Source organism: Sciurus vulgaris, assembly GCF_902686455.1.
Source record: "Sciurus vulgaris genome assembly, chromosome: 6".
NCBI lineage: Eukaryota > Metazoa > Chordata > Mammalia > Rodentia > Sciuridae > Sciurus > Sciurus vulgaris.
Window position 1 is genome coordinate 4,691,000 of NC_136466.1, and position 58,178 is coordinate 4,749,177.

The following is a 58,178-nucleotide window of genomic DNA, read 5'->3' on the forward strand; positions in this document are numbered from 1 at the left end:
GGAGTCAGCATGAAGCCATCCACTGATCCCAGGAACCAACACCCAGATGCCAGGAGGAGACACACATTGTGGTTAATGAGGACAGGGTAACGGAGTGGATGGCAGATGGCCACGTAGCGGTCATAGGCCATTGCTGCCAGAAGGAAATATTCTGAACCACCTAATGTCAGATAGAGGAACATCTGCAGCCCACATTCAGGGACGGAGATGGTACTCACACCCAGCACCTGGTCCAGGAGCACCTTGGGCACAGTTATGGAGATGTACATCATGTCCATGAGGGACAGCTGGCTGATGAAGAAGTACATGGGGGTGTGGAGCTGGGTGTTGGAGTGTATCAGGAGGATCAGGAGAGCATTTCCAGACAGGGCCATCAGGAAAATCAGGAAGATGACCACACACAGCAGAGCTGGGTGCTGGGATTGACCGAAGAGTCCCACCAGGATGAAGTTTGCCCACCCTGTGTTGTTGGTCATCCAGGTGGTGATGTCCATGGGCTTCCACCTGGGACTTGGAGAAATCATTGTGTCATTGTTGTATAGCTGGCTGAAGTGCATGTGATCCAGCCAGATTGTTCCACTGGAGGTCTGTCTAGTGGTTGCTGGTCCTAGAATTTTAGATGACCTGTAGTAAACAGCATTATTTAAAAGAATCTAAAAGCTCCCAATGTAAGTATAATGAGGAGGTAACCTGCAGTGAGGTTACCACATTTCAAGTTCATTAGCTCCTTGAAGACTGTCATTTGTCAATGGGACGTGGATATGTGCAGACTCACTGCCCAGTGCTTGAACAAGTAGGAGCAGCTTGCCAACAAGGAAAATCACACCCCTTATTTCCTGAGTATTAGTCATTAAAATGTGAAAAATGTTTTAATCTCTCTATTTAACTAACTGGTAATAGCTGGCCTCCTCAGAACTCTTAGACATATATTGTATTAGAAATAATTAGAAAGTCACTCAAGTATAATTTGGGGAAAATCCACAACAAGCATTTGAACCCACTAAGCCCATAAGACCAGGTCATGCTGGGAGGGTCTGTGAGTCTGTGAGAGATTCTCTTGTTTTTTCTAGTAGACTGAGTTCTTCACACAGGACCAAACCTTTAGAGACCTGTGGTGCACCATCTAATGATCTTAGGTTATGACTGGCTTCCAACCTTGGTTCCTGCTGCCTGGACCCTTAACTTCCCTGTCCACACTGCCAGGGACATGATAAGAATGAAATCTGAACCCAGGTGTGGTAATGAAGAGAGGCAAATTAATGAGAGTTCCCCGAATTCAGACTCTAACAAATGAACAGGCAGACATGTTGCTGACTGACATCTGCACTAATCACTTGGCAGATCCTGTCTTAGACCTGGCTGTCACTGCTATTGTATTATGAGACACCATACCTCAGTTCTCCAGTTTAGTACCTATTTTTATCTTCAATATTTTGGTTTTCCAGATAACATGAACAAGATATGCAAATAAAGCTTACAATCAGCTCCACAGAAAAATATTTGGGTTTGTTAATTTCTGCGTTTTATGTTATTTTATATAAAGTGAATAAGTTTTAAATGCACATTTAAATACACATAAATATGAACCGCTGAGACAGTTACTGGTGTGATCTGGCTAAGCACAGCTTCCTGAAAAGCTCATCTGCCTCCAGCCTTGCCCAGGCTCCCCAATTCATGTTAATGCTCTGACATTTGCAGGAACTCCCAGGGGAAGGACTAGCATTTAGTGTCCACGGCTATTCACCAGAAAGGCTTTGGCTGATTTTGCCAACATCAGGTGCTCTATCTACTGCCCAAATCAATTTCCATGGAAACTGAGAGGCAGAGAGTTAACAGAACCACACGGAGAGGTCTCGGGGCAGCTGGCTGTTTCTTGCTCTGTCCTGATGCTCAGCCATCTCTGTGTAGATGCTGCACACAGACCAAGGGCTTGTTAACCCGGCCAACACTCCAGAAAGTAACTCTTGCTCTACGCAAAGAAAACACCACCTAATGAGATTTGTTTTTTTCCTAAATGAGATTGGTGAGATTTTTGAATAGTTACAAAAAGAAGTAGAAAGGGTGAGTGATGTAAAATATGCCAGACCTTTCTTAAAGAAATCAATAATGATTTCTTCCACATTTTCTATAGAGAATTTAAACCTTTCCAACCTTCTCCTTCTGACAACTTAACAGTTAAATTTAATGCCCTCTCAAAGGAAGGAACTAATGTCTCTTCTCCCTGGAAAGACCAGCAGTAGCTCCAATGCAGAGGTATTTTTTAAAGAAATTATGCATCTCAAGTACATGTGTTCCCCATGAAGTTCCTAAAACAAGTTTTGACATTCACTCTTGACCCTGTGCTGGGCAGGGGACACATTACCTGGCTTCGGATGCTGTAGGCTAGTGTTCAGCATGCTTGAGACCCGCTACAGAAGACAGAGACAGGAGAGGTGCAAGGGCAGGGTCAGAGATGGTAGTTGGGCAGGGGTAGTAGGTGGAGGATGAAGGAGAGTGAGATGGGAGGTGGATGAGTAGATTTCCTCTCTGTCAGATCCTACCTGTGGCAGCTAGAGGCTGCTCTTTGTGGAGAACACCAAACCTTTCCAATGACGTGGACACAAATCTCTGTGGACTAGGTGGACCAAGGACCAGAGTGGAGATGAGCTGCTCTGCAGAACTGGACAGCAATTAGTGAGGGGACAAGGGAGAGGGAGGTACTGAGGGACGGAGGAGCCCTGGAGAATCTCTGCCACTATCGTGGATCCTCATGTGGTGACCCACAAGAACACCAGGGGACAAGGGAACATAGACTGCTCCACACAAAGGGTCTCTCTCTCCTGCCTGCTCACTTTTAATCTCTGCAGGAATCTGCTTGAGATTCATGGGAACAGTCTGGTGCATGATTCACGTGGGCAATTGTTAACAGTGCTGGTAGAGAAACACCCATCCTCAGAAGCCAGCAGCATCCAGGGATGGCTGCCCAAGCTTCACCTTCCCACAGCCTCTGATAACCTGCTCACCTTATTACCTCAGAGTGCAGACTGACAGTCCAGCACCTCAGGACATCTGCCTAACATCACACAGGTGATGTGAGAGGGGACATATCCCACCCATGGTGCAGCAGTGTAAATCGCTACCTGTGTGACCCTGGAAAACAGGGTCCTCCCTTTGCCATATACACCTGGGGTCTGGACCACCCACCTCTGTGGCACCAGGAAAACACAAACATGCTCAGGAGAATTGCTTCCAGCTTTGCTGAGACCCCAGGACTCACCAACACGGGAAGCAAGGTCAGCCCTTCTCCCTCTGCAAGGTTTCAGTCTCAGGACAACTAACACAGCATACTAACACCATCCAAACAGAAGAAGGGACATACGCTCTTAGGTCCATAAATCATTGGAGGTAAAAACACACTCCTTAAGATGTTGCAGTAAATAAATGCTAAGAGAACTTTAAAAATGAAAACACATTTCTTTTCTCCAAAGAAACAGATGGTAGAGAAAAATGAGGAAATGCCACCAGGACCTAACAGAACACCTGGACAGCAGGTCAGCAAGCCCCACACAGCAAGGACCTGAGCTCCCAGAGCCACCTGCCTGGCTGGACTCACCTCAGAAGATGCTGTGCTCACCCACAAGGCCAGGGAGTGTGGCCTGGCTAAGTCACCAGGAAGAGGAGAGTGACGTCACCTGGCTCAGGATGCTCCCAGGGGATTGGATGAGGGCTGCCTGTTCACAGATCCCTCTGGGACCAGGAGGACACTGCACTGGAGCTCAGGAAGCTCCAGAGCTCTCTGTGCACACTTCTGTCTGGCTCAGCCTCATGCCTGTGCTGTCTCCCTCTGGGTTAAACTCCAGACCTTCACCAATATCAACACTGATCTCAAACCTCACATTGTCTACAACGTCTGACCAATGAATATATGAGTCATTGTGTGTGTGTGTGTTTCTGGTGTGACCTTGAAGTGGATTTTGAGAGGTACTCTCAAACATGGGGATGGGGCCCTAAACTCAGAGATCAACTGATATGGGAGCTTGAGGGGGTCCTTCTGGCAGCCCTGCCCCTCTCTCCTCCATCACTGCTTGAGCTCCTTGTTTCCTGCCATTAACTGTCCATCTAAGTCACTTTAAATTGAAATTTAATTGTCATTTATTTGTTTTATTATATTTTATGTACTGTCATGCGAATTATTGGAAAGCCTCAAACTGCTTCAGTGAAAATTTGAGAGTTTACCATAATATATTCACCCAGATAAAAATCATTATTTAAATGATGAATCCCTAGAGTGTAGCTGTAGCTCAGTGGTGTAGCTCAGTGGTGTGGTTCATGTAGAACACAAGAACCTTGATTTCAATAACTAGCCATGCAATAAATGAAATAAAGTCATATCCTGCCTGCCAACTACTAGTGTCTCAAACCTCTCTTCAGTGTAAATCTGTCCAAGCAGCTGGGATGAAATAGGAAGACAGAAGCAAGCCCACCCTCTTGCATTTAGCAGCCAAAGTCCTCTCAGCTTTATTCCTGTGTGTGTTCTGGAACAATGCTGGTCATTTCCCCTGTCATGGAGGTCTTGTGAGGCCTTGGTCCACTCAGTGTCTCTTGGCCTGGCTGCCTTCTGAGCTCTAGTCACCTGTGACCTGCAGGGCTTCCTCCGTGGCCACCTGGTTCCTTGTAGGGATGTGAGATGCAGCCCTGGGGTCCACTGGAGTTTGGGAAGAAGAATGAACCTGGGTCTTTTCTCTCATTTCTCTCTCATTTCTGGAGGTGGTCCTGGCAGCTGCAGCCCTGAAGGTCACAGCGACCCTATTGGCTCCAGGCTCAGCACCCCAAAGGCAGATTGCAGTTCCAGCAGCACTGCAGGACTTGGACGCCTGGGTGACTGTGGCTTGCTGCCTGTGGCTGGGAGTGCAGAGTCTCCAGAGCTCAGGAGAGAGCACGCAGCAGATGCAGAGGGAGGGCTAAGGGTCCTAGACTGGCCAGCTCCCCTCTACTGCACCTCCTCACTGAGGTCATGGCCATGTTGTAGCCATGTGCCTGCATGAAGTCTCTTGGTCTTGAAATTGGTGGGGTTGTCTTTTACTGAGCTGATTTAATGTGGTTACTTTGTATCCAGGGATTTCAACAGCAATGCCTTCCTTTGTAATTGTCAACAGTAATTCTGGGCTAAAATCCCAGAATAAACTGAGCTGAAATAAAAATGCTTATACTGATGTCACACTCTGAGTTGGTTTTCTCCCCCTGATGTGATATACCACAGTAATAGTCACCCAAATGTTTTGATACACATACATAATTTGCTCTCCCCAACCTTCAACTGGGTTAGGAATCCAGCACTGCCTGCACCCACATGCAAGGTGGTGTCTCTGCCTCAGTCAATTTCATAGACATATCATATTGGGTTGCCTTTCTTGTGAACTAATATATATATATATATATATATATGATTTCAAGTTTACCCATGTAATTATTACTTCATGGAATAACTATGTCCTTTGCACATTTTTTTCTATGAAATCTTTTCCTCATAAATTTACAACTGTTCATATACTCAAAGCAGTTACTATTTGAGAGTTGTGTGGGCTAAAACATTTAATTTCAGTGGTACTTTTGATGTTCGTTTCATCACATTTTCTTAAAATATTATGTTTATTTTGACAAATTTAAAGCTTCCTTTCAGTGCCTTTGTGCTTGGAGAATCTTTGCACATTTTGAGATATTCTAAAATATCCCCTTTTATATTTCTCATCAATTAGACTGAGGGTTCTCTTTGGTATATTTTAACTGCTGAGACAGGAATAATTTATTTGGGGTGTGCTATGCTGGGAATTGTCAGCATGGTTTCTTTCAAATAGCCATCAGCTCCTAAAGTTAAATAAACTTTACTATGTTCATTCATTCCAAAAATATTTGTTCAATAATGTATAGACATTTATTCCACTACTGCATATTCAAGCCATTAGCTTAGGATTATGAAGAGAGAAGAGTCTATCCTCTAATCCAATAACAAACGTAGACAAGAAGGTGAGGGCTATGCAGTGTAATGTCATGGATTCCTACCTTCAGTGAATGGCATTATTCGCAAAAATAGAAATAGTGTCCTAAATTATACTGATGCACTGAAGTCTCCAGAAAAGTGTCTGCAGAAAATACAATCCACAAAATGTAAAAATTTCAAAGCAGAGATATATGATGCTGCAGAGTTTCTACACAGAAAATGAACCAATCAAGCAATTGCACAGGCAGGCAGCCTCCCCAACAGAAGACAATGCTGGCTGTCCTTACACGAGGTGAGGGGATAGAGTCTAACATATCAAAGGAACCCATACAGCATGATGGCAAAAACCAAGAATTCAATTAAAAAATGGGTCAACTTGAGGAGACACTTTTCTGAACAAGGCAGACAAGTACCAAAGGTCTGTGGAAAGATGCTGAGCATCAAGAGTCATCAGGGGGAGGGAAATGAAACCAGAGTGAGATGTCAGTTCACACCAGTTCATGTGGTCATTGACACCAACAGGAAGGCCAGCACTGTAGAAAATGTGGAGGACACAGAAGACTGTACAATGTGAGGAGCTGTAAATTCTGACAGTTGTCATTGCAAGCTACACAATCCTTCAACGTCTACTAAAATGTCACCGCCCTGGGGGACTCAGCAATCCTGTGTCTGGTTCGGTATCCAAAGGAGGTGAGATCAGCAGCCCAGAAACATGTTCCCCTTGCTCAGTGCTGCTGCCCAGAATAGCCAAGACGTGGACGCGACCTAGGTGTGTGGCCAAGGTGAGCGGAAAGGAAGACGTGCGTGTGCATGTGCGCATCTGCAGGCAAGCACAGGAATGAAGGCTACTCAGTCCTCAGGAGGAGGGACTGCCACTGGGATCATGTGGCTGGAGAGCACTGTGCCAGATGAAGGGAGCCAGACCCAGCATGACCAGCTCTGCATGGCTGCAGAGACGTGTGGAAAATAAACAGGTCCACTCAGATGCAGAGAGCAGGTGTTGGTGGCCAGGGGCTCTAGGGTGGGAGAGACATGTCACCAGGGTGGACAAACGTTCAGGTACAAGGTGAATACATCTGGAAATACAAAGCATAGCACTATAATGGTGGCAAACGACACTGTGTGGTATGTGTGACAGTTTGCAAAAGAGTAGATTTAACTGTGGTCAGTGTAAAGATAGAGAGTCAACAGGAAGGTGCAGATGTGAGGCAGTGTGCTCATTGACTGACTCAGTACCACACTCAGCATGTTCAGTGCTAAAACCGTACACTGTCGGTCTTAAATATATTCAGGTTTTTTTTTCAGGCATACTTCTCCATATTCGGAAAGAATGAAGGGACTGTCGGTAAACAAGCACACAGTGAATCCTTGGTGACTGAACTCTTAGCCTGTTATTTAACTGTTTGTTTTTACACCATTGAAAATTTGCAGAAAGTTGGCAGGGTAAAGATTCGTGCAACTAATTCCCATGCACCCTTAACTTAGAGGAACCTGTGGTGAGCCCTGTGACTTCTTCTGCTTCATATGCTTTCTGTCTGTCCAGCTCATCAGTTGAAAACCTCACGGTCTCTTCATCTAAATATCGACTCTGTTTCTTAATATTAATATTGTCCTGCAGAAGGAGAATCTTTGACAACACAGAAATATAACATGGGTCCAGTGCAGCTGCTTAAGGACATTGAATGCACAAGGAGTGGACAGAGGAAGCCCACCCTGAAAGGAGCTTAGAACTGAGACACCAGGGACTGGGAGTTTAGGAAGTGAGGGCACCAGGAGACCTTGATCATCTGACATGGAGAGAAGAAGAGACCATGGTGCCAAAATTCCCTACTTCACCATTTCCTGAAAGACAGGTCAACATTTTCCTCAGAGCAGCAGTGACATCCTTGTTCCGGAAACTGTAGATGAATGGGTTCAGCACTGGAGTGAGTATGGTGTAAAAGACGGACACCACCATGTCCTTCTGTGGGGTGTGGTAGGAGCTGGGGAGCATGTAGGTGTAGACAGCAGCCCCATAGAAGAGCGTGACCACCATCATGTGTGAGGAGCAGGTGGCCAGGGCCTTCTTCCTGCCCTCTGCTGAGTTCATCCTGTGGATGGTGAGCAGGATGCAGGAATAGGAGCCTGAGATGACTGTCACGGGGATGAGGAGCATGAGGACACAGCACAGGTACATGAGCATCTCGTAGAGTGAGGTGTCTGAGCAGGAGAGCTTCATCACGGCAGGGACTTCACAGAAGAAGTGCTGGATCTCCCGGGATCTACAGAATGGGAAAGTCATGGTGACGGGGGTCAGCATGAAGCCATCCACTGATCCCAGGAACCAGCACCCAGATGCCAGGAGGAGACACACCTTGCGGTTAATGAGGACAGGGTAACGGAGTGGATGGCAGATGGCCACGTAGCGGTCATAGGCCATGGCTGCCAGAAGGAAAAATTCTGAACCTACTAGTGTTAGATAGAGGAACATCTGCAGCCCACATTCAGTGACCGAGATCGTACTCACACCCAGCACCTGGTCCAGGAGCACCTTGGGCACAGTGATGGAGATGTACATCATGTCCATGAGGGACAGCTGGCTGATGAAGAAGTACATGGGGTTATGGAGCTGCGTGTTTGAGTGTATCAGGAAGACCAGGAGAGCATTTCCAGACAGGGCCATCAGGAAAACCAGGAAGATGACCACACACAGCAGAGCTGGGTACTGGGATTGACCAAAGAGTCCCACCAGGATGAAGTCTGCCCACCTCGTGTGATTGGTCTTCCAGGTGACTATGTCCATGGGCTTCCACCTGGGACACAGTGAAAGCTTTGGGTAATGTCATATAGCAGACTGAAATCAATTCTTAGTGAGTGGGCCAGGCACATGCACCACCCGGATTATGCCTAATCTGAGGACATTCTGAATACTAAAGATTCTAAGATTTTAGAATACCTGTAGTGAAATAGTATTTTTTAAAGACATGTAAATTTCACGGCTGTGGGCGAAATGAACATTTAACTTGTAGTGATGTTACCATATTTGAAGGTCATGAGGTTCCTGAAGAGTGGAGTTTGTCAATTAGAACTGGGTATTTGCAGAACCTTTGTGAAAAAGAGAAATTACCATTTCCTGCGTTAAAGGTATCAACGTGTGAAATAAGTGTTAATCTTTCTGGTTTAACTACCTGGTTTTAACTGGCATGCTAAAAACTCTCAGATATATATTCTGTATAAGAATTATTTAGAAAGCTACTCAGACATAATTTTGGGAAATTCCACACCTAATACTTGCGCCCACTAAACCCAAAGGGCCTGGTCCTGCTGGGTGTGTCTTTATGTCTGTGGATTGACTCTCTTGTTCTCTTCGGCAGTCTGGGGAGTTAACAGAGGACATCTAAGGATCAAGTCATGTCTGGCTTCCAACCTTGGCTCCTTCTGCCTGGACCCTCTTCTTCCCTGTCTACTTTGTCTGAGAGACGATAAGATGGTATCTGACCCCAGGTGTTTTAATGAAGAGAGGCAAATTAATGAGAGTTCCCTGAATCCAGCCTCTAAGAAATGAACAGACATGGTGGTGATTGACGTTGGCCCTAATCACTTTGTAGAACCTGTCTTATACCTGGCTGTCACTACTATTGTGTTGTGAGATATCATACTTCAGTTCTCCACTTTGAGTACCTATTTATATCTTCAATACTTTGGTTTTCAGTATAACATGAGAAAAGATATGCAAATAAAGCTGACAGTCAACTTTAATAAAAAGTAGATGGATTTGATAATTTCTGTGTTTCATATCAAATGAATAAGCTTTAAATAAAAATTTAAATAAACATAAATATAAACATCTGTCTGATGTAGTTATGGGTGTGACCGTGGCCAAGCATAGCTTCCTAGAAAACTCACCTGTCTTCAGCCTCGCCCAGGATCCTCCAAGTTAATTTTAAAATTCTGCCATTTGCACTAAATTTCAAGGGGAAGAACTAGCATTTAGAGTTTGCTGCTATTCATCAGGAAAGGCTTTACCTGTTTTTCTAACATCATCCACTTTATCCACTGCCACGATCAATTTCCATGGAAATTGAGAGGCAGAGAGTTAACAGAACAACACGGAGAGGTTTCAGGGGCAGCTGGTTGTTCCCTGCTCTGTCCTGATGCTGAGCCATCTCTGTGTAGATGCTGCACACAGACCAACAGCTTGTTAACCCGGCCTGCACTTCAGAAGGACACTCTGTCTAAATGAGGAAGAACACCAATGAAATGGATTTGATTTGGGATTTTTAAATAGTAACAAAAATAAGTAAAAAGGGTGAGTGACGTAAAATACACCTGACCTTTCTTAAGAAAATCAACAATGGCTTCTTCCACATTTTCTATAAAGAGATTAAACCTTTCCAACCCTCTCCTTCTGACAGCATAACTATTAAATTTGATGTCCTCTCAACAGGAAGGAACCAATGTCCCCTCTCCCTGCAAAGACCAGCAATAGGTTCGATACAGACATGAAAGTTCAAGGACATTTTGTATCCTTGTAATAATTCCTAAAATCAGTTGTGACATTCCACTCTTGACAGCCCGTGCTGGGAAGCGCTGAAGCAGTGGACATACTACCTGGCTTCTGATGACGAAGCACCAGAGTGCAGCACAACTAAGACCCACTGCAGAAGATGGAAGGCAGGACAGGTGCAGAGAAAGGGACAGAGCTGGTAGGTGGGCTGGTGGTAGGTGGATGACAGGTAGAGGAGGGAGACATGATAGAGAGAGAGATTTCCTCTCTGTCAGCTCCTCCTCTGCTGGCAGATAAAGGTTGGGCTCTGGGAAGAACCCCAAACCTTTCCAATGACCTGGACAACCTCTACGGACTAGGTGGAGCAAGTACCAGAGTGGAGACCAGCTGCTGTACAGAACTGGACAGCAATTACTGAAGGGACAGAGGGAGCAAGAGGCACTGAGGGAGGGAGGAGACCTGGACAATCCCTGCCACTGTTGTGGATCCTCATGTGGTGACCCACAAGAACACCAGGGGACAAGGGAACATAGTCTGCTCCAAACACAGGGTCTCTCTCTCCTGCCTGCTCACTTTTAATCTCTGCAGGTATCTGCTTGAGATTCAAGGGAACAGTCTGGTGCATGATTCACGTGGGCAATTGTTAACAGTGCTGGTAGAGAAACACCCATCCTCAGAAGCCAGCAGCATCCAGGGATGGCTGCCCAAGCTTCACCTTCCCACAGCCTCTGATAACCTGCTCACCTTATTACTTCAGAGTGCAGACTGACAGTCCAGCACCTCAGGACATCTGCCTAACATCACACAGGTGATGTGAGAGGGGACATATCCCACCCATGGTGCAGCAGTGTAAATCGCTACCTGTGTGACCCTGGAAAACAGGGTCCTCCCTCTGCCCTCCACACCTGGAATCTGGACCACCCACCTCTGTGGCACCAGGAAAACACAAACATGCTCAGGAGAATTGCTTCCAGCTTTGCTGTGACCCCAGCACTCACCCCCACGGGAAGCAAGTTCAGCCCTTCTCCCTCTGCAAGGTTTCAGTCTCAGGACAACTAACGCAGCATACTAACACCATCCAAACAGAAGAAGGGACATACGCTCTTAGGTCCATAAATCATTGGAGGTAAAAACACACTCCTTAAGATGTTGCAGTAAATAAATGCTAAGAGAACTTTAAAAATGAAAACATTTCTTTTCTCCAGAAAAACAGATGGTAGAGAAAAATGAGGAAATGCCACCAGGACCTAACAGAACACCTGGACAGCAGGTCAGCAAGCCCCACACAGCAAGGACCTGAGCTCCCAGAGCCACCTGCCTGGCTGGACTCACCTCAGAAGATGCTGTGCTCACCCACAAGGCCAGGGAGTGTGGCCTGGCTAAGTCACCAGGAAGAGGAGAGTGACGTCACCTGGCTCAGGATGCTCCCAGGGGATTGGATGAGGGCTGCCTGTTCACAGATCCCTCTGGGACCAGGAGGACACTGCACTGGAGCTCAGGAAGCTCCAGAGCTCTCTGTGCACACTTCTGTCTGGCTCAGCCTCATGCCTGTGCTGTTTCCCTCTGGGTGAAACTCCAGACCTTCACCAATATCAACACTGATTTCAAACCTCACATTGTCTGCAACGTCTGACCAATGAATATATGAGTCATTGTGTGTGTGTGTTTCTGGTGTGACCCTGCATTGGATTTTGAGAGGTACTCTCAAACATGAGGATGGAGCCCTAAACTCAGAGATCAACTGATATGGGAGCCTGGAGGGGGTCCTCCTGGCAGCCCTGCCCCTCTCTCCTCCATCACTGCTTGAGCTCCTTGTTTTCTGCCATTCACTGGCCATTTAGATCACTGTAGTATAGAATTTAATTTTAATCTATTAGTTTTTATTTTATTTTATGTACTGTCATGCAAGTTATTGAAAAGTCTAAAAGCACAAAGTGGTTTAGTAAAAAGTGAAAAGTTTACCATAATATATTCACCCAGATAAAAATCATGCTTTATATGTTAAATCCCTAGAGAGGAGCTGTATCTCACTGGTAGAGCTCCTGCCTAGCATGCTTGAAGCCTGAATTCAATAACTACCCATGTAGTAAAATGAAATAAAGTCACATCCTGCCTACCAACCACAAGTGTTTCAAACATCTCTTGTGTGTGCACCTGTCATGGCAGCTGGGAAGAAACAGGAAGACAGAAGCAAGCCCTCTAGTATTTTGCAGTCAAATCCTTCTCAATGTTGTTCCCATGATTGTTCTGGAACAATGCTGATCACTTTCCCTGATGTGGGGATCTTGTGATGGCCCTGGTCCACACACTGTCTGCTGCCTCCTGAGCTCCAGCCACCTGACCTCCAAGGCTTCAATCTGCAGATGGCTGGCCCTGCCTTCTTGGCCACCTGGCTTCCTGTGAGGCTGTGAGATGCAGCACTGGGGTCCACTGGGGGTGGGAGGAAGAAAGAACTTGAGTGTTTCTCCCATGTCTGGAGATGGTCTCTGGCAGTTGCAGCAGCTGGAGGGGACAGGGACCCTGTGGGCTCTGGGATCCAGCACCCAGAAGGCAGTTTGCAGTTCCAGCATCCCTGCAGGACATGGGCTTCCTGTGGCTGCAGCAAGACAGACATCCAGCAAAGGTTCCCCATGAAAGCAGAGACCCAAACCAGCCAGCAATGAGCAGTTCCTGAGTTCAGGTGTCCAAGGCCTCATCATCCTTAACACAGGACAGAGGAGGTTTGAAGTGAAGACTGGAGGAAAGATATTCCAAAGTCTAGCCTGAGGCGAGTGGATTCATCAGACAAAATCAGCCAAAGTACATTCATGAAGACAGAGAATATCACTCAAAATGTAAACTATACAATTTTAATTTAAATTTGCATGCACATACTGTAAGAACTCCCAAACACATAGAAAAAATGAATATGAAGCTAAACAGAAAACAATAGAGGTTATAAATTTTTCGTAATTGATCAAAAAAACTGAGGTTACAATGGTTAAACAGAATAATTTCTAATGTTCTTGAAAAACAGTACATTCAAATATAGTTCTGCATGTAGAACTGTTACAAGAATTGATCATATAAGAGTCAAAAGTAATGTGCAACATGTTTCAGAGGTCTGAAACTCCAATCCTTTTGATTTTGGAATTCAAATAGGTAATCAGAGTGTCTCATGTGGCTGTAAATTATAAATTATTCTTCTGAATACCTTATGGGTCAAAATTGAAGAGTCTGCATACCAATCCTGTGCCATACGACCAAGGCACCACTGGACAGGAAAGTTAGAGGCCTCAGTGCACACAGGGAGGCATTTTAAACTTAAAATAGATGAATTACCTGTTGTTTTAGAAACAAAAGCAGCAGAGGGAAATACTGGACAATAACATGAGTCAATTATATTTTCTCTCATGTGCATCTATGCATATGTAACAATGAGTTCTGACATTTTGTATAATTATAACACATCAATAAAAATATGGGAAAAAGCAGCAAAATCAAAGAAAATAGACAAAATCAAATACAGTGTGGAGGATTAACAATGCCTGATAACGGTTCTTTGAAGCAATGATCCTTATGAATATCTGGTAAAATTGACCAAGAAATGAGAGAAAAAAAGATGCAAACAACCAACCATTTTCAGCAGTAAGAAAGGAACCTTGCTGGTGATGTCAAGCAATTAGATAGATCATTGCATAGACAATACGAGGATACTTGGTGATTCTAGGGTATGGGTATTGATTCTGGGATATATACATAAGCATATCTCTATACATATACATATATATAATGTATCAAATTATAATAACATTATTGTACATAATATTTATTATTATTTATTAATAATAATATTTATAATTCAATATTATTGAATAATATATATTATTCAATCTTTATTATTCAATATTATTCAATAATATTATTAATAATAATATTTATTATTCAATTAAAATTAAAAAGTAATAAAATTCTTTGATAAACCACAGTGTTGTATTGAATTTATCTAATGCATTAAATAACAAAAAATTTTTAAGTCATACAGTATTTGCTATGCAATAATACACACAACAGCATTATTTACTATTGCTAAAAACTGAAGACAGCATATATATTCATCAACAATGGAACGTCTTAATGAATAATGACGTAGTTAGGCAATTTAATCCTACACATAAAAATCAATAAATCTGTGTACAACAGGGATCAACTGCAGGTGCCATGGTAGAGCCAGGGAAAGCACATCTCAAGAGACCACACAGTGGCTGTGGACACACACACACTTGATTGGCATGGGGTGGGCTCCTAAGGTCGGGAATTCCAGGGCAGCAGATGCTCAGGCCACCTGTGCAGCTGCCCAGCGTCCTCCTCGGGGAACTTGATTAGGAAGTTTCTCTTCCTCATCTTGAGAGTGATGTGAAGTCACAAGCTCCCAGAGGTCACACAGCTCTCCATTAGCCAAGTGGCAGTGCCTGGAACTCAGAGGGTGATGGAAATTCTCCCCTTTCCCTTCTCCACCTAAACACCAGAGTCCTGTCCATCAGCAGCCTCAACAAAGTCTTCAGTGGTCCTTTTCATGTTGTTTTCCAGAGCGGAAATGGATAAATGAAATACTCTCTAAACCAAAGAAAACATTGCTTATGTATAGAAATTCATTTGATTTATGGGTGTTGATTTTATATCCTCATATTTTGCTGAATTCATTTATTAGTTCTAAAAGTTTCCTGGGGGAATTTTTTGGATCTTCTAAATATAGAATCATATAGGGGGCAAATAGTCTAAGTTCTTCTTTTCCTATTTATATCACTTTAATTTCTTTGGTCTGTCTAATTGCTCTGGCCAGAGTTTCAAGGACAATATTGAATAGAATTGGTGAGAAATTAGGAAAACTATCCTATTCACAATTGCCTCAAAAAAAAAAAAAAAGCTTGGAAATCAACCTAACAAGAGAGGTGAAAGACCTCTGCAATGAAAACCTCAGAACACTAAAGAGAGAAATTGAAGAAGATCTAAGAAAATGGAAAGATCTCCCATGCTCTTGGATAAGCAGAATTAATATTGTCAAAATGGCCATACTACCAAAAGTGCTATACAGATTTAATGCATTTCCAATTAAAATCTCAATGACATTCTTCATAGAACTTGAAAAAGTAATCATGTAATTCATTTGGAAAAATAAGAGATCCAGAATAGCAAAAGGAATCCTTAGCAAGAAGAGTGAATCAGGAGGCATCACAATAGCAAACATTAAACTACACTACGGAGCAATAGTAAGAAAAGTGACATGGTATTGGCACCAGTGGAACAGAATAGAAGACACAGAGACAAACCTACATAAACACAGTTGTTGCATATTAGACAAAGGTGTCAAAAACATACAAAGGAGAAAAAAGATAGACTATTCAACAAATGGTGTTGGGAAAACTGGAAATCCATAGTTAACAAAATGAAATTAAACCTCTATCTCTCACCCAACTCAACTCAACTCAAGTGGATCAAGGACTTAGGCACTAAAACCGAGACCCTGCATCAAACAGAAGAAAAAGTAGGCCCAAATCTCCACCATGTCAGCTTAGGAACTGACTTCCTTAACAAGACTCCTGAAGTGCAAGAAGTAAAATCAAGAATCAATAAATGGAATGGATTCAAACTAAAAAGCTTTTCCTCAGCAAAGGAAACAATCCATGAGATGAAGAGAGAACCTACAGAGTGGGAGAAAATCATTACCACATGCCCCTCAGACATAGTACTAATTTCTAGGATATCTAAAGAACTCAAAAAACTTAACACCAAAAACACAAATAACCCAATCAATACATGGACTAAGAAACTGAACAGATACTTCACAGAAGATATATAATTGATCAACAAATATATGAAAAAATGTTTGTCATCTCTAGTAAAAGAAATGCAAATCAGAACTACTCTCAGATTTCATTTCACTCTAGTCAGAATGGCAATTTTCAAGAACACAAGCAACAATAAGTGCTGGCGAGGATGTGGAGAAAGGCACACTCGTACATTGCTGGTGGAACTACAAATTGATGCAGCCACTCTGGAAAGCAGTGTGGAGATTCCTCAGAAAACTTGGAATGGACCCACGATTTGACCCAGCTATCCCACTCCTTGGTTTACACCCATAGGACTTAAAATCAGCATACAAAAGTGATACAGCCACATCAATGTTTATAACAGCTCAGTTCACAATAGCTAGATCGTGGAACCAACCTAGATGCCCTTTTATGACGAATGGATAAAGAAACTGTGGTATATATACACAATGTAATATTACTCTGCCTTAAAGAAGAGTGAAGTTACGGCGTTTGTGACGGTGTTTGCAGTAAATGGATTGAACTAGAGAATATCATGCTAATTGAAATTAGCCTATTCCCCCCCAAAAGGCTGAATATTTCCTCTGATAAGCAGATACTGATCCATAGTGGGGGATGGGTAGGGAAGGATGAAGGAACTTTGGATTATGCAGAGGGGATTGGGGGAGGGGTGGGGCGTTGGGGATGGGAAGGATGGTAGAAGGAGACAGGTATTATTCCATATACACATATGATTACACTACTGGTGTGACTCAGCACCATGTATAGCCAGAGGAATGAGAAGTTATGCTCCATTTGTGTACAATGTGTCAAAATGTGTTCTGCTGTCATGTATAATTAATTAGAACAAATTTTAAAAACTGAAAAAAAAAAAAAAGAAAAAGAAAAAGAAAAAGAGAAAACAGCCAGGGTGGTGGCTAATGACATAATCCCAGCAGCTTGGGAGGCTGAGGAAGGAGCATTGCAAGTTCAAACCTAGGGAGCCCATGTCTCGAAATGAAATATAAAAAAGGCTGGGGATGTGGCCCAGTGGGCACGTGGCTCAGTTGTTTTTGCCAGTTATGTTGTAGAGTTCCACACAAAATAAGATGGAAATTGAAGTTGTTTGTCATTTAGGGGGTGCACTTGCCAAAAGAAAATTCACCTTTTGCAGGAGGACATTTTTAGAAACGATTTTTTCTCAAAAGGCAATCATGTTTCATATTTCATATGTGATATTTACTTTTATTAAGAGTCTCACTTTCTTTATTAAAACAAATCTGAATTTCAGAGAGGAAGGATAATGCAGAACATAAGTAGCAAAATCAAAATTTGAACTCAGAGAAGATTTAATATCCTATTCTTTTCCTTTGTAACCTTAGGGTGTAATTAGACCCCATATGTGCTGATGCCAAGTGCCATCAATCATTTGTGCATGAATTTCCAGTGCAGCCATGTATGAGTACTTGGGCATAGGCATTGCATAGTCAGTTCACTACATTCTCCAGTGCACCTGCAGGTTTAAAGCCCATTCTAGGGGCACACGAAAATTTTATTTGCTGTATAATTGTTTCATAGTTGTGTATCTATGCATACACAATAGCTGCAAAGTTCAATAACATATGTGTCTGAAATACCAGCATCCAATCAGCTTTCTGATTCTAAGACTATTTCATTTCCTCTGGAGTGCTCAGCCTCCAGAGATGGGGCTGAGTAGAGGCCAGGAGGCAGGAATAGAATGAAGCAGAGAAGAGCATTTGGCTTAAAGTCACTCAGCTCCTGTCCAAGTATTCTCTTTGCTTCCAACTTGGTCAAGACACTGAGGTGTCTGAGGGTCCTTGCTCTGAATTCAGTATGCAGCAGCTTCAGTGCCAACACACATTGCCCATTGAGTCAGAACAGGGCTCAGCAGCCAGTCCTCTCGTTTGCAGTCAATGATGGTTCACAAAAATGCCAGGAACACATTGCTTAAAAAGCACCAACTTCTCAATCAACTGTGCTGGGAAAACTGGATGTTCACCTGTCAGCCTGAAATGAGGTCCTCAAGTAGAAATTCTTCTCGGAATGAAGACTTAAACGTGAGACATCCAGCTACAAAATTAGAAGAAAACATAAGAGAACTACTCCATGGTATTGTTTTTGGCAATGATTGTTTTTGGGGTGGGGCATTTAACTCAAAAGTAAAGGCGAGGCTCGAAACAAGAGACCAAAGAAATTATATTGAACTAAAAACTTGTGCATAAGAAAAGAAACAACATGGTGAAAAGAGAATGTTGAGAAAACACATGTTCAGGTTGGAGACCCATCTGTGAAGGCTTGGTCCCAGGGTGGCGGGGGTGGAGGAGCTGTGGGCTCACATGGGGTCCCCCAGGGCACAGGGAGCAGGTCCTTGGGCACTGTTGGCCTCCTCTCTGTCTCTGCTCTGGTTCAAGCCATGGCCATCTGCACTCCAACTGGGTGGTCCTCCTTGACTGCTCTCACCAGGAGCCAAATAAGTGCAGTCAATTGACCTTGGCCTTGGTCCCGGAACTGTCAGCTAGATGAGCCTGCCTCCTTGTAACCTCCTGCCTGGGCACTTCACTGTAGTAATCCCAGGTTGGCCAACTCCTTTCACATCCAAAACGCACAGAGAACGAGTGCTGCGCTCCACCTTTCTGCATTAGGTATGTATCGGGTGTGCTTCAGCATGGGGTCCATGGCCCTGCCCATCTTTCTGCGTTTGAAGGGCAAGTCCACAGCTCAAAGTCCCCTCGCTCCTTGGTTTCGTTTTCCACCATGGGTGGAGTCGCCTCTAGCTCTCGCTGACAGGCCTGTCATCAGTACCTCTGGAGAGGCGTGGTATGAGCCAGACGTCAGAGCTGCCGGGTGGCCCTGAGAGGACGGGGTTCACTGTCAGACAGAGGCATCACCTGGGATGCAGCTCTTGCATGCAGGCCTCAGGACCCTCCTGCTCTCCCTCCTGCTTACCTGGCCAGGTGCAGGTGAGTGGCAAGGGGGCCGTCTGTGCTGTGTCCTGGACGGTAGCCTGGAGAGTACTTCATTCAGCAGAGCGTGGCCGGGGCTTTGGCACACACGTCCTCTGCTTGGACACCGGGACTGTCCTCATTTCAGTCTGTCTTCTGTTTTCCTATGCCTTCTACCTTTTCTGCTTTGCCTTAATTTTGATTTCCAACTGATGCACTGTGACTCTACTTCTTTAGGAGGTACAGAGCCATGTTTTAATATGGGTGTACGTGTGCGAGGCAATGGTGATGCAGAGATAGTCTTTATCTCAGGCACCGTGTCTTCGTGAGGATGTTCAGAATGTCTTCCCAGTGGTCTTAAACAGGCCCTGCAACACTGCCCAGCGTGCTCTGCCCACTGTGCAGCAGAACAGGAAACTCATTCTCCCTAATTCGTGCTTGCCTGGCAGTGTCTCCCAGCCTCTCAGTCCCCGTGGTCCCTGTAGTCCCCAGGTGCAGCCAAAGCCCACTCTGCCCCACATTGCCCTGAGGCCATCTCCTCACACCCCTCAGAGTGCCATGCTGTGGGGTCCGTGGTCCTGTGCCTGGCTCCCTCACTGCAGGCTGTCTCTTGCTTCATTGTGGAGCAGTGTCACACTGGTGCAGCTGCTTTGGGTGTCTACGTAATGACACTGTGGAAAAGGTGTCCCCTTCCCCCTCCCCTCCCACTCCCCCTCCTCCCTCCCTCCCCCTCCTTCTGGAAAAAGCAAGGATTTTGAGGGACACTGAGGCTGGTCCCACACGGAGGCCACTGCAGCCGCAAACGCAAGGTGGGGCTGCCCTCCCCAGGCTGGTCATCCCCTTTGGTTGAATACTTGGTGTCAGGATTCCTGGATAGTAGGGAAAGGATCTCACTCAATTGCCCAGGCTGGCCTGGAACTGCCATCCTCTGGCTTCAGCCTCTAAGTAGCTGGCTGAATCCACCTCTAAAACTTAATTCATGCCAGGCGTGGTGGCGCCCACCTGTAATCCCAGCAACTTGGGAGGCTGAGGCCAGAGGATCACGAGTTCAACCAGTCTCAGCAACTTATTGAGACCCTATGCAACTTAGTGAGACCCCGTCTTAAAATAAAACATAAAAAGGACTGGGGATAAGCATGCTTGGGTTTAATCCCTGGTAAAAAACAAATGAACAAATAAAAAGTATTACTTTCAATATGAAAACTGTATATTCACAAAGATTCTATGGGAGTTGAATCACCTGAGGTCACATGCAATTGGCAATGTCAAAATAAGTTTAAAAGTATTCAACTTAAATGGAAAGTTATATAAGAAGGTGAAATATCAATACATCTTTCCAGAGAAAATCCATGTTAATTTTAATGAAATACATGGTATCAAATGCCAAGATAAATTTCATTCATTGTCAGCAAATAAAAGAGATAATTTTAAAGTATAAAATTAACTTTTGAATAAATTCATTTCTGGTTGACATCTAAAATTGTATATTTTATTGTGTTCAATATTTTAAAATATATACATCCCTGCATAGGTTACGTATATAGGCTGAAGTGGCTAAATCAAGCTAATTTAGATAAGAATTAAGCCACATGCTCATTGCATTTTGAGATGAAGATAAGTACACAGTACATTGCTGTTAACTGGGGCCACCAGGTTGTATAGCAGATCTCCTGAGCTGATTTCTCCTGTGCAACCAAAGCTGCCTCCTTTGACCAATGCCTCTGAAGCCTCTGAACTCAGCCCCTGGAGACCAATATTCTACTCTGGGTTTTCATGGGCTCCACTTCTTTGTGGTCCACATATAAGTCAGAGTCTGTGGCCAATTTCTTTCATGTTCTGGATTATTTCACTTGTGATAACATCTTCCAAGTTCATTCACGTTGTTGGGAATGAAAGACTTTCCTTTCTTAAAGAAAAGACTCAGTTTTCCCTCGTGTGTTGACACCATTCACGAATGGGCACTGAGTTGGAGTGCATTGCGGACCCTGTGGGACATCGGTTATGGAGGGACTTCAGGTATCTGTCGGACCATGGCTTTAGCTTCCCCGACTGTTGTGCAACTGGAGTCAAGAGTGCAGAATGGCGTGGCAGGAGTCACGTGACAGCTCCAGTTTTGGTTTTCTGGGCACTTCCGTCTTGTTCTTCGGCGTCTGGTTGTCCTCATTTATTGAAAAGACTGTTTTTTCCTCATGGTGTGTTGTAGGGAGCTTTGTGAAGACTCAAGGGCCTGCAGCTGTGTTCTTTTGTTTTGTGAACTTTTGTTCTGTCCTACTGGTCAGCCCGTGTGATGTGACGCCAGTCCTGTGCTGCGGTGTCGACGTTAGCTCTGTAATATAGCTTGATATTTGGCTCTGTGATTCTGCTAGCTTTCTTCTCTTCTGCTCATGAGTGCTTTGGCTCTTTGGGGTCTTTTGTGGTTTTATATGAATCTTAGTATCTTTTTTCCATTTTTGTGGAAAGTGACATTGAAATCTTAATATCGACTGTCCTGAATCTGTGGATTACTCAGGGAACTATGGATGTTTTGAGAGCGCTCCAATGGATGGACTAGAGGCCATCATGTGAAGCAAAATAAAGTCAAACGCAGAAGGTGAAGGGTCAAGCTTCCTCTCATAGTGGAAGCTAGAGAGGAAGGGGAAAGAAAGGTGGGGCTGGATCTCCCCAAAATCAAAGGAAGAGCCACAGAGCAAAGGAACCCAGGGGGAAGGCGGGAGGGAGAGGAAAGTGCTGGGGAGGGATGTGGCCACATGGTGTTGTCATATTGTGCACCTGTGCGAGCACATAACAACACATCCCCGGTATGGACCCCTACAGTGCACCAACAAAAACTGTGGGAAGAAAAAGAACCCATAGGACAAGTAAGAGTGGTTTCTAACCCACCGACACAGGATTTTATTTAAGAGCTTTATGGTTCTACATGGTAGCTAGGTTCATGCCCACAGGCTCACACATGCCTGGAAGTGGGTTGAGGTTCGTGACCCCATCCTTTCTCTCCCACCCTCCCCTCTCCCATTCTCCTTCCTCTACTCTGCTAGACTTCCTTTAGCTCACCTGTTAACTTATATTTGATTTGCTTTTTGTTATTCCACCCTCCTCTCCCCTTTTTGTATCGTCCAGCTTGCACCCATGAGAAAAAACGTTCCACCTTGAATCTCTGAGTCCAGCTTATTTCACTCAGCATGCTGTCCTCCATTTCCATCCACTTACTGGCAAATGCCTTAATTTCATTCTTTTTAACGGTTAAGTAGAACTCCATTGTGTGTATATACCGCCATGTCTCAATTCAGTCATCTATTGATGGGCATCTGGGTTGATTCCATAATTTACTATAAACATTTATTGGTTGCTATAAACATTTATGTCTTTTCTTTTGTGTGTGTGTTTCAATTTCTTCCATCATTTTTTGTGGTTTTTGATATGCTCATATTTCACTTCCTTAGTAAATTTGCCCTTAAGAATTTTATTTTAATTTTTATACTACTAAAAATAAGATTACTTTCTTTATGTATTTTCGACAGTTTGCTGTTTGAGAGTCTGTTTGGAATACACTCAGTTGCATAAACTTTTGCAAGATCTTGCTAATTTATGGGAAATTCCAGCCCAAAATGTGACATTTGCCAAGAGTTTCAAATATTGCTGGAAGTCTCCCACAAGCTCTTGCTGATCCAGAAACAGTTTGGCAGTTCCGTGGCCCCTGAACTGTGAGTCTCCTAGGCCATGCGATGACCACACCCCGGCCCAGTCAATGCTGCTCTTCCTGGGGGGCGTGGCTGGTCCTCTTCTGGGGGTGCTGCAATGACCACAGTGCAGCCCAAGTTCCATGCAATCTCAAAGGTTAATTGTGCCACAGGACTGTCCCCTACATAATAGGCAAGACGTGTCCCACACCCATCCCCATGCACCCTGCCCAGGTCAGAGGCCTCTGCCTTTTATAGATTAACTATCATAGCATCCAGGTGAGCGTCACGTAGGAAGCCAAGCAGCCTGGGGGACTCAGAATTGTGGAAACATGGCTTTGGGCCCAGGGATGTGCTTTGGGGGAATGGGAAGGGGGTTTCCTGGCTCAGTATGCCGAGGGGCCTCAGTCCTAAGGCAGGATGCTCGGCCCGTGTCGGTTTCAGGTGCTTGAGGAGGGTGCTGTTCTTGTGGGGCTTCTCAGCCCTCTGAGCTCTGTGTGCAGCTTTGGAGTGCGTGGCACTGCTCTCCTTCCTTCACCCAGCTGTTTTCTTCCTAGGCTGCATCACAGCCTCGGACCAGAACCCCACTCCTGGGGCAAACGGCTCACTCCAGGTCTGTAAGGCTGGCTCTGCAGGCGAGGAATCCAGGCCGCCCGTCCTTCACTCTCATCAGATGCTTCCCAAAGTAGTGGGTACCTTAACTCCACCCAGAGGGCCTCACCTTGCTCACTAAGAAGAAAAGGCATCAACTATATAGAAAGGGGAAATTTCACATTAATACCAGAAGCTTCCCACCATGTTTACAAGAAAAGTTTAAAAAGTGAAGCCTGGAAATTGTGAGTTGGCACTCAGTAGACAAGGGTTTGCCTGCACACTGGAAGCCATAGAGAAAAATATGATGATCACATCTGATCATGTAACAGGGAAATAAATAAAAACGCAATCTCCAGCAATCTCAAAGCTTCTCTCTAAAAACACAGAAAAGTATTCAGTCAGACTGCAACGAGTCTCTCAGGCAACAGACTGGGGAGACTGACTGTAACACCATAAATTCTCTGACATAACACCAACGCAGAAGGAAATCCGTCCCCTTGTTCAGTCAGGCTGACATGGCGCAGGAATCTCATGTTCTCCAACAAGAAGGCCACTCTCCTCAGGGGGCATGTGACAGCACCTGGTCCTACACCTTATTCATCTCAGGTTCCCTGGCAAGCTGGCTGCCGCCTGTGCTCCCCGCCTGCAGAGTTGCTCCTTACTCCCGACAGTCACTGACCAGGAGCAGGGCCCAGGCCTCCCGCCCTGCTCACCCCCAGGCCTGGTCTCAGGACCCATGCTGTCAAAGTGCCAGGAGGCCCAGGCAGTTTTAAACACAGTCACACTCCCGCCAAAGAGAAAGGGAAGGGGTTCACATTGCCAGAATTCTTAAGGTAATGCTCTTAGGAAAGGGAGGGAGGAAAGGTCACTTTCGATTTTGCCACCAGGCAGATCAAACATTATCTGGACCTTTGTAAACGTATTTACCCTTTCACTCCTCATAATGCCTAAGCTAAGAGATAAGCTGTGGTGATGTCTGAGGATGTGACGATGTCTCAAAATGTTTATGTACAAATGCTTTTACAACTATTCTCTAAAATACAATAATATTGTACGTCATGTTCCCTTTTTTAAAATGTAATCTATATATTTGAAGAAGGCATTTTGAATCCTCCTTTAAAATCCATTTTCCTGTATTTTAATTTTCACAAAATTTTTGGCTTTTTTTATTTATTATTGTAAACAAATGGGATACATGTTGTTTCTCTGGTTGTACATGAAGTAAAGGAATACCATTCGTGTAATCATACATTTACACAGGGTAATGGTGTTTGATTTATTCTGTTATTTTTTCCTTCCTCCCACCCTTCCCACCCCTCTTTTCCCGCTATACAGTCCCTCCTTCCTCCATTCTTGCCCTCCTCCCAATGAATACAAATATATGAAACATTTCTAAATTTGTCCTAGATTTTTTTTAATGCACCGTTAAAAACAAAAATAAAAAAAGAGAAACTGGAGGAATTATACCCCTCTCTTAGTAGTAGATAAATGAGCTTCAACATTGAGGAAAATTGAGATTATGGAACCAGAAGAACATAATCTAAAACAACAAATTTGGTGGAGTTAAGAACCTAGAGGAACTAATTACAAAGTCTTCCTTGGGATAGGAATCCAATTAGACATGTGCATGAGGGTATATTGTGACTGAGATAAAGATTCGCAAACTTGTTTTGCAAACTTGATTTGCAAACTTGGAATTTGGACTCGGTGCGTTCCCTTTTTTCTTAACACCAAACCATTGTGTTTTGGGGTTCACAGTACACGTCATTGTATATACTGCATGTCCTATATTGAGCAATACGAGGTTGAAACAGAAACTCTTGCATTGTGGTAACTAGAACATTCTCTGAGGCTTGCTCATTACACAGCTGGGGGCAAGTCCCTGAAGCACTCACTGACTCAGTTTGCTGCCATGTAAAATGAGGACAATGCCCTGTAACATTTGCAGGTTCTGTGAGGCAGCAAGTGATGCACAGGAATTTGGATTCAGTTCCTAGCCAAGGGGAAGCACGCTTGCCATAGGGACCATGGCTGTGCAGCCTGTCCTCCCATCTGGGTTACCTCCTTTACCCACCTTGATCATTAGCCGTGTGTATCTGAGCTGGCCCGCTGCTCCCATCAGACCCCACAGCCACGCCTGCCAGCCCTCGGCCACGATGCTGTATCTTCCTTCTCTCCAGGGCAATTCCAGGTCATGGGACCTCGCTCACCAGTCATCGCCATGGTGGGAGCAGAGGCCGTGTTCCCCTGCCACCTCAGCCCCTCCACGGATGCCCAGCACATGGAGGTCAGGTGGTTCCACAGCAACGACTCGGGCCTGGTGCACTACTACAGGGACTCCCAGGACTACCTGGAGCAGCAGCGGCCTGAGTACCGCGGGAGGACGGAACTCCTGAGGGAGAACATCACCAGCGGGCAGGTGGCCCTGAGGCTCCGCCCCATCCGCCCTGCAGATGGAGGGGACTACAGGTGTTTATTTGTAAGCTCCACCTACCACAATGAAGCACAGTTCCATGTGGAGGTCACAGGTGAGCCTCTGGAGTGGAAGCGGATTCAGCTTGTATTATTGTGCTGTTTTATCCAGGGTCAGATAGATGCCATCGTGTATGTACAGAGTTTGGTGAACCTGCGCCAATACTATACACATAATGCCAAGAGTGTGAGAGAAGTGAGGCTCTGTCTTCATCTTCTTTAGGTTTTAACAGGAGTGTATTCACATCTCTTCATGGTCAACAGAATTCAAGGGGGGGAAAAGAGGGATTCCATCAAGCCTCATTTCTGACACGCCCCAGAAGCCCATAGCCTGGCTTTCAAACCAAGAGGAGCTGGAGAAAGGAGCAGGGAGACTCTGCAGCCCTCCCCAAGACCTGGGCTCCGTGCCCCTTGCTCCCATCCGCACTGGGCGCCATCCTGGCAGGTCTGAAGCGGAGTTTACTTGGGTCCGCACAGGTGCATGCCCTTCTGTATCACTTCTGCCCAGGTATGAGCCCCAGGAAAGTGTCCATAACGAATTACCCGAACAAACTTGCTTGAAGTGACCAAAATTGTTTATTCATTATGCTTTATTTACATTTCTGGAGGCCTTCAGTTCACATCGAGGGGTTGGGGTCATGCCCCCCTCTTGTCCAGCTCTTGGCCCCCACTGTCCCTTGGCTTCTAGCTTCACCACCCAATCTCAAGCCCCAATCTGCATGACTGACGTCTCTGTGTCACTGGGTCCAGTTTTTTCCTCCTGTTAAAAGTCTCCAGTTACAACACCCCATTTGTGTACAATGAATCAAAATGCAGTCTATAAAAAATTAAAAAATAAAAAATAAAATAAATAAATAAAATCTCCAGTCATATGGGATCAAGATCCACCATAACCCAGTTTAACCTAGCTTTTGCCAATTATATCTGCAAAGTTCATATTTCCAAATAATGTCACATTCACATCCCAAAGTCAGGTTGAGGACTTGAGCATGTTGTCTTCATAAGAGGTAGAATTCTATTCACAACAGGGTGCGTTGACCTCAGTAAATTCATTTGTATTTTGTCATCTGTGTGAGCTGAGATTCAGATCATTCGCTGACCTACAAACCGAGTGTCCCTTCGCAGTTTCCTACCTCAATGCAGGGGTGACAGAGCACAGGTCTGCGGCAGTGGCTGACCCTCAGCGGGTCCATGGGCTTCATCTTGACTTGCGTCCACCCATGGCAGGGACTCCATCTTTCCCACCACGGATGATTCCAAGTCTCCCTGTGCTGTAGCCCTAGGGGAGAGGAAGCGGGAGGAGTGTGCTCCTCCTTAGAAACAGTCCAGAGCACACACGGTTGGCACTCAGCCCCTGTGGGAAGCTTCAGGCCACTCCGAGCTCCAAGGGGGCTGGGGCACATGGCCTCCTGAGTGGCTCCTGCCACAGCTGAGACTTGCATTGCCCCAGGTGTGTGCCTTCCAGAGCAGTGGCTGCTGGGGGCAAACTGCTTTTCACATTTAAACTTAATTGACACTATGCGAAATGCAAGTCAGTTCCTCAGGTGAGACAAGCCCATTCAGGTGCTTTGCAGCCACGTGCCCCAAGGGTGTTGGGACAGGCTGATTGATGGATGGCCCTGACAATGTCTCGGGAAGCATAGCAGTGAGCTCCCCTGAGAAGGAGCGAGGATGGAGGCTTGGAGGCCAGATGTGGGACTCCCTCTTGGTCCTCAGCACCACCGAGGACGACTTCACAGGCTGCTCCTGGGTTGATAACATGTTTAGTATCCAATTTTCAAAATAAATGGATAAAATGTTTAGTATGGTTTCAAAGGGTGGAGAGGAAAAATAACACAGCTGCTTTTTCCCGTGCCCACACGTGAAACGTGGACACGGTTGATTTACTTTAATCCCCCCTGAAGTCCTTTGTGGTCGGTATTTATTCATTGATTCATTGATAGATTTGAGCCCCATCCCCAGTGTGCAGACTGACCAGCCGACCTAAGTTCCCACCCACTGGACATGGCTCTGACCTGAGGAAGCCGTCTGCCTCTCTTCACTTTCCAGGCTCAGGTTCGACGCCTCGCATTCATATTGAACATGATGATGCCGCCGGCCTGAAGCTGACCTGCACCTCCACAGGGTGGTACCCGGAGCCCGAGGTGCACTGGGGGGGACTCTCTGGAGCAGCACCTGGCCCCCACCTCAGAAACAAAGACAACAGATGAAGTTGGCTTGTTCCATGTGCAAACGTCCATCACACTGGACAGGAGCTGGAGGGCAAACGTGTCCTGCTTTATCAGGAACCCCGTCCTCAGCACACAGAAGGGAGTCCACATCTCCGTAGCAGGTCAGTCCCCTCTGGGTCACACACTTGAGGTCTGGCCATTCAGAGAGAGGGTGTGGCTAGCAAAGACCTGCTGTAGACAACCCAGAAAGACAAGGCCATTCAGCAGTCTGCAACTCCTCCCATGCAGAGAGCTGGGGAGATGCATCTTCCGTCCTGTTTTACATTTCTCTCCATGGCAAAGAAATGCCATTGGTTTAGTTTACAAAAACAAGAATGCCAGGGCTGGGGAGATAGCTCAGTGGGTAGAGTGCTTGCCTCTCAAGCACAAGGCCCTGAGTTCGATTCCCCAGCACCGCAAAAAAAAAAAAAGAATGCCTGCCTATGCAGGGGCGTTCAGAGTGTGATGCAGCATTGCAGGACACTGGCAATGCTGTCCTCTAACCACCTCGCTCCACCGCCAGGGGAAACCACTGCCAACAGCTGCCGTCCAGTAGGCATCTGATGAGTTCAGTGGGATCCGGGCTGTGAGGCTTTCCAGCTTTGCAGGCTTGGTGAGAGTGACCTTCCTGTTCCCAGTGCCCAGGTGTTAGGTGGAAGTAATCAAAGGGTCCACCCTGTGAAGTGTGAAGAGGATTAGCTGATGCGATCCATGCTATGCTCACCCACAGCAATGTTCAGGCATGAGGTTTGCCCAGATGGTTCCTGCAAAATCCTTTAATTGAGAACGTCTGTATTTGAGGCCTTGCGGTCTGCAGATGGGGCTCCTGAGGTCTCTGCTGCTTTGGCACCGCTTCTGCTACCTCCTCTCCGCCCACCTGCAGGTCCTCATCAGGGCTCTGCAGTCCACCTGTTCCCTCTTCCTCCCATAACAAGCTGTGTGCCACTTGTGCAGGTCCTGACCCTGGTGTCCTCCCTTTGGGGAGCCACCCCTGAGGTGCTCACTCACCTGTGTGTGATTTTGGTCATTGTGGGAGTGTACGCCCACGGAAGACACCGCAGCTCGCTTTCATATCCCTCTTCTTTAGCAAAGGACTAAGTCACAATATATTGTGGGGCAATTGACAAAGGAGCGTTTGCATGAACTTTTGGTCAACACTGTTTTGTGCTTAGTTTGGGAAGTCACAATTGTTTGAAAAGCTAGAACTTGAAGTTGGAAGCATGAAAAAGACAAGCACTAAAGTCAGAGAAGTCAATTATGTCTTTAAAAAATATTAATCTTAAAAACAAATTCAGAGGAGAGCAAATGGATGGAGCCTCCTCCTTAGAATCATACGGTGGAGAAAGGAACGGACCTTTAACAGGAAACCATGAGCTGGGGCTGAGAACAGCACAAACTATAGTCATGCAGTTTTCAAAAACTAAAATGCAGAAGATGAAAAGAAAATAATATAGTTCTTCATATTTATATTTTGAAAGCAATTAATGTATAAGTAATAGCTTCACAGTTGATTAACATAAGCTTTTGCTAAGATTTTGGATAAAGGTAATCCCTCAGCAAAAGTGTCCTTAAGGCCTGTTTTTTCAAATTTGTTCCAATAAGTTGTACATGACCATAGAATGCATTTATGCATTTTGATAAATCATACATAAGTGGAGTATAATTTCTCATTTTTCTGATTGTACCCATTGTAGGATCACTGTTTTTGAACCAATGTTATTAAGTAAAAGGTGTTGGCAGTAAAGGTCCAGTCTGTAAGTTAGGATAGGTCACTTTTCAATATGCATAGCATTGTAAAGTGATTGCCACAATCAAGCTAATTAACATTTTCATTGACTCGCATATTCATCACCTTTGTGTATTTCTGGGGAGAACATTAGTGATGTACTCCCTATGGAATTCCAAGTACACAGTGCATTGTTATTGATCATAGTCCCTGAGTGAGTGTCCTCAACGCCTCTTTTGAACCAACATTGTTGAAATATTTGCACAATAGTCACTGCAGGCTATTTGAATTGCTGGCCATGGACATCCCAGAAGAGGCCCTAAGGAGAAGTAGACTTCTGTGCCTAGACCCTTTACCAGAAAACCCATTTGACTTGTTATCCCACACCATCACAATCCCTCCCGTAATCTCAGAGAAGCTCCCAGGACTCTGCGTTGTCTTTAGGAGCACGAGTATGTATATGTAACAATTGCATAGAGAGGACTTGTGACAAAGTCCCTTAGGATGATCTAGTAGATAGAGAGGGAGAAGTGGACGGAAGGAGAAATGTGTTGCTTTTGAGGATATTACTTATTACAAAATAATTCCAAGTCACAAAAACAGGGATGCTAATGTTAGCTAAATAATTATGGAAAGGTTGGTCAATGGGTACAAAGTCAGAAAGAAGGAATTTGTCTCCATGTTCTATTGTCCAGTAGAGATGATAGATAATGATGATAGTTCAAAAAAGGTTTTTAAAAAGAACAATTCACATGATAAAACCTTTGTATTTGATTTTTAATATTTTCTACACTTAGAATAATTGTTAAAGAACACGAATAGCTTTCAAATTGAAACAAAGTTATTTTTTTATCATAAAATATTTCAAAATGAAGTAAAGAGAATATAGAAAACCATATATCCCATATTTGCTTCATTTAAAATAAATTCTGTTTTAATAAATCAATCATTACAGGTGCAGATGAAAAGTTAAAGGAAGAGTTTTTGTATGTTTTCACCCAAAAGAAATACTATTTGAAGAGATACAAATGTCAACCCAACTTGAACACTATACAATGTATACGTGTTCCAAAACATCACAAGACCACAAAATGTACACATTTGTATGTGTCAGTTTTAAAAAGTTGCTGAGTACATAGGCATCTGATGAATTGGTTTTGTATCTTCAACAGTTTTTAACATTTTTTATGACTTTTAAATTAAATCCTCTGGAGGCAGCAGGGCAGCAGGAATCTCTTCAGGTTTCCTGATTCCTCAGGATTACCAGGAGGGGCAACCAGACTGGGAAACTCTGCCCTTCCTGACAGTGTCCCAGAGGACTCCTGGGGAACCATCTGCAGCCAGCTGGCTGTGGTCTCTCTCCAGGACCTGAGAGAGGTGTGGGCTGGCTGTGGTCTCCCAGGACCTGAGAGAGGTGGGGGCTGGCTGTGGTCTCCCAGGACCTGAGAGAGGTGGGGGCTGGCTGTGGTCTCCCAGGACCTGAGAGAGGTGGGGGCTGGCTGCGGTATCGGGACCTGAGACAGGCGCCCTGTTTTTCAGAGGCCGTGTTCCCCAGCTCCTGCACCTGGATGGTGGTGCTGGCTGTGCTTGTCTCCGTCCTGGTCCTCATTGCAGCCGTCGTTGCTGTGCTCCTGCTCACCAGGAAAGACAAAGGTGAGTGGGTACTGACCGAAGGACTGCTTGTGGAAGATGTGCAAAACAGTCAGGAGCAGATGAGAGGTGGTCTTCAGAATTAAAACGGAGAAAGAGTGACCTGAACAGGGAAAAGAATTTGTCTTCACACTTCTGGCCTGCATCTTTCTCAGAGGACAGGTTTTCTGGTTGAGGCAGCTACCTCATCAAGAGAAAGATATGCATGTTTGTGGGCTTCTTTTCAGATCTTAAACAGGTGCATTTAGGAACTGGAACCCCCTGTGTGTGTATGTATGTATGTACTATCTATCTATGTATCTATCTATGTATCTATGTATCTATGTATCTATCTATCTATCTATCTATCTATCTATCTATCTATCTATCTATCTATCTATCCATCCATCCATCAGCTCTCCATCTGTCTATCCATCTGTCCAGAGATGACCAAAGGCTGTGGCACTTTCTCCTAGCAGAACTCCTTGGTCAGCTCTAGGCCATCTTCTCCTGTCCTCAGAGTGCAGGTGTTTCCTACCTTAAAAGGTGCATTCTGGACCAGGCTCAGATGACTCCTCTGTGAACACAGTCCCAGGGATTTTGACAGATTTAAACTGCACCCAGGCCAGGGCTGCCTGCGCCTACCTCTTCCCAGCTGCCCAAGGAAGCATCTCCTGAGAGATTCATTTCCGGGCCCTGGATTTTCACTCCAGATGGGCAGTTCTGGGTTGAAGCCCACTCTGGGACACCTGGGTAGCCCAGAGAACTGTCCAGGATGGACGCCATTTGCACATGTGGTGTCAGCAGTGCTGGGCAGTGAAGAGGAAATGCTTCTCTGCAACAGAACCACTCCTGTGGGCCTGGGAGGCTGCTGGGCTTTACCTGTCTGGCCTCCCAGCGTGGAAGGATTCCCTCCGTCAGCGTCAGTCCAGTGACGTAGCCCGCCCTGTGCATCCCTCCCATAGGACCAGGGTGTGTCTCGCTGAGAGTTCTCTGGGGACGGATGCTCCCCCAGGCCAGTACCCTGAGAGCCGTCTACACAATTCACCTCCCCAACTCCTGCAAGGCCAGTAGTCAGAGAAGGCGAACAGAAACCAAGGTGTGGGGGACCCCAGCCCTGACCTCATGCCAAGGCAGCCTCCAGCCCTGCGGGGACGTGGGCACACCCCCACGGGGCACACCCGGCCTCTGATGTCACTAGTGTGTGACCCTAAGAAGACGGGGTGTCTAATGTGGAGACATTGTCTAAGGACCAAAAAATAGTATTTGGAGGGTAGAACATAATACAATAGCAAAATATCAGAAATATTGGGTATTGAGCAAAGAATTCGACAACTTGGCTGATTATTTGGAAAATTTTTCAAAATGTATTATTGTGAGGTCACTAATCATCATTTATCCCAAAACATCCCATTCAAATTACAGTCTTCACCTTTTCCCTTTTGTATTGTTTTATTTTTAGTCAATAACTATATTAGCTTGAACTGACTACGAAAAAATGATCAAATGGTGTGTGTGAGTGTGTGCGTGTCCCCTTGTTAGGAACATATATCCAAAACAATTTTTTATCTAAATAAGCTCTTCTCTTAAATACATTGTTTGGGTGTATGTATACATCTTGTCCAACTCAAACAAAATTAAACCTGAAAGTATGTGTCGTAGGTTCATAACACTGATTTATGTGTAAAGGAGAAAAATAGGAACATACGTTCTCATTAACTTGATTCTGCACAAACCAAACTTGAAGAAAGTAGAGAGGCTTCTGGCGTAGGGGTAGGGTAGCTGGGGACAGGTGGGAGGGAACCTCGCAAAGTGTACCTTACTATATATGGCTGTGATCTGGGAGGCATGCACATGTATCGCCTATTGAAAACAAGCGGAAATAAAATTTAGAAATAAAAAAGAATGATTTGAGCCAGTTGTGGGTCCAGTTACTGGGGAGGATGGCTAGACCAACCTGGCCACACAGTGAGACCCCCAAGTCAAAAATGACTGATTTATCAAGAGGCATCCACATTCATGCTGAAGCGTGGGCGTTTATTCGTTAGCGTACATTTATTGAGAGGCATGCATGTGTCAAGGTGTCTGGAGAAGTTAAGGGCAGAGGCAACACAGGTGTGACTCTAGTCCCTGTGAGGAAGTAAATGTTCCTCATTTCTAGACTTCCTGGTCCCTGATGTGAGGTCCCCCCAGGGATGCTGCTGTGGTTGGGACCTAGTCTGGTTTCCACCAGGAGCCCTGCGTTCATCTTGGTCCCCAGGGTTGTACAACAGAAAGGCAGTGAGACCTCACTGCCACTGGGAGGACCTTCGGTGATGGAGGGTCTGAGGAGGTTCTCACACCGTCCACTGCTAGTTCTTTTGAGAAGGTGGCTGAAGCAGGCCTGGCTCTCCTCCTCTTTCTGTTTTTGCATATTGCTAATGGGGATTGAAATGGCTCCATTTGGTGAAGAGCAGCCTGGCGTGTCCTCACAAAGCTGTGCACAGAATGATCCTAGGACGAAGCACCCCACTCAAGTGCACACCCACAAGAAGGAACCACAGGGGCTCTGCAGTTACTCGCACCTCAGCATCCATGGTGGCATTACTCACCAGAGACACAGGTGTAAGCAGCCCAGACGTCCACTGTCAGATGAATGGATGAGCAAAATGCAGCATATTATTCAGTCACAAAAAATAAGTCATATTCTCTAGTAGAGATTAGTGTGCCTCATTAATATGCAACATTGTCAAAGGTGGAGCTCCAGGAGGAGGAAGTGGATTAGGGAACAGCTGGAGTTGGAGTGGAGGGGTGGGAGTCCCTGGCTAATGGTTAGAGTTTCTCTTTGGTGTGAAGGAAGGACTGGGAAGTGGCGGTCGGAAGCACAGCTGTGTGGATATGGTGGTCATGCACGTCACATGGGTAAAGCACCACAATGTCTGAACCACAGCAGGCAAAGCCCCGTTCCTCTGTAATCGTCTGGCTCGTAGGTGGAAGCCCTGAACTCCACTCCTGGCTCAGAGCCTCACTGTTTTTCTTTGGCCTCTTTTTCTCTGTGCCTTGCTGTCTGTAGATGGGGAGATGGGAAGTGTGGATATTTCAGGGCTCCTTCAACTACAGACAGGATCTCTCTGGGGACCTGACGTCAAATGTAACTGCAAGACCTCTGCAGAGGACCTTGTGAGTCGAAAAGGCAGCTCCCCAGGCCCCAGTGAGTCTTACCAATCAATCTTTTTGTTTTCTTTTTTCTTTTTTCAGGTCTACTCAAGAAGAAGTACGGTGAGTTGGCTTAGTTTTAACTCACAAATCAGCATCCCTCCATTCAGGTGTTCTGGAACACCTTGTCCAGCAGGAAAGATTATGAGAGGTGGGAGAGCTTGGAAAGTTCCAAGGAACTCCATCCATATTAGCAGCAGATCAGGGGAAAGCGTGGGTGAAGATAGCCACCTGCCCAGCTCGACGTGTCCGTGCACAGGCTTCTGGCAACATCTCCAAGACACAGCTGTGCTTTGGCAGTTCCAGAGAACCCAGGCAGAATCACCATATTGCACGCACTGCCTAGCAAGTCATTTGTAAGGACCCCGTAGAGCTTAGGCTTCCCAACTTGGGGGTGTCACAGGTCCGTCTGTTGAAAGTGCAGAGAGCTGAGCCCTATGCCAGCTTCTGACTCTGTAGATCCAGGCTGGTCCTAATAATGAGGACTCTACAGGTAATATGTGATGCTGATACTGTGGGGCCAGGGACCACACTGATGGTTTAGGAAGACATCAAAAAACATTTATACATAAGAATTTCAAGTTTATATATTAAAGTTTGATGCAGGAAAATAGCACACAGTCTGGACACAGGCAGAACAGGTCAAATCCAGCAAGAAGGCAAGCAGTTTCACCTAGCTGTTGGCCTTAAAAATAGAGAATAAGATGTAAGAACCCAGAATAGATTGAGATTTATTTCTGAGATGAAAATCATTTCTTCTACTTTGATTCTAAAATCAAAACAACAATTTTGGAAACTCCAGTTTCCCTCACTTGGTCTATTTGGACCAGGTAAATGCATCTGCTCCAATCCTAAGAAGCACGGTTAAGATGCTGCTGCAAGCGGAGGATGAGGACCCTTGGTCCTGCGCTGTTGCAAAGGCAGCCCTGGCAGAGCAGCTGACCCTGCAGGAGACACTAGGGTTTCAAGGGTAATGCAGTTCTGAGGGAGTTAGAGGGTGGCACCACTGCCCGGTGTCCTAGTCCAGGGCTCTGGAGAGGTGGTGCTGGGCTTGATCAGGAAAGCAGGCCTGCAGGGCAGGCAGAGGTTCCTGACAGTCGGGGTGTGAGTGTGATCTCTGCAGGTCACTTCTCAGGTGACGAGCCCCTCCAGGTGAGTAAACGTGGACCAGAATGATCTGCACTGCCTGAGCTTAGCAACATGATGTTGGGGATAAATCTCATTTGGGTCTTGGCCATTCCTCTACCTTCAACTGTCAAATCCATAGTTAATAATGTCAGAGAAATTATTCTTCAAACAGTTTAAAATCATTCAATAGAAAATGTCTAATGCCTGTGGCAGTGTTTCCCCCTGGAAGTCCCCTAGCCCAGGACTCAGAGACTGCTCTGCTCCTGGTACCACTCTGGGCACAGAGAGGGGGGTCAGGGAAAGGGTGCTCAGGAAAGCCCACCTGACCTATCCCAATCTGGCATGGATGGCAACCACATGTCAAAGAAAACTGGGTCCTATCGACTGTGACTCCTGAGCACAGTCACCTCTGAGCTCATATGCATGAAAAAGGTAAACCCCAACTTACATAAGTCAGAGCTTTGGTGTCTTGTGGAGTAATGAACTGGTAGGATTTTAGACATGTACCTTTTAACTTGGGTACAGATTTGTTTTTAAGATAGTCTCAAAGGACACATGGTGAGTCATTCATAACTTCTAAATTGTGGCTAAAGCATTTGGCCACAATTTAAAGGCCAGGTGTTTTTGAAGGACAGAATGGATGGAGGCAAAGGCTGCATAATACATGGAAATAAATAACAATCGGAAGTTTGGAGTTCTTAGTGTCCCTGACAAGCTTGATCAAGCATCTCTTTGCTTTGTTGGATTATCTCTATTATTCCTTCAAGGTTGTAAATATGACTTTGATTCTGCAGAATGAAAAAAACAAAAACAAAAACAAAAACAACCGGTTGTAGAAATTGGGTAAAGTGCCAAAGAAAGGTTGCAGTAAACCCGTAAAATCCCAGAAGAGAAGCCAATCCAAACACAGAACAGTCCACCATTGAAAGGTCTACCAATGCCCACTGTTGCCATTTCTTATTTCTTGCTCATTATTTTGCTAGTTTTGTTTGCTTACTCCTTTCACTGGGTTTGAGAAGAAGGAAACCTCCCTAAAATGTATGTGAAGTGCCTTCTCTGCATTGCCTCTCTGGGCCTGGAGGATCCTTTCTAACCCAAGCTGAGGTTTAGAATCCTTCCCATGCCCCACACACCAATTACCACGGCAAGAATTGCGTGTATATTGTTAACAAGTTACACCCATGAAGTGCACTTTGCAATGCCCAGGATTTCCTCTAGGTGTGGCCGTGGAGATGGGCTGGCTGTTCCAGGGCATCCTGACTCTTCCACTTTTTCCACACCTACTCCTGCCCAAGACCCTGGGACCCTGTCCCTGTCCCTTAGTGCTCAGGTCTCACAGAACTGGATGAGCCGTGTGTGGAATATCTGAGAGCAAGCCCCACAGAAAAGAGCAGAAACCCGAGGCAGGGGTGGACAGGCCACGGGGCATTGACCCTCCAGATGGTGGTGTCACGGGGAGTTCTTGGTGCTTTGCAGTCCTAGGAACCCCCTGGGGATGATGGGGACACTGCCTCAGCATCTCTTCTGCCTCGTCCTCATTTTATCTCGTCTCTGGCTAATCTTTCACAAAGTCAGGGCTGGAAAGATTGGAGTCAAGACTGCTTCTCTAGCAAGTCTTCCAGACTTTGATAGCTGTGGACTTACCTTTGTTCATCACTTATCTCATTCCATACAGAACAGCTAATGAAGCAGAAAGGTGAGTACAATCTGTTTACATTTTGGAGGCAAACATACTATAGAAAAATGTTTGCTATATTAAACTAATAATAATTTAGGCACAATAATCATCAATTATTTAGAGTGTATTTATGTCATTTAGTTATCTGCAGACATTATCATGGACAATATTATATCTTTGTGGTTGCACAAACATATTAATTTTAAGATTGTCACACTGAATCATATTCATTGTGAATATCCCAGTTTATTAAATGGTTTGATTTTTAAAGGTCACATAAAGCATTTGCATATTCCTTGATGGCCTTTTCTATCATTGCTTCTAGATGAAGCATCAACAAAAAAACTCTGACTAATCCTCACCTTGATTTTTTTCTAATTAAGTTTTCAATTTCTCCCTTAATATTATTTTGCTTTATTATGTTTGGAAATACCAACCAAATATATCAGAATCAACTTTTAACTTTTTTTAAAGGCTCTGCATTTCCTGATATTATGTAATAAAATTTAAAAAGAAAATATATAAAACCATTGACGCATTTATCCACATTTTAATGATTTTTCTCACAATGTTTTTATGTTTATTTTTTTCTTGTCTCTTTCGGCCTTGTTATTATTTAGCGTTGTTGAGGTATAAAGGAAGCGTGAAACTTGTGTACACCCCAGCCGTACGAGGTGGTGCACAGACATTTAGAGCTGCCACCTCCTCTTGCTCTCCTGGCAGTTTGTCACTAACGTTCTTCTCTGTCTCTCCATGTGGTCCTGAGGTACAATCCACGTGAGTCTAGGTGACTCGGCTCTTTCTTGGCTTCCCCTGGCAGGAAATGCTTTCCCTCACTTCCCTTTGGGGTATCTGTCCCTGTGGATGGAGTGACTTCCTGTGGTTTGCCTCCAGCTGTGACGTACTTCCAGAAGCCTCCAGCCTCTCCACCTTTTCTCAGGAGAGGGTTGGGCCCACCTGCACTCAAATATCACTCAAAATGTAAACTATACAATTTAATTTAAATTTGCATGCACATACTGTAAGAACTCCCAAACACATAGAAAAAATGAATATGAAGCTAAACAGAAAACAATAGAGGTTATAAATTTTTCGTAATTGATCAAAAAACTGAGGTTACAATGGTTAAACAAATAATTTCTAATGTTCTTGAAAAACAGTACATTCAAATATAGTTCTGCATGTAGAACTGTTACAAGAATTGATCATATAAGAGTCAAAAGTAATGTGCAATGTTTCAGAGGTCTGAAACTCCAATCCTTTTGATTTTGGAATTCAAATAGGTAATCAGAGTGTCTCATGTGGCTGTAAATTATAAATTATTCTTCTGAATACCTTATGGGTCAAAATTGAAGAGTCTGCATACCAATCCTGTGCCATACGACCAAGGCACCACTGGACAGGAAAGTTAGAGGCCTCAGTGCACACAGGGAGGCATTTTAAACTTAAAATAGATGAATTACCTGTTGTTTTAGAAACAAAAGCCAGAGGGAAATACTGGACAATAACATGAGTCAATTATATTTTCTCTCATGTGCATCTATGCATATGTAACAATGAGTTCTGACATTTTGTATAATTATAACACATCAATAAAAATATGGGAAAAAGCAGCAAAATCAAAGAAAATAGACAAAATCAAATACAGTGTGGAGGATTAACAATGCCTGATAACGGTTCTTTGAAGCAATGATCCTTATGAATATCTGGTAAAATTGACCAAGAAATGAGAGAAAAAAAGATGCAAACAACCAACCATTTTCAGCAGTAAGAAAGGAACCTTGCTGGTGATGTCAAGCAATTAGATAGATCATTGCATAGACAATACGAGGATACTTGGTGATTCTAGGGTATGGGTATTGATTCTGGGATATATACATAAGCATATCTCTATACATATACATATATATGTATCAAATTATAATAACATTATTGTACATATATTTATTATTATTTATTAATAATATATTATAATTCAATATTATTGAATAATATATTATTCAATCTTTATTATTCAATATTATTCAATAATATTATTAATAAAATATTTATTATTCAATTAAAATTAAAAAGTAATAAAATTCTTTGATAAACCACAGTGTTGTATTGAATTTATCTAATGCATTAAATAACAAAAATTTTTAAGTCATACAGTATTTGCTATGCAATAATACACACAACAGCATTATTTACTATTGCTAAAAACTGAAGACAGCATATATATTCATCAACAATGGAACGTCTTAATGAATAATGACGTAGTTAGGCAATTTAATCCTACACATAAAAATCAATAAATCTGTGTACAACAGGGATCAACTGCAGGTGCCATGGTAGAGCCAGGGAAAGCACATCTCAAGAGACCACACACAGTGGCTGTGGACACACACACACTTGATTGGCATGGGGTGGGCTCCTAAGGTCGGGAATTCCAGGGCAGCAGATGCTCAGGCCACCTGTGCAGCTGCCCAGCGTCCTCCTCGGGAACTTGATTAGGAAGTTTCTCTTCCTCATCTTGAGAGTGATGTGAAGTCACAAGCTCCCAGAGGTCACACAGCTCTCCATTAGCCAAGTGGCAGTGCCTGGAACTCAGAGGGTGATGGAAATTCTCCCCTTTCCCTTCTCCACCTAAACACCAGAGTCCTGTCCATCAGCAGCCTCAACAAAGTCTTCAGTGGTCCTTTTCATGTTGTTTTCCAGAGCGGAAATGGATAAATGAAATACTCTCTAAACCAAAGAAAACATTGCTTATGTATAGAAATTCATTTGATTTATGGGTGTTGATTTTATATCCTCATATTTTGCTGAATTCATTTATTAGTTCTAAAAGTTTCCTGGGGGAATTTTTTGGATCTTCTAAATATGAATCATAGGGGGCAAATAGTCTAAGTTCTTCTTTTCCTATTTATATCACTTTAATTTCTTTGGTCTGTCTAATTGCTCTGGCCAGAGTTTCAAGGACAATATTGAATAGAATTGGTGAGAAATTAGGAAAACTATCCTATTCACAATTGCCTCAAAAAAAAAAAAAGCTTGGAAATCAACCTAACAAGAGAGGTGAAAGACCTCTGCAATGAAAACCTCAGAACACTAAAGAGAGAAATTGAAGAAGATCTAAGAAAATGGAAAGATCTCCCATGCTCTTGGATAAGCAGAATTAATATTGTCAAAATGGCCATACTACCAAAAGTGCTATACAGATTTAATGCATTTCCAATTAAAATCTCAATGACATTCTTCATAGAACTTGAAAAAGTAATCATGTAATTCATTTGGAAAAATAAGAGATCCAGAATAGCAAAAGGAATCCTTAGCAAGAAGAGTGAATCAGGAGGCATCACAATAGCAAACATTAAACTACACTACGGAGCAATAGTAAGAAAAGTGACATGGTATTGGCACCAGTGGAACAGAATAGAAGACACAGAGACAAACCTACATAAACACAGTTGTTGCATATTAGACAAAGGTGTCAAAAACATACAAAGGAGAAAAAAGATAGACTATTCAACAAATGGTGTTGGGAAAACTGGAAATCCATAGTTAACAAAATGAAATTAAACCTCTATCTCTCACCCAACTCAACTCAACTCAAGTGGATCAAGGACTTAGGCACTAAAACCGAGACCCTGCATCAAACAGAAGAAAAGTAGGCCCAAATCTCCACCATGTCAGCTTAGAACTGACTTCCTTAACAAGACTCCTGAAGTGCAAGAAGTAAAATCAAGAATCAATAAATGGATTCAAACTAAAAAGCTTTTCCTCAGCAAAGGAAACAATCCATGAGATGAAGAGAGAACCTACAGAGTGGGAGAAAATCATTACCACATGCCCCTCAGACATAGTACTAATTTCTAGGATATCTAAAGAACTCAAAAAACTTAACACCAAAAACACAAATAACCCAATCAATACATGGACTAAGAAACTGAACAGATACTTCACAGAAGAATATAATTGATCAACAAATATATGAAAAAATGTTTGTCATCTCTAGTAAAAGAAATGCAAATCAGAACTACTCTCAGATTTCATTTCACTCTAGTCAGAATGGCAATTTTCAAGAACACAAGCAACAATAAGTGCTGGCGAGGATGTGGAGAAAGGCACACTCGTACATTGCTGGTGGAACTACAAATTGATGCAGCCACTCTGGAAAGCAGTGTGGAGATTCCTCAGAAAACTTGGAATGGACCCACGATTTGACCCAGCTATCCACTCCTTGGTTTACACCCATAGGACTTAAAATCAGCATACAAAAGTGATACAGCCACATCAATGTTTATAACAGCTCAGTTCACAATAGCTAGATCGTGGAACCAACCTAGATGCCCTTTTATGACGAATGGATAAAGAAACTGTGGTATATATACACAATGTAATATTACTCTGCCTTAAAGAAGAGTGAAGTTACGGCGTTTGTGACGGTGTTTGCAGTAAATGGATTGAACTAGAGAATATCATGCTAATTGAAATTAGCCTATTCCCCCCAAAAGGCTGAATATTTCCTCTGATAAGCAGATACTGATCCATAGTGGGGGATGGGTAGGGAAGGATGAAGGAACTTTGGATTATGCAGAGGGGATTGGGGGAGGGGTGGGGCGTTGGGGATGGGAAGGATGGTAGAAGGAGACAGGTATTATCCATATACACATATGATTACACTACTGGTGTGACTCAGCACCATGTATAGCCAGAGGAATGAGAAGTTATGCTCCATTGTGTACAATGTGTCAAAATGTGTTCTGCTGTCATGTATAATTAATTAGAACAATTTTAAAAACTGAAAAAAAAAAAAAAAAGAAAAAGAAAAAGAAAAAGAGAAAACAGGCCAGGGTGGTGGCTAATGACATAATCCCAGCAGCTTGGGAGGCTGAGGAAGGAGCATTGCAAGTTCAAACCTAGGGAGCCCTGTCTCTCGAAATGAAATATAAAAAAGGCTGGGGATGTGGCCCAGTGGGCACGTGGCTCAGTGTTTTTGCCAGTTATGTTGTAGAGTTTCCACACAAAATAAGATGGAAATTGAAGTTGTTTGTCCATTTAGGGGGTGCACTTGCCAAAAGAAAATTCACCTTTTGCAGGAGGACATTTTTAGAAACGATTTTTTCTCAAAAGGCAATCATGTTTCATATTTCATATGTGATATTTACTTTTATTAAGAGTCTCACTTTCTTTATTAAAACAAATCTGAATTTCAGAGAGGAAGGATAATGCAGAACATAAGTAGCAAAATCAAAATTTGAACTCAGAGAAGATTTAATATCCTATTCTTTTCCTTTGTAACCTTAGGGTGTAATTAGACCCCATATGTGCTGATGCCAAGTGCCATCAATCATTTGTGCATGAATTTCCAGTGCAGCCATGTATGAGTACTTGGGCATAGGCATTGCATAGTCAGTTCACTACATTCTCCAGTGCACCTGCAGGTTTAAAGCCCATTCTAGGGGCACACGAAAATTTTATTTGCTGTATAATTGTTTCATAGTTGTGTATCTATGCATACACAATAGCTGCAAAGTTCAATAAACATATGTGTCTGAAATACCAGCATCCAATCAGCTTTCTGATTCTAAGACTATTTCATTTCCTCTGGAGTGCTCAGCCTCCAGAGATGGGGCTGAGTAGAGGCCAGGAGGCAGGAATAGAATGAAGCAGAGAAGAGCATTTGGCTTAAAGTCACTCAGCTCCTGTCCAAGTATTCTCTTTGCTTCCAACTTGGTCAAGACACTGAGGTGTCTGAGGGTCCTTGCTCTGAATTCAGTATGCAGCAGCTTCAGTGCCAACACACATTGCCCATTGAGTCAGAACAGGGCTCAGCAGCCAGTCCTCTCGTTTGCAGTCAATGATGGTTCACAAAAATGCCAGGAACACATTGCTTAAAAAGCACCAACTTCTCAATCAACTGTGCTGGGAAAACTGGATGTTCACCTGTCAGCCTGAAATGAGGTCCTCAAGTAGAAATTCTTCTCGGAATGAAGACTTAAACGTGAGACATCCAGCTACAAATTAGAAGAAAACATAAGAGAACTACTCCATGGTATTGTTTTTGGCAATGATTGTTTTTGGGGTGGGGCATTTAACTCAAAAGTAAAGGCGAGGCTCGAAACAAGAGACCAAAGAAATTATATTGAACTAAAAACTTGTGCATAAGAAAGAAACACATGGTGAAAAGAGAATGTTGAGAAAACACATGTTCAGGTTGGAGACCCATCTGTGAAGGCTTGGTCCCAGGGTGGCGGGGGTGGAGGAGCTGTGGGCTCACATGGGGTCCCCCAGGGCACAGGGAGCAGGTCCTTGGGCACTGTTGGCCTCCTCTCTGTCTCTGCTCTGGTTCAAGCCATGGCCATCTGCACTCCAACTGGGTGGTCCTCCTTGACTGCTCTCACCAGGAGCCAAATAAGTGCAGTCAATTGACCTTGGCCTTGGTCCCGGAACTGTCAGCTAGATGAGCCTGCCTCCTTGTAACCTCCTGCCTGGGCACTTCACTGTAGTAATCCCAGGTTGGCCAACTCCTTTCACATCCAAACGCACAGAGAACGAGTGCTGCGCTCCACCTTTCTGCATTAGGTATGTATCGGGTGTGCTTCAGCATGGGGTCCATGGCCCTGCCCATCTTTCTGCGTTTGAAGGGCAAGTCCACAGCTCAAAGTCCCCTCGCTCCTTGGTTTCGTTTTCCACCATGGGTGGAGTCGCCTCTAGCTCTCGCTGACAGGCCTGTCATCAGTACCTCTGGAGAGGCGTGGTATGAGCCAGACGTCAGAGCTGCCGGGTGGCCCTGAGAGGACGGGGTTCACTGTCAGACAGAGGCATCACCTGGGATGCAGCTCTTGCATGCAGGCCTCAGGACCCTCCTGCTCTCCCTCCTGCTTACCTGGCCAGGTGCAGGTGAGTGGCAAGGGGGCCGTCTGTGCTGTGTCCTGGACGGTAGCCTGGAGAGTACTTCATTCAGCAGAGCGTGGCCGGGGCTTTGGCACACACGTTCCTCTGCTTGGACACCGGGACTGTCCTCATTTCAGTCTGTCTTCTGTTTTCCTATGCCTTCTACCTTTTCTGCTTTGCCTTAATTTTGATTTCCAACTGATGCACTGTGACTCTACTTCTTTAGGAGGTACAGAGCCATGTTTTAATAGGGTGTACGTGTGCGAGGCAATGGTGATGCAGAGATAGTCTTTATCTCAGGCACCGTGTCTTCGTGAGGATGTTCAGAATGTCTTCCCAGTGGTCTTAAACCAGGCCCTGCAACACTGCCCAGCGTGCTCTGCCCACTGTGCAGCAGAACAGGAAACTCATTCTCCCTAATTCGTGCTTGCCTGGCAGTGTCTCCCAGCCTCTCAGTCCCCGTGGTCCCCTGTAGTCCCCAGGTGCAGCCAAAGCCCACTCTGCCCCACATTGCCCTGAGGCCATCTCCTCACACCCTCAGAGTGCCATGCTGTGGGTCCGTGGTCCTGTGCCCTGGCTCCCTCACTGCAGGCTGTCTCTTGCTTCATTGTGGAGCGTGTCACACTGGTGCAGCTGCTTTGGGTGTCTACGTAATGACACTGTGGAAAAGGTGTCCCCTTCCCCCTCCCCTCCCACTCCCCCTCCTCCCTCCCTCCCCCTCCTTCTGGAAAAAGCAAGGATTTTGAGGGACACTGAGGCTGGTCCCACACGGAGGCCACTGCAGCCGCAAACGCAAGGTGGGGCTGCCCTCCCAGGCTGGTCATCCCCTTTGGTTGAATACTTGGTGTCAGGATTCCTGGATAGTAGGGAAAGGATCTCACTCAATGCCCAGGCTGGCCTGGAACTGCCATCCTCTGGCTTCAGCCTCTAAGTAGCTGGCTGAATCCACCTCTAAAACTTAATTCATGCCAGGCGTGGTGGCGCCCACCTGTAATCCCAGCAACTTGGGAGGCTGAGGCCAGAGGATCACGAGTTCAACCAGTCTCAGCAACTTATTGAGACCCTATGCAACTTAGTGAGACCCGTCTTAAAATAAAACATAAAAAGGACTGGGGATAAGCATGCTTGGGTTTAATCCCTGGTAAAAACAAATGAACAAATAAAAAGTATTACTTTCAATATGAAAAACTGTATATTCACAAAGATTCTATGGAGTTGAATCACCTGAGGTCACATGCAATTGGCAATGTCAAAATAAGGTTTAAAAGTATTCAACTTAAATGGAAAGTTATATAAGAAGGTGAAATATCAATACATCTTTCCAGAGAAAATCCTGTTAATTTTAATGAAATACATGGTATCAAATGCCAAGATAAATTTCATTCATTGTCAGCAAATAAAAGAGATAATTTTAAAGTATAAAATTAACTTTTGAATAAATTCATTCTGGTTGACATCTAAAATTGTAATATTTATTGTGTTCAATATTTTAAAATATATACATCCCTGCATAGGTTACGTATATAGGCTGAAGTGGCTAAATCAAGCTAATTTAGATAAGAATTAAGCCACATGCTCATTGCATTTTGAGATGAAGATAAGTACACAGTACATTGCTGTTAACTGGGGCCACCAGGTTGTATAGCAGATCTCCTGAGCTGATTTCTCCTGTGCAACCAAAGCTGCCTCCTTTGACCAATGCCTCTGAAGCCTCTGAACTCAGCCCCTGGAGACCAATATTCTACTCTGGGTTTTCATGGGCTCCACTTCTTTGTGGTCCACATATAAGTCAGAGTCTGTGGCCAATTTCTTTCATGTTCTGGATTATTTCACTTGTGATAACATCTTCCAAGTTCTTCACGTTGTTGGGAATGAAAGACTTTCCTTTCTTAAAGAAAAGACTCAGTTTTCCCTCGTGTGTTGACACCATTCACGAATGGGCACTGAGTTGGAGTGCATTGCGGACCCTGTGGGACATCGGTTATGGAGGGACTTCAGGTATCTGTCGGACCATGGCTTTAGCTTCCCCGACTGTTGTGCAACTGGAGTCAAGAGTGCAGAATGGCGTGGCAGGAGTCACGTGACAGCTCCAGTTTTGGTTTTCTGGGCACTTCCGTCTTGTTCTTCGGCGTCTGGTTGTCCTCATTTATTGAAAAGACTGTTTTTTCCTCATGGTGTGTTGTAGGGAGCTTTGTGAAGACTCAAGGGCCTGCAGCTGTGTTCTTTTGTTTTGTGAACTTTTGTTCTGTCCTACTGGTCAGCCCGTGTGATGTGACGCCAGTCCTGTGCTGCGGTGTCGACGTTAGCTCTGTAATATAGCTTGATATTTGGCTCTGTGATTCTGCTAGCTTTCTTCTCTTCTGCTCATGAGTGCTTTGGCTCTTTGGGGTCTTTGTGGTTTTATATGAATCTTAGTATCTTTTTTCCATTTTTGTGGAAAGTGACATTGAAATCTTAATATCGACTGTCCTGAATCTGTGGATTACTCAGGGAACTATGGATGTTTTGAGAGCGCTCCAATGGATGGACTAGAGGCCATCATGTGAAGCAAAATAAAGTCAAACGCAGAAGGTGAAGGGTCAAGCTTCCTCTCATAGTGGAAGCTAGAGAGGAAGGGGAAAGAAAGGTGGGGCTGGATCTCCCCAAAATCAAAGGAAGAGCCACAGAGCAAAGGAACCCAGGGGGAAGGCGGGAGGGAGAGGAAAGTGCTGGGGAGGGATGTGGCCACATGGTGTTGTCATATTGTGCACCTGTGCGAGCACATAACAACACATCCCCGGTATGGACCCCTACAGTGCACCAACAAAAACTGTGGGAAGAAAAAGAACCCATAGGACAAGTAAGAGTGGTTTCTAACCCACCGACACAGGATTTTATTTAAGAGCTTTATGGTTCTACATGTAGCTAGGTTCATGCCCACAGGCTCACACATGCCTGGAAGTGGGTTGAGGTTCGTGACCCCATCCTTTCTCTCCCACCCTCCCCTCTCCCATTCTCCTTCCTCTACTCTGCTAGACTTCCTTTAGCTCACCTGTTAACTTATATTTGATTTGCTTTTTGTTATTCCACCCTCCTCTCCCCTTTTTGTATCGTCCAGCTTGCACCCATGAGAAAAAACGTTCCACCTTGAATCTCTGAGTCCAGCTTATTTCACTCAGCATGCTGTCCTCCATTTCCATCCACTTACTGGCAAATGCCTTAATTTCATTCTTTTTAACGGTTAAGTAGAACTCCATTGTGTGTATATACCGCCATGTCTCAATTCAGTCATCTATTGATGGGCATCTGGGTTGATTCCATAATTACTATAAACATTTATTGGTTGCTATAAACATTTATGTCTTTTCTTTGTGTGTGTGTTTCAATTTCTTCCATCATTTTTTGTGGTTTTGATATGCTCATATTTCACTTCCTTAGTAAATTTGCCCTTAAGAATTTTATTTTAATTTTATACTACTAAAAATAAGATTACTTTCTTTATGTATTTTCGACAGTTTGCTGTTGAGAGTCTGTTTGGATACACTCAGTTGCATAAACTTTTGCAAGATCTTGCTAATTTATGGGAAATTCCAGCCCAAAATGTGACATTTGCCAAGAGTTTCAAATATTGCTGGAAGTCTCCCACAAGCTCTTGCTGATCCAGAAACAGTTTGGCAGTTCCGTGGCCCCTGAACTGTGAGTCTCCTAGGCCATGCGATGACCACACCCCGGCCCAGTCAATGCTGCTCTTCCTGGGGGGCGTGGCTGGTCCTCTTCTGGGGTGCTGCAATGACCACAGTGCAGCCCAAGTTCCATGCAATCTCAAAGGTTAATTGTGCCACAGGACTGTCCCCTACATAATAGGCAAGACGTGTCCCACACCCATCCCCATGCACCCTGCCCAGGTCAGAGGCCTCTGCCTTTTATAGATTAACTATCATAGCATCCAGGTGAGCGTCACGTAGGAAGCCAAGCAGCCTGGGGGGACTCAGAATTGTGGAAACATGGCTTTGGGGCCCAGGGATGTGCTTTGGGGGAATGGGAAGGGGGTTTCCTGGCTCAGTATGCCGAGGGGCCTCAGTCCTAAGGCAGGATGCTCGGCCCGTGTCGGTTTCAGGTGCTTGAGGAGGGTGCTGTTCTTGTGGGGCTTCTCAGCCCTCTGAGCTCTGTGTGCAGCTTGGAGTGCGTGGCACTGCTCTCCTTCCTTCACCCAGCTGTTTTCTTCCTAGGCTGCATCACAGCCTCGGACCAGAACCCCACTCCTGGGGCAAACGGCTCACTCCAGGTCTGTAAGGCTGGCTCTGCAGGCGAGGAATCCAGGCCGCCCGTCCTTCACTCTCATCAGATGCTTCCCAAAGTAGTGGGTACCTTAACTCCACCCAGAGGGCCTCACCTTGCTCACTAAGAAGAAAAGGCATCAACTATATAGAAAGGGGAAATTTCACATTAATACCAGAAGCTTCCCACCATGTTTACAAGAAAAGTTTAAAAGTGAAGCCTGGAAATTGTGAGTTGGCACTCAGTAGACAAGGGTTTGCCTGCACACTGGAAGCCATAGAGAAAATATGATGATCACATCTGATCATGTAACAGGGAAATAAATAAAAACGCAATCTCCAGCAATCTCAAAGCTTCTCTCTAAAAACACAGAAAAGTATTCAGTCAGACTGCAACGAGTCTCTCAGGCAACAGACTGGGGAGACTGACTGTAACACCATAAATTCTCTGACATAACACCAACGCAGAAGGAAATCCGTCCCCTTGTTCAGTCAGGCTGACATGGCGCAGGAATCTCATGTTCTCCAACAAGAAGGCCACTCTCCTCAGGGGGCATGTGACAGCACCTGGTCCTACACCTTATTCATCTCAGGTTCCCTGGCAAGCTGGCTGCCGCCTGTGCTCCCCGCCTGCAGAGTTGCTCCTTACTCCCGACAGTCACTGACCAGGAGCAGGGCCCAGGCCTCCCGCCCTGCTCACCCCCAGGCCTGGTCTCAGGACCCATGCTGTCAAAGTGCCAGGAGGCCCAGGCAGTTTTAAACACAGTCACACTCCCGCCAAAGAGAAAGGGAAGGGGTTCACATTGCCAGAATTCTTAAGGTAATGCTCTTAGGAAAGGGAGGGAGGAAAGGTCACTTTCGATTTTGCCACCAGCAGATCAAACATTATCTGGACCTTTGTAAACGTATTTACCCTTTCACTCCTCATAATGCCTAAGCTAAGAGATAAGCTGTGGTGATGTCTGAGGATGTGACGATGTCTCAAAATGTTTATGTACAAATGCTTTTACAACTATTCTCTAAAATACAATAATATTGTACGTCATGTTCCCTTTTTTAAAATGTAATCTATATATTTGAAGAAGGCATTTTGAATCCTCCTTTAAAATCCATTTTCCTGTATTTTAATTTTCACAAAATTTTTGGCTTTTTTTATTTATTATTGTAAACAAATGGGATACATGTTGTTTCTCTGGTTGTACATGAAGTAAGGATACCATTCGTGTAATCATACATTTACACAGGGTAATGGTGTTTGATTTATTCTGTTATTTTTTCCTTCCTCCCACCCTTCCCACCCCTCTTTTCCCGCTATACAGTCCCTCCTTCCTCCATTCTTGCCCTCCTCCCAATGAATACAAATATATGAAACATTTCTAAATTTGTCCTAGATTTTTTTAATGCACCGTTAAAAACAAAAATAAAAAAAGAGAAACTGGAGGAATTATACCCCTCTCTTAGTAGTAGATAAATGAGCTTCAACATTGAGGAAAATTGAGATTATGGAACCAGAAGAACATAATCTAAAACAACAAATTTGGTGGAGTTAAGAACCTAGAGGAACTAATTACAAAGTCTTCCTTGGGATAGGAATCCAATTAGACATGTGCATGAGGGTATATTGTGACTGAGATAAAGATTCGCAAACTTGTTTTGCAAACTTGATTTGCAAACTTGGAATTTGGACTCGGTGCGTTCCCTTTTTCTTAACACCAAACCATTGTGTTTTGGGGTTCACAGTACACGTCATTGTATATACTGCATGTCCTATATTGAGCAATACGAGGTTGAAACAGAAACTCTTGCATTGTGGTAACTAGAACATTCTCTGAGGCTTGCTCATTACACAGCTGGGGCAAGTCCTGAAGCACTCACTGACTCAGTTTGCTGCCATGTAAAATGAGGACAATGCCCTGTAACATTTGCAGGTTCTGTGAGGCAGCAAGTGATGCACAGGAATTTGGATTCAGTTCCTAGCCAAGGGGAAGCACGCTTGCCATAGGGACCATGGCTGTGCAGCCTGTCCTCCCATCTGGGTTACCTCCTTTACCCACCTTGATCATTAGCCGTGTGTATCTGAGCTGGCCCGCTGCTCCCATCAGACCCCACAGCCACGCCTGCCACCCTCGCCACGATGCTGTATCTTCCTTCTCTCCAGGGCAATTCCAGGTCATGGGACCTCGCTCACCAGTCATCGCCATGGTGGGAGGCAGAGGCCGTGTTCCCCTGCCACCTCAGCCCCTCCACGGATGCCCAGCACATGAGGTCAGGTGGTTCCACAGCAACGACTCGGGCCTGGTGCACTACTACAGGGACTCCCAGGACTACCTGGAGCAGCAGCGGCCTGAGTACCGCGGGAGGACGGAACTCCTGAGGGAGAACATCACCAGCGGGCAGGTGGCCCTGAGGCTCCGCCCCATCCGCCCTGCAGATGGAGGGGACTACAGGTGTTTATTTGTAAGCTCCACCTACCACAATGAAGCACAGTTCCATGTGGAGGTCACAGGTGAGCCTCTGGAGTGGAAGCGGATTCAGCTTGTATTATTGTGCTGTTTTATCCAGGGTCAGATAGATGCCATCGTGTATGTACAGAGTTTGGTGAACCTGCGCCAATACTATACACATAATGCCAAGAGTGTGAGAGAAGTGAGGCTCTGTCTTCATCTTCTTTAGGTTTTAACAGGAGTGTATTCACATCTCTTCATGGTCAACAGAATTCAAGGGGGGAAAAGAGGGATTCCATCAAGCCTCATTTCTGACACGCCCCAGAAGCCCATAGCCTGGCTTTCAAACCAAGAGGAGCTGGAGAAAGGAGCAGGGAGACTCTGCAGCCCTCCCCAAGACCTGGGCTCCGTGCCCCTTGCTCCCATCCGCACTGGGCGCCATCCTGGCAGGTCTGAAGCGGAGTTTACTTGGGTCCGCACAGGTGCATGCCCTTCTGTATCACTTCTGCCCAGGTATGAGCCCCAGGAAAGTGTCCATAACGAATTACCCGAACAAACTTGCTTGAAGTGACCAAAATTGTTTATTCATTATGCTTTATTTACATTTCTGGAGGCCTTCAGTTCACATCGAGGGGTTGGGGTCATGCCCCCTCTTGTCCAGCTCTTGGCCCCCACTGTCCCTTGGCTTCTAGCTTCACCACCCAATCTCAAGCCCCAATCTGCATGACTGACGTCTCTGTGTCACTGGGTCCAGTTTTTTCCTCCTGTTAAAAAGTCTCCAGTTACAACACCCCATTTGTGTACAATGAATCAAAATGCAGTCTATAAAAAATTAAAAAATAAAAAATAAAATAAATAAATAAAATCTCCAGTCATATGGGATCAAGATCCACCATAACCCAGTTTAACCTAGCTTTTGCCAATTATATCTGCAAAGTTCATATTTCCAAATAATGTCACATTCACATCCCAAAGTCAGGTTGAGGACTTGAGCATGTTGTCTTCATAAGAGGTAGAATTCTATTCACAACAGGGTGCGTTGACCTCAGTAAATTCATTTGTATTTTGTCATCTGTGTGAGCTGAGATTCAGATCATTCGCTGACCTACAAACCGAGTGTCCCTTCGCAGTTTCCTACCTCAATGCAGGGGTGACAGAGCACAGGTCTGCGGCAGTGGCTGACCCTCAGCGGGTCCATGGGCTTCATCTTGACTTGCGTCCACCCATGGCAGGGACTCCATCTTTCCCACCACGGATGATTCCAAGTCTCCCTGTGCTGTAGCCCTAGGGGAGAGGAAGCGGAGGAGTGTGCTCCTCCTTAGAAACAGTCCAGAGCACACACGGTTGGCACTCAGCCCCTGTGGGAAGCTTCAGGCCACTCCGAGCTCCAAGGGGGCTGGGGCACATGGCCTCCTGAGTGGCTCCTGCCACAGCTGAGACTTGCATTGCCCCAGGTGTGTGCCTTCCAGAGCAGTGGCTGCTGGGGGCAAACTGCTTTTCACATTTAAACTTAATTGACACTATGCGAAATGCAAGTCAGTTCCTCAGGTGAGACAAGCCCATTCAGGTGCTTTGCAGCCACGTGCCCCAAGGGTGTTGGGACAGGCTGATTGATGGATGGCCCTGACAATGTCTCGGGAAGCATAGCAGTGAGCTCCCCTGAGAAGGAGCGAGGATGGAGGCTTGGAGGCCAGATGTGGGACTCCCTCTTGGTCCTCAGCACCACCGAGGACGACTTCACAGGCTGCTCCTGGGTTGATAACATGTTTAGTATCCAATTTTCAAAATAAATGGATAAAATGTTTAGTATGGTTTCAAAGGGTGGAGAGGAAAAATAACACAGCTGCTTTTTCCCGTGCCCACACGTGAAACGTGGACACGGTTGATTTACTTTAATCCCCCCTGAAGTCCTTTGTGGTCGGTATTTATTCATTGATTCATTGATAGATTTGAGCCCCATCCCCAGTGTGCAGACTGACCAGCCGACCTAAGTTCCCACCCACTGGACATGGCTCTGACCTGAGGAAGCCGTCTGCCTCTCTTCACTTTCCAGGCTCAGGTTCGACGCCTCGCATTCATATTGAACATGATGATGCCGCCGGCCTGAAGCTGACCTGCACCTCCACAGGGTGGTACCCGGAGCCCGAGGTGCACTGGGGGGACTCTCTGGAGCAGCACCTGGCCCCCACCTCAGAAACAAAGACAACAGATGAAGTTGGCTTGTTCCATGTGCAAACGTCCATCACACTGGACAGGAGCTGGAGGGCAAACGTGTCCTGCTTTATCAGGAACCCCGTCCTCAGCACACAGAAGGGAGTCCACATCTCCGTAGCAGGTCAGTCCCCTCTGGGTCACACACTTGAGGTCTGGCCATTCAGAGAGAGGGTGTGGCTAGCAAAGACCTGCTGTAGACAACCCAGAAAGACAAGGCCATTCAGCAGTCTGCAACTCCTCCCATGCAGAGAGCTGGGGAGATGCATCTTCCGTCCTGTTTTACATTTCTCTCCATGGCAAAGAAATGCCATTGGTTTAGTTTACAAAAACAAGAATGCCAGGGCTGGGGAGATAGCTCAGTGGGTAGAGTGCTTGCCTCTCAAGCACAAGGCCCTGAGTTCGATTCCCCAGCACCGCAAAAAAAAAAAAAAGAATGCCTGCCTATGCAGGGGCGTTCAGAGTGTGATGCAGCATTGCAGGACACTGGCAATGCTGTCCTCTAACCACCTCGCTCCACCGCCAGGGGAAACCACTGCCAACAGCTGCCGTCCAGTAGGCATCTGATGAGTTCAGTGGGATCCGGGCTGTGAGGCTTTCCAGCTTTGCAGGCTTGGTGAGAGTGACCTTCCTGTTCCCAGTGCCCAGGTGTTAGGTGGAAGTAATCAAAGGGTCCACCCTGTGAAGTGTGAAGAGGATTAGCTGATGCGATCCATGCTATGCTCACCCACAGCAATGTTCAGGCATGAGGTTTGCCCAGATGGTTCCTGCAAAATCCTTTAATTGAGAACGTCTGTATTTGAGGCCTTGCGGTCTGCAGATGGGGCTCCTGAGGTCTCTGCTGCTTTGGCACCGCTTCTGCTACCTCCTCTCCGCCCACCTGCAGGTCCTCATCAGGGCTCTGCAGTCCACCTGTTCCCTCTTCCTCCCATAACAAGCTGTGTGCCACTTGTGCAGGTCCTGACCCTGGTGTCCTCCCTTTGGGGAGCCACCCCTGAGGTGCTCACTCACCTGTGTGTGATTTTGGTCATTGTGGGAGTGTACGCCCACGGAAGACACCGCAGCTCGCTTTCATATCCCTCTTCTTTAGCAAAGGACTAAGTCACAATATATTGTGGGGCAATTGACAAAGGAGCGTTTGCATGAACTTTTGGTCAACACTGTTTTGTGCTTAGTTTGGGAAGTCACAATTGTTTGAAAAGCTAGAACTTGAAGTTGGAAGCATGAAAAAGACAAGCACTAAAGTCAGAGAAGTCAATTATGTCTTTAAAAAATATTAATCTTAAAAACAAATTCAGAGGAGAGCAAATGGATGGAGCCTCCTCCTTAGAATCATACGGTGGAGAAAGGAACGGACCTTTAACAGGAAACCATGAGCTGGGGCTGAGAACAGCACAAACTATAGTCATGCAGTTTTCAAAAACTAAAATGCAGAAGATGAAAAAGAAAAATAATATAGTTCTTCATATTTATATTTTGAAAGCAATTAATGTATAAGTAATAGCTTCACAGTTGATTAACATAAGCTTTTGCTAAGATTTTGGATAAAGGTAATCCATCAGCAAAAGTGTCCTTAAGGCCTGTTTTTTCAAATTTGTTCCAATAAGTTGTACATGACCATAGAATGCATTTATGCATTTTGATAAATCATACATAAGTGGAGTATAATTTCTCATTTTTCTGATTGTACCCATTGTAGGATCACTGTTTTGAACCAATGTTATTAAGTAAAAGGTGTTGGCAGTAAAGGTCCAGTCTGTAAGTTAGGATAGGTCACTTTTCAATATGCATAGCATTGTAAAGTGATTGCCACAATCAAGCTAATTAACATTTTCATTGACTCGCATATTCATCACCTTTGTGTATTTCTGGGGAGAACATTAGTGATGTACTCCCTATGGAATTCCAAGTACACAGTGCATTGTTATTGATCATAGTCCCTGAGTGAGTGTCCTCAACGCCTCTTTTGAACCAACATTGTTGAAATATTTGCACAATAGTCACTGCAGGCTATTTGAATTGCTGGCCATGGACATCCCAGAAGAGGCCCTAAGGAGAAGTAGACTTCTGTGCCTAGACCCTTTACCAGAAAACCCATTTGACTTGTTATCCCACACCATCACAATCCCTCCCGTAATCTCAGAGAAGCTCCCAGGACTCTGCGTTGTCTTTAGGAGCACGAGTATGTATATGTAACAATTGCATAGAGAGGACTTGTGACAAAGTCCCTTAGGATGATCTAGTAGATAGAGAGGGAGAAGTGGACGGAAGGAGAAATGTGTTGCTTTTGAGGATATTACTTATTACAAAATAATTCCAAGTCACAAAAACAGGGATGCTAATGTTAGCTAAATAATTATGGAAAGGTTGGTCAATGGGTACAAAGTCAGAAAGAAGGAATTTGTCTCCATGTTCTATTGTCCAGTAGAGATGATAGATAATGATGATAGTTCAAAAAAGGTTTTTAAAAAGAACAATTCACATGATAAAAACCTTTGTATTTGATTTTTAATATTTTCTACACTTAGAATAATTGTTAAAGAACACGAATAGCTTTCAAAATTGAAACAAAGTTTATTTTTTTATCATAAAATATTTCAAAATGAAGTAAAGAGAATATAGAAAACCATATATCCCATATTTGCTTCATTTAAAATAAATTCTGTTTTAATAAATCAATCATTACAGGTGCAGATGAAAAGTTAAAGGAAGAGTTTTTGTATGTTTTCACCCAAAAGAAATACTATTTGAAGAGATACAAATGTCAACCCAACTTGAACACTATACAATGTATACGTGTTCCAAAACATCACAAGACCACAAAATGTACACATTTGTATGTGTCAGTTTTAAAAAGTTGCTGAGTACATAGGCATCTGATGAATTGGTTTTGTATCTTCAACAGTTTTTAACATTTTTTATGACTTTTAAATTAAATCCTCTGGAGGCAGCAGGGCAGCAGGAATCTCTTCAGGTTTCCTGATTCCTCAGGATTACCAGGAGGGGCAACCAGACTGGGAAACTCTGCCCTTCCTGACAGTGTCCCAGAGGACTCCTGGGGAACCATCTGCAGCCAGCTGGCTGTGGTCTCTCTCCAGGACCTGAGAGAGGTGTGGGCTGGCTGTGGTCTCCCAGGACCTGAGAGAGGTGGGGGCTGGCTGTGGTCTCCCAGGACCTGAGAGAGGTGGGGGCTGGCTGTGGTCTCCCAGGACCTGAGAGAGGTGGGGGCTGGCTGCGGTATCGGGACCTGAGACAGGCGCCCTGTTTTTCAGAGGCCGTGTTCCCCAGCTCCTGCACCTGGATGGTGGTGCTGGCTGTGCTTGTCTCCGTCCTGGTCCTCATTGCAGCAGTCGTTGCTGTGCTCCTGCTCACCAGGAAAGACAAAGGTGAGTGGGTACTGACCGAAGGACTGCTTGTGGAAGATGTGCAAAACAGTCAGGAGCAGATGAGAGGTGGTCTTCAGAATTAAAACGGAGAAAGAGTGACCTGAACAGGGAAAAGAATTTGTCTTCACACTTCTGGCCTGCATCTTTCTCAGAGGACAGGTTTTCTGGTTGAGGCAGCTACCTCATCAAGAGAAAGATATGCATGTTTGTGGGCTTCTTTTCAGATCTTAAACAGGTGCATTTAGGAACTGGAACCCCCTGTGTGTGTATGTATGTATGTACTATCTATCTATGTATCTATCTATGTATCTATGTATCTATGTATCTATCTATCTATCTATCTATCTATCTATCTATCTATCTATCTATCTATCTATCTATCCATCCATCCATCAGCTCTCCATCTGTCTATCCATCTGTCCAGAGATGACCAAAGGCTGTGGCACTTTCTCCTAGCAGAACTCCTTGGTCAGCTCTAGGCCATCTTCTCCTGTCCTCAGAGTGCAGGTGTTTCCTACCTTAAAAGGTGCATTCTGGACCAGGCTCAGATGACTCCTCTGTGAACACAGTCCCAGGGATTTTGACAGATTTAAACTGCACCCAGGCCAGGGCTGCCTGCGCCTACCTCTTCCCAGCTGCCCAAGGAAGCATCTCCTGAGAGATTCATTTCCGGGCCCTGGATTTTCACTCCAGATGGGCAGTTCTGGGTTGAAGCCCACTCTGGGACACCTGGGTAGCCCAGAGAACTGTCCAGGATGGACGCCATTTGCACATGTGGTGTCAGCAGTGCTGGGCAGTGAAGAGGAAATGCTTCTCTGCAACAGAACCACTCCTGGGGCCTGGGAGGCTGCTGGGCTTTACCTGTCTGGCCTCCCAGCGTGGAAGGATTCCCTCCGTCAGCGTCAGTCCAGTGACGTAGCCCGCCCTGTGCATCCCTCCCATAGGACCAGGGTGTGTCTCGCTGAGAGTTCTCTGGGGACGGATGCTCCCCCAGGCCAGTACCCTGAGAGCCGTCTACACAATTCACCTCCCCAACTCCTGCAAGGCCAGTAGTCAGAGAAGGCGAACAGAAACCAAGGTGTGGGGGACCCCAGCCCTGACCTCATGCCAAGGCAGCCTCCAGCCCTGCGGGGACGTGGGCACACCCCCACGGGGCACACCCGGCCTCTGATGTCACTAGTGTGTGACCCTAAGAAGACGGGGTGTCTAATGTGGAGACATTGTCTAAGGACCAAAAAATAGTATTTGGAGGGTAGAACATAATACAATAGCAAAATATCAGAAATATTGGGTATTGAGCAAAGAATTCGACAACTTGGCTGATTATTTGGAAAATTTTTCAAAATGTATTATTGTGAGGTCACTAATCATCATTTATCCAAAACATCCCATTCAAATTACAGTCTTCACCTTTTCCCTTTTGTATTGTTTTATTTTTAGTCAATAACTATATTAGCTTGAACTGACTACGAAAAAAT

General features: G+C 44.9%; 2 protein-coding genes and 1 pseudogene across 3 annotated transcripts in view; 1 reads left to right on the forward strand and 2 right to left on the reverse strand.

Moving 5' to 3' along the window:
- Nucleotides 1-494, reverse strand: part of LOC306663256 (olfactory receptor 2T29-like) — a gene marked incomplete at both ends in the record, with an annotated part of 955 nt that extends 461 nt beyond the window's left edge. The window contains 1 exon segment of the mRNA XM_079143690.1: nucleotides 1-494. This exon segment is cut by the window's left edge and continues 432 nt beyond it. Coding sequence (XP_078999816.1) covers nucleotides 1-494 — 494 coding nt within the window.
- A 7,310-nt stretch (nucleotides 495-7,804) lies between these two features.
- On the reverse strand, nucleotides 7,805-8,759 carry LOC306663257 (olfactory receptor 2T29-like; annotated as a pseudogene). The gene has a single exon. The product of its transcript is annotated as an olfactory receptor 2T29-like (transcript).
- A 16,921-nt stretch (nucleotides 8,760-25,680) lies between these two features.
- LOC306663490 (putative selection and upkeep of intraepithelial T-cells protein 1 homolog) lies at nucleotides 25,681-56,872 on the forward strand (the record flags this gene model as incomplete). Its single annotated transcript, XM_079143809.1, has 8 exons — nucleotides 25,681-26,014; nucleotides 31,434-31,547; nucleotides 34,576-34,713; nucleotides 34,761-34,781; nucleotides 50,917-51,165; nucleotides 53,157-53,438; nucleotides 56,587-56,700; nucleotides 56,853-56,872. The coding sequence occupies 8 exons, from the start codon at nucleotides 25,681-25,683 to the stop codon at nucleotides 56,870-56,872; spliced, it is 1,272 nt and encodes a 423-aa protein (XP_078999935.1).
- Between the last annotated feature and the right edge of the window lie 1,306 nt (nucleotides 56,873-58,178).